Below are 71,177 nucleotides of genomic sequence, written 5' to 3'. Positions count from 1 at the left end.
TTTAATTAAACCTCTAAAATTGTTCTTTGTTCTTTTTTTTTTAAACTCTAGATAAACCAACTCCTGATTGCTTTTTAAAGGAACAATACAATTCTTGTGATTCCTCTCTCACAAACAGTCCTTTTGTTCAGTTCCTGCAATGTATTCCATCTCTTTTTGTGACAAAAAACTCATTCTTTCAGGTTGCTGAAGAAGTCTCTTAAAAACTCCTCAAGCTACCATCATTCGAACAGAGAGCCAACCTGCATTAACTAGAGCACCCCAAACCTGTTTAATAAGGTTTTAAAGAGTGCCTTAAGAGACCTTAATGATTCACTGTAATAGCAATACAGAGGAAAAAAAGTACCTGTCTCTTTTTTTTTCCTCATCTTGCTATTTCTTCAAGTGCTCTTTTGGCCAAGTGCAGCTCATCACTGCTTCCAACATATGCTGTCTTCATCTTTTTCTATTTCATAGCCTGTGGAGCCTTGATCTGTTTTCAAACTGACCACCTTTCCAGGTACTTCTTTTTCTCTAGCCCTCTAAAATCCTTCCACAACACTTAGGACTCTCCGTGATTCTTTTTCTGCAAAATACATTTACTAAATAAAGGAAATAAATCAGAAATTGCATTCAAACATTCAAATAGTGAAGAAGGAGCTAAGTTCCCCAAGCTAGTGGTTTTGTCAGACAGATCGGTGGTGTAATTAATTCAATAAACTGTATATTGTAGAAAGAACAGGATGGGGCAAATCTGCAAATGATTATCTAAATCTGAGGAAATATGTAGGTGCTGGAAGAAATAGCTGTACCTAGTGATTTGCTTGAAGCACCTGTGGTCAAATGGAAACATCTTGTTCCAGCTAATACAGATTTGGGTTTAAATGTTAAAACTGCATCAGCTGGTAACTTCTGTGCACTGCTTTAACTTGGGTAATATTGTGCTCAGTCATCTGACTTGAAAAGAACTGTAAAAAATTGCCTTGACGCCACTCTGCTAGCAATCTCCAGCAATATCCTCTAGCTGGACAGTAAAATAGGATTGCTGTACTTAATGTTCAGATTGTAAATTGAGGCTGTAGCTGTGGATTTGACACCAACCTTTCACTGAGCTGTTTCTGAAGTTTCTCAGCACCATGGAGAGTTTTGAAGTTCTGAGAAACTTTCAGCATTGAAACAAACTTGTTTCCCTTTGCCTCACTCAGGCTGATTAAAATTCCTCTGGTATTTGTTTATATGCTATTCCGCACACTTATTTCCTTTTCCCCAAAGGAAACCTTACCCATATTACAAGAATTAATTTTACAGAGCATGTCCCCTGAAGCTTGAATTCCTCCTGTTTACATTCCCTAAAACAAAGACTGATGAACAGATTTGAATGCAAGGGAAGGATGGCACAGTTACTTCTCAACACACCTACATTATTATTCCAAAGTGCTTTCCTGAATGTATGAATTGACTGTTTCAGTAACAGTTAATGACTTATGTGATGTTTGGGAAGTAAACATCAGTAGAATTGTTTCTGAGTACTGAAAATGTCCTAGTGCTCCATCAGTCTCTGGGTGAGAAAAGCAGTCTGTTGTTCTTTAAAAGAGTAGGAAGTCCCAAGTCCCCCATGATGAGGCTCACCAGGAAAGTAAGATTCATGTGTGCTGTGCTCCCTCCCTACTCTCAGATGAGACTATCAAAGATGGGTGTTTTTTCCAACTCTACTCACCAGATTTTTCATCTGAAGTTTGCTTCAAGAAAACTTGCATTAATATACGGAACATATTGTTGCCTTTATTAGTACTTTGTGGTCCAATATTGTATCTGAAGTACTTGCAGATTAAACTTACAGATTTCTGTACGCTGTAGGAAGAGTTTGTAGTAGAAAGGGGAATATATATTTGTATTTTTAATGTTAGCTAAAGAGTATTCATCTCAATGGATTATGTTTCTGCTCATTCAGTTATTGTACAGCATCCCATGTACAGCAACTGAGATAAGACTGCAACCTCCTGATAACAGTAATTCATCAGCCCAAGACAGGAGGACTCAATCACACTGAACTTTGCATGTGAAGCTGAAAATTTACACTGACTTTCCCTGTAGGTTAGATGTGCAATTAGTAGTGGCAGGCACAGTCTGGTCTTGTTGATTAAGATGTTCCACTTTTTCCAAGAACACCAGAAGAACCCAAAGCACTGATAAACTCAACTTCCTTATCTTCAGCATCCACTACCTTTCTTCTACTTTGTGTTTTGCAGAAACCATAACAGTAAACAGCATAATTTTTTCATTAGTGTAGCCAAGGCTCCTAAGAAATCAGCTGTCTTTTGAAATCTGTCTAGAATCTACCTTTTTTTTTTAGAATCTATCTTTTAGAAATCTGTTTAGAATCCCCTTGCCTTTAAGGCACATTATCTCAGATTCCATGTACGAAGACACAGATGGTGTGTTCTGTATCTATAAGAAACGTCATCAGAGCTCTAATCCCAAAGGATCACACAAGAAATAGAAATACCCCAATTTTGATTATTCAGTTAAACTGAGTTGAGAGCTGTACCTAGGCATAAAGATTATAATCAGATGTTTCTTGATACTCTGTACAGCAGCAAAGCAAATTGAGATGGATACTGCCAGAAGAATCCTGAAATCAACTTAACTACCACGTGCATTTATTTGTCTTCTCACAGACCATGTATAACATCCTAGAAGAAATGGATGTATGTGATTGGAGGAAGCATTGGAAAAAATAATAGGCAAGAGAAATTAAAAGAGTCATGAATAATAAGTAAAAGAAGTGCTACGGAAAAGAACATAATGAAAGGAAAGAGTAACTTCCCAAGTTATTTGCTCACTGGGCTCTTCTTCTGCCTTGTTAAAATCTGCCACTTCTCCCTGGAACTGTTGAGTGTTTTTAAATCCCTAGGAAATCTGAGAGCTGTCAGAGCCTTAAGGGCTGGTCCCTTCCTGCTTTATTCCCAGTGTGACTGCCTCATCAAGGCTAAATAAAGTTTAAATTAGTCAGCAGGTGTCAGGGCTGCTATTGCCAGAATTAGATAGTGCCTTTAACATGGCCCACTATTCTTTCTTTTCAATCTTGTCCTCTCATTTTAGTCTTGTTCTTGTATGCAAATCTTCTTCTTCAAGCTTCCGTTTCCCAGCATTTCAAATTTTTGAAGTACATCTGTGGCTTTACAAGTTGTTCTCAGAGCCTTGTGGTAGGCATGTAACTGCTATCATAGCTGTCAGGTTAGTGATGCATTTTGTTTTAGAAAAGTTGAATAAGGTAGGTCATTTGGTCCAGCTCCACTGCTTAAAGCAGTTACATTAGATTACTCAGTCAAATTCTGAGTATCCCCAAAGAAGTTCCAGAACCCCTCTGGGATACTTGTAACAGTGCTGGTTGGGTCTCATGATGAATTTTTCTCTTTATATCTGATTGGAGTTTGTCTTGCTGCAATTTTTTCTGTTGCTTCTTATCCTTTCCATGTTCACATGAATGGAGACTCTGGCTGTGTTTTCTAGTGGGTGTACTTATATGCATTTGAATTGAAAAGATCATTCCTTTCTCCAGGCTGAATAAATTCCTGCCCAGCTGGCTTTTCCACATGCACCAAGACCAGGCTGGATGGGGCTCTGAGCAGCCTGGTCTAGTGGAAAGTGTTCCTGCCCATCATTGGAATTAGATGATCTTTAGGGGTCCTTTCCAACCCCACTCATTCAAGGATTCTGTGGTCATTTTCTCCATCCTTTTAATCGTCTTGGTGACCATTTGCTGGGCTCAGTGTAGGGTGACTACAGGGCTGCAGAAATTCTTCAGTTCTCTCTGGTACTGGACACTGGTTCCTTCATGTGTTCCCTCTTTCAGGCTGTTCACCTCTAAGAGCATTTACGGACTATGTTCCTTATAAACAAATCCATGCAGGAAATGCTATCATGGAAGCTTTTTGCCACCACTGATAATATTTCCACAGGGTAGTGCAGAGGATGGTCTGCAGAAGGGTCAGTCCATGTGTGCCTGCATCCAGCTTTCGCTCACAAAACTGGGCAGCTCAGTGACTGAGGGATACCCTCGCCGGCTAACTAATAATTCCTCACCTGAGACTATATTTCAGGAGGCACTCTGGTAGCTATTTACTTCCTGATGCTCATTAGCAGCAAAGTGAGAATGCAGCCCTGCAAAAACACTGGATAAAAGAGCTGTGCTTTGCTTTTATTAATCTGCATTTACAAGGCGGGCTAGAGAATATCCAAAGTACTACTTTATCGCTCCACAAGTCAAGGAGTTCGGGAGTAGGGGACTGCTGTAGCAAGGAAAATCAATTACCCATTACTTCATTTGTTCTGCATCAAAACAGTCATCACTTTATAAAATTGTTTGCCTTCACTATATATCCAAAATAGCTTTAGTAAGTGCAAATTCTAGGGTTTTGCAACTGTGACAAACTGGTACTTCACACAGCCCTCACCACTAAGAAGCTCCAACCTCTCTGATGCCATGGCCAGTTGGTTTCCAGTAGCTCTGTATGAACCTGTCATGTGCAGTACAGACAAACCCTGAGGAAAATAAAACCATTCACAATGTTTCAGCCTGTCTGTCCAATATTTAACACTATAGGCAGTATCTTCCTGGTTACCAGCAACTTATGCTGTGCATTCTGAAGATAATTATTTTTAATTAAGCGATAGCAGATATTATGTTAATTTGTGTGGGAGTGCATTTTATTCACAAATTTCACAGAAAAGTGGCCGAGTTGTTTTTAATATGAAACATTTGAGAACAAGAGCAAATGCAATAGATTAAATGGCAAAAATATTTTAAATGTTTTATCTCTTGCATGGTTTCATCAAAATTATATTACACAATTACTCATCTGTTTGTTTTATGATACAGTGTGGAAAAGGAGACAAAGGACTCCAAAAATCATTGAGAAAAATGTTATTTAAGTACTTTCAGGAAAAATATAATTAATTAAGGGATCTTTCCACACCCTTATAGAACTAAAATAAAATCAGTGACATTTCACCAACTGTGAACATTATTATTCTAGACTCATGAATTTTTTTTTAAAGAGACATTCTTAATTTAAGGCAAAGTGATTCCATTACGTGCTTCTGTCTATCCCTTCCCTAATGTAAGGAATGTAATTTGAGAGCAAATATTATCTGAACTGATCTAATGATTGTATTCTATACAATGTTTTTAATCCAATAACTACAATGAAAGGGAACAAAGAATTTTTTTGAGGACACTATAGGAAAGCAACAGAATGAGGTAGAAACTGATGGAAAGAGAAAGAAAGGAAATTTCCTGACTTCTAGGAAAAAACAAGAACACTGAATGGTTTTCTATGAAAGGAACTAATTTCTTGTAATATTTTTATCAAGGGCTTTCAGGAAAAATTAATCCATCATACCTTTTCTTCTTAATCTGAAATTTCACTATAGATGAATTTAACCCGTTGTTACTCAGGGTCATTCCAAAAACTAGCAAGGCAGACATTTGGAGACTAAAAATTTTTCAACAGAATCATGTATCTTGCAGGATATCTTGCTTTCAGATTTATCAGAAAGGCTGAAGAGCAGCATGGATGTCTGCCACATCTGTGTAAAGCCATTACGTTCAATCTGAATTTTGTATATGCAGAAAAAGCAAATACCAGAGGTGCTGCAGCAGGTATAAAGGAAGCCTGAAAAGCAAGAAAGCTTCACTGAAGTAAACGAGTCATATTCTACTCAAATCCTGCTTTTAGTTTTTCTCAAAAGCACAGGGCTATGAAACAGATTAAATCTGCCCACTGCTCATATGTGAATCCTTTAAACAGCTGGAAGTTTGTTCTTCCAAAGTTCAGGGTCCTGACTCTGTTCCTCACCAGGCCCATTCTCATCAGGATCACAAGCACCCTCAGGGCACAGTCACTACAGCCCAGGTGGCTCCATTCCTAACTTCTGATGAGCTTATTTGTGTATGAGCACCAGGCCCAGTCACACTTCTTCTCTGGCAGTACCTGGACCAACAAGTTCTCCTTGACACTCTCTAGAAGTCTTCTGGATTGCTCGGAGCCAGCTGTGCCGCCCTCCCAGCAGACAAGCCGGAGGATTGAAACCCCCACCAGGATGAGAGCTTGGGATCGAGATGCTAGTGCAGCTGAAACACGAGAACCAACAGGGCCAGCAGGTCAGACTCCTGGAGCAGACCCTGAGCATAAGGTGCCCTCTGTTTTTCTGGTCTTTGATTTGTGTCCAAAAGCTCTCAGCCAGTTCCTGGCTGTTCCTCAGACACAGCTCTTCACAATCCATTCCTTAACACACAGCACAACACACACACCCCTACTGCCCAGCCTAGCTCTGTAAATACACCTATTTACGGGTATTTCCCTGTTGCTTCCTAAAATGTTGGTGTTTCCTGGCTCCTCTCTGACTCTTGGGAGTACACCCCCTTTCCCTACCGAATCTATTTTAAAGGTCTGCTTGTAAGTCTAGCCAGAAGGTTGTAGCCAGGTGGGGGTTGGTCTCTTCTCCTAGCTAACAAGTGATAGGACAAGGAAACAGCCTCAAGTTGTACCAGGAGAGGTTTAAGCTGGATACAAGGAAAAATTTCTTCCCCAAAAGGGTTATCAAGCACTGAAGAACAGGCTGTCCAGGGAAGTGATGGAGTCACCATCCCAAGAGAAATTTAAAAGACATGTGCCACTTGGGCACATGGCATAGTGGTGGTTCTTTTACACTTGGACCAGGGAGACAACTGGCATTTTGTTTCATTTACAGCTTTAAGGGATCAGCCCACTTTGTGCAGAGAGCCCCTGGGACCTCATTCCTCTCAGGAGGGTTTGCACTTGGTGTGATGATGGCCTGGACCTGCTGCACTGGGCGGGACAAAGGCTGGGGCTTCCAGCTGAGTGATGTCACTCTGATGGGTATGTCATCAATGGGAGCTGTGTCCAGGGCCATCATCATCTTATCAGTCAGGAAATGAGGCTTTTGTGGTTGTGACATCATTCAGGACAGAGCACAATGGGACCTGTCTCCAGGGGTATCCACAGGCAGCCTCAGCCCCACTGCAGCTGGACTTGGGCAACTGGCAAGTTGTCATGAAGGGGAAAGGATGGGCTGGATAGGGGACCAGAGTGATGCCCAGGGGTGCTTCTAACCCAGAGGGAGAGCTAAGTGCCCAGAGAGACTTTGAGGATGTGCTGGGTGCCCTCAGCTCCCTACTCCCTCCCACCCTGATGAGTCCCCTTTCCTCTCACCTCCTTCAGGCCATGTCCTTTGCAACGACGCTGTTTCTGCTTCTGCTGGCTGTACAGGCTGTCTTGAAGGAGGACAACCCAAAAGACATGGCCAATAGCCAGAAAGATGCTGGAGCGGGAGGTGTATCTGTGTGAGGAGATGATTCGTCTGCTCCAGGAGATTGAGGAGAGCTCAGAGGAAGACACGCTCCTTTCCACACTGCACTGGCAGTGTCTGTTTTGGATGGTTCTAGCAGCCCTGGTCCTGGTCACTGTGGTCCTCTGGCCAGCCAGGCCAGGGATGCTTTATGAGCCTCCTCAATTATTCACAGCCCGCTGTTCTGATCTCCCACGAGATGTCTCCGAGTTTGAAATCAAACTGATATTTGGTGAGCAAAATGCTTCCAGGAGCTGGAAGCAAGAAAGTGTCGTCGAAAGCCTCTAGTCTATGATTCTTTGAATCATTTGTGCAACTTCACAAGGTTAAATAGATCTGTGAAGAGCCAGAAGGCACAAGTTTCTATGTGGTAGCAGTGGTAATCTGCCAATGAACTCTTCTCATTGGAATAATACAACCCTATGGATTCTTCTCTTTTTACAAGTGTCATCACAATGTCATCTCTTTCCAACCAGTCTAGTCTCTCCATCTCTGCTGTCATAGATGCATGTGTGAATCTGAAGATTTGCACTTTTCCAGGGATATCATTATATGAGAAACAACACTTGTGGTGAAACCCAGGGGTGGGCACACAGAAGTATCAGCACTGCAGACTATGAGCAATGCAGATGTGGGACTCCAGTGTAGCCTTTTAGCTGACTTTCGGAACACATTGCTCTGCAGGCACAGAATTGCCACTTCCAGCAAATCCAGAATGATTTCACAGGGGTCAATGTGGAGACCTGTGGAGCTGCAGCTCCTGGTTACAGCGATGCTTTTGGGCAGCAGGAGAAGAACTGCAGGAGGTGGTAACAAGGACGGAGCCACGCTGCACATCAGGCCATTCGCATGCTGGCTCAGGTCAGGATGTGCCCAGTGAGGTTTCCCCTCATCATCTCAGGATGGTGCCTCGAGGGAACTGCCCCCAGCTCCTCTTGCAGCCATAAGAAGATGCTGTCAGAATCAAGAGTTTGGGGGTTTACTCGTCTCTTACCTCTTCTTTTTCCTCAGGCCCTCAGGAGAAGCAGGATGACGCTTCAAGACAATGAAAGGGAAGGGTTTGGACTGCTTTGTAAATAAAGAGCAACCTACTGACAACATGAAGTAAGGGTTTTCATTAAGAAATCTTCATGAAGAAATCTTCATTAAGAAATTTTCACTAAGGGAGAGTGCTGCTGTAATGAGACGGCATCTTAAGGACAACTCGACTAGTGAAGGGTATAACAAACGTCTGCAATAGCAAAAATAAAAAATCCTAGGCTGTGTTACTCCATCCCTTTAACACCTTTAACCTTGCTGCTGGAAAAGGATCAGATTCCTTCCCCCCCCCAGAATGCACATCTAAATTGAGATTTTTTTGGTTTTGACACAGAAGGTGCACTGTAGGTACAGGGCTGTTTGTGACAGCAGCAAACTCAAATGTTGATAATGGCCTTTCCAAAGACAACAGACCCATTCCTCTGCTCAGATTTAATGTGGAGTCTTGTCCAGTGTCTCCAGCTCCATAGCCCTGGTGCAGATGTGGGAGCAACCCATGAAGGGATGCTGTAACCCAGGAGAGGATACTGCAGCCCATGAAGGAATGCTGTGGACCACAGAGGGATGCTGCGACTCATGAAGGGATGCTGCCTGTTCCTGGTAGCAAGTTGCCATGGCTACAAGGTGAGATGCTTTTGGGGGAAAAAGAAAAAAGATGAACTCTGGCAGGCCTGCCAGTTTACAGCCTGCCCTGGGAGCCACGGTGATGCCTTGTGTGGAGAGAACAAAGATAGGAGAAGCTCTAATCCCTCCAAAAGCCACTGCCTGTGCCAGGGCTTCCACTTTTGCTGTCAGATGCAAATTTAGAAGAGGAAAAAAATATTAATTCAAACCTGATTAGTTCATGTTCTCATTCCTCACATACACTCCTTAGCCTTTCAAGCTTAATTAAAAAGCAGCAGAAAGATTGTGCTGGTAAGGGGAGGCCACAGCATTCTACTCACAGCAAACACCAGATTTCGTGCTACAAACAGGGGAAAACAGCCTGTGTGTCATGAGACAGCAAAGTGTCTGCTCCTTTCTTATGCTGGGTGTCCAAACCTTGTGCTGCTGATATTCAGCGACACATATTCAAGACTTCCATGCTTTGTTGAGATGTTTGTTTGTTTTTGTGGGGTTTTGGTGGTTTTGCTTTGTTGGTGTTATTTTAAATATTGCATTTTAGAGTATTTTGAGTGCTGTGAAAACAGCTCCAGGGGAGTGGAATACTACAAAAAATTTCTTCACTTGAAAGAGTGGTTAAGCACTGAAACAATCTCTCCAGGGAAATGGCTGAGTCACTATCCTTGGAAGTATTCAAAGAATGAGTAGACATGGCACTTCATAAAATGTTTAATGGGCACAATGGTATTTGGCTTAAGGCTGGCCTTGATGATCTTGGAGGTCTTTTCCAACCTTAAGGATTCTATGATTTTGTGACTGGCTTGAGCTTACATTAGTTGACAGCTCAGCTGGCCATGTCCTGGCTTGTTTGCTTCTGAAAATCCTTTGGCCATGCCTTCACTGCAGGACTAGCTACTCCTGCTCCTCAGAAGTCCACCTTGGGGGCAGGCTCTGGGAATTGCCAGCTTTCCCCAAAACTATGATAAAGAATGATGAAGAAAATCTGATTTTTTAGAAAAAGGTATACAGTTCTGTATGCTCTATTTTTCAAATTCATGTAACTGCAGCACTTCAAATCCTATTGGAAATAATTTATACTGTAAAATTTCAGAAAAGTTATGTACCCAAAGTCCACATGGAAAATTAAAAGTCTGTTTGAGGACTTACTATGAATCCCAAGGGAAATGGCAATTTAAATTGGACAGATTTGTTGCTCACGAATGTCGCCAGCCAAGATCAGAGTTTTAACTTAGGGGTTTTTTTTCCTTTTTATGTGGAATTTTGTGGAATTAGACCTTGGGAAATATTTTACCTATCTCTGTAATAATATTACTGTTCCATTCAGTATTTTGCACCAGCACGAACTACCAGCTTCACTCAGAAAAACAGCATTTTCCCTGCCTATTAAATACTACACGTTACTTGTCTTTTCTGAAAGAAAGACTGTGACTTTGTGCATTTTTGCTGAATCTTTTTATGACTCCTAAATACACCAGTATTCCTGCAATGCAATTTTCATAAAGGTACTCTGTTTTCTTGCAGGTTGTACATCTGCAAAGAGGATAAAAACCCTTTCATATTTCACAATATTTTGGTTGGGTTTTTTGTTTGTTTGTTTGTTTCATTTTGTTTTGTTTGTTTTATTTGAGAAAACCAGAATAGTTTGCTCGTGTGTGGCAAGGCTGGTACCTGTTCTTTCTGCTCCTTACTGAAGGATTGGTTTCAGGGCCTGCATCATCCAGTACCCCCATAACTTCTTAACCAGGAAGTATTTGGGCACTAAAACCCAACAACAGTGGAATTTGACCTACTTTTAAACTTGAGAAGAGCAAGTACTTTGCCTTTGATAAGTGCTTCCTTGAACATCAACTGGTAGGAGTCCAAGATATTATAAATAAATGCTATTTTTCTCACAAGGAAAAAAGGGAATCATGCTTTCCTTTTATTGCTAAATAACATATTCCTTCACAATGAGGTAGCCAACTGATAGCAATCAGGAGAGATAAATAAGAAGAATTTGCTACCTTTTCATTGTATCACTTGTTCAATGAAGCCAGCCACTGCTGCTTGTTCACTTTACTCTGTTTCTCAAGATAAAGTCACTTTAGCTTCTCTACTAACTTTAAATTTAATTTCCTGAATAGTCAATGCCTTTTAAAGAGTGTAGTGCTGGTCTTCCTCAGCCAATGTTCTGTCAAGGTATTGTGAATCACAGAGCTAGAAAAGGCAGATGTGCAGAGAAAGTGACACATTTTGCTGTCCTACTTATGGCTCAAGTCAGGGAATAAAAGTAACGAACAGAATATAATGCAATATGGGAACACCATTGTCACTTAACAGCAAACTCCTTTCATTATTTACAAAAAGCTTTAATGTACTTGTGGATATAAAAAGTGAGTGGCAAGCCAACAAAGGAGTTATTTTGTACCTGTGAGATGCCATTGATTACTCTGACCTGGAGCAGCTGGTGAGAATGTATTTTCTAGGAACATTTCCCCAGCTGGAAATTACTGTACAGGAACATGTTAGCTGTAGTGAGGAATCCATGCACATAATGCTTCAAAAGGCATTCCTAGAACCTTTTATTTCAGCACAAAAAAATGTGTACCATTGATGCCCTACCAGCATTGTCATTTTTTCAGCTAGAGTTCACCTCAGGCAGGAAGTGAGACATACTGTTTCAAATTTAGAGAGGAGATAGTACTAGTTTCTTGGACGAGCCGTTGACTCTCACCACACCTATTGAGGTCTTGGTCCCAGACACAACATGACTGTGGATGCACTGCATGTACAGGAAGATTTGGAATGGTAACCCACGGCTAAATCCACTTGTGCACCCTTAGGAAGCACTGGTCTCAGGTGGGAGCTGGCACTAATTGCTGAGAGATGATGAGGGGCATGTTTTCATATTTCCATTCAGCTTTTACTGCCTACAGGTGTGTTTACTGAGCATCACGACAAAGCTGGAGCATGAGGCTTTAAATTCACCTGTGATTTTCCCCAAATATCACTCACACTTGGATACCACAACTCACCTCCTCAATAGCCAAGCCTCCAGACTTCAAAACTCCACAGCAGGGAGCATGTGCTCAGTCCTTGTCACCCTGAAGGAACAATATTTCAGCTGAAAGTCAATTGCATCCAGTGACAGAAAAAAGTTCCACACCTGCTGGAATTTCTGAGCTGGGCACAAAAGTTCCCTCCTTATCTATTAAATGAGTGGTGGATCTGAACAGAGACAACAACAAAAGCATGTCCCCTCTGGACAGAGTTGTTTAATGGACAAAAGTTTGTTTCCTTTGGCAGTGTGGAGGAGCACAGCCGTGAAAACTACCACAGCAAGTCACTACAATGCTTCCCCTCGTAATCTCTGCAAATAAAGAGGGACTTGAATACCCTCACCTTTATTAGCAGAAATCCCAGCAGATCCTCTTGTCATTAACGTCATATAAGAGGATAACCTGCCTCTGGCTTCTCAGATTCTTCTTAGGCTGTTGCTGCTCTTCTTTTCCTCCCTCTCGAGTGATATCAAGAATAAAATAGGAACAAGCACTCTTCAGAACAAAATTGGCTGAAAATGGTATCTAGGGATAATCAAATACGAGGAAAGAAAAAAGTTGCACATCTCTTGGATATTTATTGGCTTCTCAGGGTTAAGAAGGCTGATTTAAGCTGGGAAAACTTTTCAAGGAATAATTACTTTTGTTTATAATGAGCTGCAGCATAGCCTGTGTGTGAGGGGTGGAATATCTTTGCAGCCTAGATCTTCCCAAAGATAATGAATACTCTTATATATCGGACATAAGACTATACATGACAGCCCATAGTAGTTATTTTTAAATTAAAGTATTTGAAAATGCATGTTAAGATACTGCTTTGGTTAGTGTTGGGAGTTTAAATTTCATCTCCTTAGAGGAAACAGTAAATTAAACTATTTACATACTGTTTTCACAGTCCCTTCTATTAGTCAGAGGCAATCCCTTGATATTTTGGTAGCATAACAGATCTTAAATGCACATCATACCACTCAATATCAAATTATCCATGCTCTGAATATATTTAAAAGAGTATTCTTGTACACCTCCTGTGCTGCTTTCCATGGTGTAGGCTAGATCTAACCAGTACCATCCTGTCATATTGTCTCTTCATATGTCCTGCTCTTAGAGGCTGCCAGCATTACTAGTGTGAGTGTTCCACTCCAGGGGTAGGGAAGGGGGCAAGAGAGGCTGTGATCAGGTAAACAATCAAGAAGACAGGCAGGGTTCCAGTGCCCCCAGTCCAACCTCAGGGTGCAGCTTCCAATGTATCATGAAGTCCCCAGGAAAGGTCCCAGACTTCTACTGAAACAGAGTTTCTAACCCATCATCATCTGCACTGAAATCTGCCTAGTAGCACTGTGACACTGTCTGAAAGAATAAAAATGTCACTGATTATTATTATTATTACTCATGGCATTTATGACACTAATCACAGGAAAAGCTTGGATGATCCACATCTTGTCACTCCACGGGTAACCATACTCCAGATCCCATCATTGTGCACATCCCTCAGCCACTCCCTGCAGCCCCATAACATCTGCACTGGGGCTGAATGAGGCCTGAGCTCTGTCCTATCTCCTGGTAGAGACACATCATGGGTAGGCTGGATCCAGATGGGTTCTTATTGCTCCACTTCATCTGGAGTACCACGTGTCACCACTTGGTGCAACCAAATTGTTAATAATTGTAATAGCAATAAAAATGATCATTAAAAGGTCAGGAATATTTTGTTACTGCAAGGAATTGCATCGATTACAAGTTGTCAAATCTCTCCCTGCAAAAGCAGCATACACGTGAGTAATTTGCAACCTCAAGGCTTTGTTCCTTTTTTTCTTGAGGGTTTTTCCCTTTGGGAAAAAAAAAAAAAAAAGCTGCAAACTAACTCAATCCTGTTAAATGTGGCATGCAGCAACTTATTGAAGAATGAGCTTAGGAAAAAAGATTGCACAATTAAGTACCGTAACCAGGTATAGGAAAAAAGGGGTTTATACCTTCACACAAAAACTAAACTTAGATTACTGATTGCCAGAAGTAGTCATAGCAAGGAAGAATCACTCCATACAGGAACCCTTCCTCACACATTTTCTTGGACATCAATTATTGGTCAACATTAAAACCAAGGTATTTTTCTAAGTAGAACTTAATTCTAAATTTGGATTAAGTCATAGGTGTTGTGACTCATAAATTATGTTTTTTAATACACTTTCTGGATGAAGAAATGGTCTATATTTCTTAGGAGAGAGAGAGAATTTGTGGAAGAAGCAGGAAGCTGTCATGCTGAGACTGTCATGCAGGCTGTTCAGATCTGATACTCTGCAAACATTCAGAAACTTTGCACAAATGGCCCACAGCTCCATTTTACATGGAAGACATCTGAACTACAACTTCCACAGAAGTAGAACATGCTATTATGCTGGTGGTGGTCCTTTCCAGATTTTACAGTATTGCCCAACTAAGTAGGATTCATGCCTAAGTTTTCCATTGCAAAACACTTCTGGTCCAAGAAAATATTTAGGCAAATCACATAAAAAAATAAGACTGTTCATTGTAACAAACTCTAAGTAAATATATGATTCAGCAACACACAAAAAGATGTTTTGCCAGCACATATTGAAATTAGATGTAATGCAATACCATTAAGGAAAGGATGAGATAAAAGGCAAATAAGTGTCTATCAGGCAGCATTAGAGGCATAGAACAATACAATGATGCTGTTACATTAAGTGTTTCTTTTCCAAGCCTCATGTTATTAGCTGCTTGAGAGGTGCAATTTTTCCAGGCAAAATGTACTTCTCACTGATGATTTTAGCTTTAAATTGAAAATTACCTTTAATTTTTTCTTAAAGGATAACAATAATATTAGCTGTAGGGAGTTCCTGTAAGTGTGTTAAGGGATTTTAACACACCATGAAACCTTCCTCTTCTCCTGACAACACTCTGCTGAATGGTCCTAAAGCCTGTATATGGTATCTCCAGTTTCCTGTACCAGTGCAACCAACAAGAACTCCAAGGATGCCATTTCTAGCTGCTGCTCCCGTTGTCATGGAAACAGGTGTCAGAAGTAGGTACTTTTAAACTAATCACAGTTTCATATGAAAAAAAAGAGAAACTGTGATTGTGTATGCGTGTCCCCTCCCTTCTGTTTTTGTGTTTTGTTTTGGTTTTGTTTTTGTTTTGTTGGGTTTTTTAAATACAATCTCTGATAGATATTTCCCTCCACTGATTATTTGCTATACTTTTGGTGCAATCATTGGAGTGAGAGCTAATGAGTGCATGGATGAGGTGCTTGGTACAGTCTCCAGGTAACAAATTACCAGCCCTTATCATATCTTTGTATAATTGATGTAGTATGAATCTGCTAGAGCCATTGCAATTGTTTCGAAATTATAATCTATTTTAGCCCATTACTGAACCCAAAACCCAGTCAGTCACTCCTAGTTATTCCCTGGCTGCTTTTTTGATTAAGTATGACCATAATGGTCCTACCATAATAGACTGGCTTTCTTCACTTGCTGAGTATCCAAAAGTCACTTCTATTTGGATCAGGTCTGGCTGGGTCCCACCAGCCTTGGCCAATCTGGTAATATCCACTGGCCAATGGAAAGAAGAGCAGCTGCAGATGATCCATGATTGTTTTGGTCAAAAACACAATACTGGTCCCAGTTTCAAAAACAAATGTGCTTCTCTGTGGGATCTTTTTCAATAAGCTGACCTAGCAGAGGAGACAACCAGCTAGCCAGAAAGAAAAACAGTGAAATTCTGATTTCTGTGATGATACACAAGTTTAATCTGGGAGATTGTGGGTGTGAAATTGTCCATCTGATTTTAATATAGCTACATACCTGTGAAGAGCATGATTAGCTTGCAGAAAATGCAAAATCATAAGGTGAAATGAAGCATCTGAATTGCTAAGCGGGCAGGTGCAATCCATATAACAGGAGCACATAATCATGGCTTAGTATCAGAAATAAGAGGTGTATCAGTGGAAATACAGGATTTCTAAAACAGGGAGGATGCAAGCAACCTAATTAATAGGTAAAATTCTTGTTTGCCAGAAGAACTAACCAGGTTTTCATGCAGACACCATTATCTCCCTACCTACTACCTGCCCAATGACACACTTCCACCTGACAAAATGTGAGGACTGTGAGACCCACAGGAAAATGTCAGAGACCTCCTAGATGTGATGAAGACCCATTTCGTACTAGCTAAACAAGAAACCATCACCTCTTGTTGATTACAGGCGCTAGAAATGTCTTCCACAGATAAAAACTTCTGGTGAGACCCTTACACTGAGCAGTATCTTCCTTAAACCACCTGGACAGTCAGAGGAGACAAATGCTAGTGGGCTGAGGTACAATAATATGAAAGAAAACAGGAACTGTCTAAGTTCACAACAAATGATCTGCCTAACCAAGAGGCAAACTGGTTAATATCCTGCTCAAACTTCTCCAGATGCTGCAGGAAGTGTGCAGTTACAATAAACTGCTTTCTGTAAAAGAACCAAGTCCTACTCCTTCAAAAAGCATAGAGTTTGTTCTTCATTAATTGTGCTTTTTGGGTGAAAAGCAAAAGAGAAATATTAAGCAAGTTATCATTTGGGTGTAAATGAGGAAACAATTTGTGGCATTCAGGCTGCTGCTAGGGAAAGCCTGCAATGCAGATTGCAGTGCTTTAGAAGCCCAATGACAAAACCCCAGAAGAGCCATGATTAATAATAACTTTTCACTATCATGACTAAAACTAATCTTACAGAAGGTCAAATGGTTATTTTTTTCCCACCACTTCACCAAGTCTCTGAAGAATCTGTAATCCACAATGCAGCATATCAATATTTATTCTATAGATCTCTGAAGGCAGTGTGCTTTCAGCTTCCAGACAGGCTATTCACTACAGGCTGTGCTGGTGGCTGGCCCACAGGGAATGCAGGGCCCCCCATGGCAGCTCTGAGGGAAGGGGAGGCTGCTGGCCCTGCACCACACCTGAACAGTCCTGACCAGCCTGGAATCACCCTCTGCTCCTGGCTCACCTTTCCTTATGGAGCAGCCAGCCCTTGCTGCTCCCTGACAATTATTTTGCAGTGCCAAAAAAATGATGCAGTTTTTACTTTCCTTCTGCATTTATTCTGCTTATAGGAAAACAGAAAATAATTAATTCAATAATACTATTTTGTTTCCCTTGTAAAGAACAACGGGGCAATACATATGAGATCATTTTATAACAGGACCTTGATACACTATGTACACTGTTTTTCAGACTTAGCTCAAACCAAGGGGTCACAGGGAACTAATTTGTAGTCGGTAGAACTGGGGCTGAAACCTAAAAGATGAGAAAGACAAAAATAAATCTTTTGTCTTCAGCCAGACAGGACACACAGGCGTAGCACACAGACACAGGCGATTATCCCACCAGCTGTAGAGGCTTTAGCTGCCTGCACAAAAAGAGCTCTTTATTAGCAAATGAGATAAATACACTTAGGTTTTGCAAATAAAGCCGTAGGACCAGACTAATGCTGGGAGCAGCCTTACACCATCCTTCCCCGTCCTGTGTCTGCAGAGGATGCAGGGCAACTTTCTCTTCTCTGTGACTAGAGCTCCCCTTTGTGTCGAACATCTGAATAACAGCCTTAGCTGCACAATTTACTGAGCATCTGTCTCGGGTCCAGTCTCTCAGGCTCTGACATGCAAGAGCCATGTGGTCACTAAACTCAGTGTACAGTGGAGGATATTTATTACTTGTTGGAGTGCAAACGCAGTACTGAAATACTCTGATAGAAAAGGGTGTAACCTATTTTATTCTTACAGCTATAGGAGGGGTTCTGAGGAGAAAACCAAAGGCGGGTCACCTGGCAAGAAAAAACACTCTATGTCGATTCTCAGTCTAAAGATCTCACACCAGGCATTGGGAAACTGCTTTGCCTTTTAACATTTTTGATTTTACCAGATTAATTCCACAAATGGTTTTGGTACTAGGGCAAATGGCAGAATAAACAGTTAGAGCCACAAAGTTCTTGTTCAAGTTAATGGAAACTATAAATATTTATAATGCAGGCTTGAGTGGCAGGTTGGGCTTAATTCACAGGCTGTTTAATTCAGTCTAACATGTTTGCTTTTTTTTTTTTTTTTTTTTTTTTTTTTTTTTTTTTTTGAATGGTGTAGAGGACTCTTCAAATAAGCCATATCTGGACACTTCCAAGAGAGACTCCCGACAATATTGCCACTTGCAGGACATGCCACTGCCAAAGTATTTCATGAAGAGCAATGGTTTGCAAGGAAGAGACCGATACAGGAGAACTCACATAGTTTTCTATAAATAACTGGCTCCCTCCAAGTAGAATTGGGAGCATGGAAAGGCCTTGGGCAAAATGCTGTCTTCAGTTCTGCTCCTGAAGCTCAGGGGAGCATGTGCTTTGCTGGGAATACTGCCACTGTCTGAATGTGCTCAGCATGTGCTGTCACTGCCACTTGTCTTGAGAGGGTGCGGAAAGGTTCAGTTCATATCCATGGCTCCCTCAGAACTGGAAGTGACAGCACTGCCTTTTACCAAGAGTCCTTCAGGATTGTTTAAACACAGCTGCTGGTGTTTTGGGTAAAAGCACAGAGAGAGTGAGCTTGTGACATTTGTTATACAGCTTAAAATGTTCTTTCTGCTCTGTGCAGATTTTCAGCTTGTGCTGACCTCCACCATTACCAAAGGCAGTATCTGCCATACCTGTGCAGTCAGGGACATATTCAGAAAGTCTAAAACCACATTTGAAGTGATTGCTTTCAGCTGGCCTCTCCACTTTCAGGGGGCTCAGCCCACAGGGAATAGCGTATGGACATAGCTGACAGGTAATCCCACCTAGACCTCACAGAGTAAAATTAAAGTTCTTTGTGAAATTCATATTTCTCCAGGAAAGAAGCACAGATTCCTGCTCTTGCTGTGTGAGGAGCATTTACTTTGAACTTGTGGTATAACCAAAATATTTCTCACTATTTAGGAAAAGATGACTAATTCGTCTTCAGAGCTATTTAACAAAAATAGAAATTCTGTGTGCATGCAGAACACTTTGTAAAAGTTAAAAAAAAAAAAATCCTCAGCAACTTACCTTCCTCTAAGTTTTATTTGCCTTGGCTGGAAGCTACTGTTACTTTTGTTTGCTCTTTTTCCCCACTGGGTCAAGCACCTACATTGTGACGTTTGTATCATTGTACCACCGATGTTGCATCACCTGTGATAACAGAAATCACTGACAGTCGCAGGACAACTGGCAAGATTCCCACCCACTTCAGTGGGCTGGGATGTCACAACAGGAACAGCACTATCCTAGGATCCTGCCACAGCAGTGTGACATCCAAAACCAAGCAAGACTTTTTAGGACTTTTTAGCCAGTTATCTTGGTCAAAGCTTGAATGGTTGGCCCAAGGGTGGGGTTTGGTGTGGGTCACCAAACTCTTCCCATCACTCAATTCTTTATTTGTTCATTTCTTAACCTGCCACGAGGAAGTATTTGAGATCTGCTCAATTCTGGGGCATGGGACATAATTTTTTGACTTCAGCACTGTCATGAGTAGTGTTTGCTGCCTGTATCTTCAGGAAAATCCCTCTTCCCCTCATCAGAAACATTAGCTCTCACTGGGCACTTAACATGGGTGTACAAACTCTTCAATAAACTCTAGATTAAAAAGTAATCAGGCTGACTTGAATTTTAGCCTCTTTCCTTCATGGTAGCAACCTTGCTGTAACAAATCCCACAAAAGAAAACAAAATAACATTCTGCACTTCTTAAAATACTGTGTTGAAAAAGTATGAACTTTTACAAGGAGCAACTGATAGGAGATTATGTTGTCTTTTTCATGTACTTTTTAACTTCTCATTCTGCTCTGTAAAGCTGACTCGGAAAGGCTTTATTGATAGGCAGTGCTCTGGGTTTCTAAAATAAATCCTGTTTCCTGACCAGTCAAAGCATACATTCAAGTTGTACCAAGGGGAAAAGCTTCCTAGGAATACTGTCCTGTGGTGGGATTAACCCCCTGGTCTGGTTTGGCTCAGAGTTTCTGAGCATGAGGTGGGCCTGAGGAGGGAGATGTGCAAGTGTTAGAGATGGCTAGAGGAGAGAGCACAGTCCAGCATAAGTGGTTCAAGGAGGCAATAGCTGAGACAAAAGTGGAAAAGCAACAACAATAAAGGAGATGTGAGGGTGGCTGGACACTGGAATAGGTTGCCCACAGAAGTTATGGGCTCTACACCCTTGGCCATCTTCGAAGTTCTGGACAGATTGACCTTACTGACCCTGCTTGAGTACAGCAAGTTTGACCAGCAGTTCTCAAGAGGTCCCTTCCATCCTCAGCTGGCACAACAGCAGAGAGATCAGCTGCATCCAGAGGTCAGGACTGAAAAGAAGAAAGATATTGCCAAAGCTTGCTAAAACAAGGCCAGGAACCATTTTTACAAAGATATTATGACATGAATGTCTCATATGATCCTAAATGGTGAATAGATAATTTCTGAAGGGACTGCTCATACAATCAAATTCTTAATGTGTAGCAATCAACTCCATATAAGAAGTGCTAAAAGCTCCAGAATTCACCCTGTCTTCCTTAGAAAGTAACAGGGAGGCATGGGCACTTGAACTACACCCACATTTTCTAATTTCTTCACACATGAGGACACTCCCCATCAGACTTTTCCAACTGTATAGCTACAGGGAGCACTGTAGAAACAGGACACTGGGTCATGTTCATATATTTGCCCTTCCAGCCCAGAGTTTTCTGACTGATTAAGAACATGCAGTAGGCACCTGAGAGAACTGTTCCCACAAAAACCTGGGAAGTACTCCTACTAACAAGGCTTCAAACACTTTAAATTTTAGATTTAACAAAGCACAATTCCAAAGCTGGCAGTTGTTAGAGCAAATTGTCCTCACACCCAGAGGAGTGCAGTGATCAGCAAAAGAGATCACGAGCTGGGAAGTTTGGTATGGATCTGCTGTATTAGGTTTGAATGGCCTGGGTTTGGTAGCAGGGGTGCTACAGGGGTGGCTGTCCAGAAATCTCTGGCAGCTCCAAGCTGGACGTGCTGCTGGCTAAGTCTGGGCCAATTAGAAATTGTGATAACATCTCTGTGATAACCTATTTAGAAGAAGAAATAAGTTACTGCGCAGATGAAACCGCAGCCAGAGAAGAGCAGGATGAGAATATGTGATGGGAACAGCCCTGCAGACACCAAGGTCAGTGAAGAAGGAGGGGCAGGAGCTGCCCCAGGCACCAGAGCTGAGATTCCCCTGCAGCCCCTGGTGCAGACCATGGTGAGGCAGCTGTGCTCCTGCAGCCCAGGGAAGAGCACAGGGACGCAGAGATCCACCTGCAGCCCCAGGAGAAGACCCAAACCAAAGCAAGGGGATGTCTGAGAGGAGGCTGTGACCCCATGGGAAGCCTGTGCTGGAGCAGGGTCCTGGCAGGAACCTGCAGACTGTGGAGAGAGGAGCCCAAGTGGAGCGGGTGTCCTGGTAGGAATTGTGACTCTGTGGGGGGCCCATGCTGAAGCAGCCCATCCTTGAAGGACTGACCACATGGAAGAGTGACCCACTCTGGAGCAGTCTGGAGGGAAGTGTTGCCACGGGATGATCTCACATCGGAGAAGTTCATGGAGAACTGTCTCCTGTGAGAGGGACCCCATGCTGGAGCAGGGGAAGGACTCCCCTCCCTGAGCAGCGGCAGAATCATGTGATGAACTGATCAAAAACCCCCATTCCCATCTGTCTGCACTGCTGGTGGGGAGGAGTTAGAGCTGGGAAGGAAAAAAAGGTGGGGCGAAGGTGTCTTTAAGGTCTCATACTACATCTCATTATCCTACTCAGATTTTGTCAGTAATAAATTAAATTGATACCTCTATTTGGAGTCCAGTTTGCCTGTGACATTATTCGGTGAGTGATCTCCCTCTGTCTTTATCTCAACTCATGAACCTTCATTATTACATTTTCTCTCCCCTGTCCAGGTGCAGCGGGGAGTGAGAGAGGATTTGCTGGGTGTCTGGCACCCAGACAGGGCCACCCACCACACCTGTGCAATGCTGTTCACCCACTCTAAGCCAGTATGTCCAGTTTTAGTCCAAATTCATCTTGCAGTGAAGCTGCCTGGTTTCCAGTTCGAGCTCAGAAACACATGTCTGTGTCATGGTGATCTTTGGGACAGTTAAAATGAAAGCCTGAGCTCAGCCAGATGCTCAGCACAGGCTCTACCACAGGTATCCTGCAGTGGCAGGACACCAGCAGCCCACCAGACTCCTCCATTCCCTACCTCCCAGGGCTTTCAAGAGATGTCACTTGGCCAATGGCAAGCAGACAAATTGGCCAGTTCTCCTTCACAGAAGCCCTTTGTTACAACACAATATAAATCTTCCAAGTCTAAGCCTGCATCATCTGTAAGAAGGTACTGGTGGGAAACAGCCAGGATAAAAGCCAAGCACCATATCCCAACTGTTTTTCCAGCTCATTGAGTAGCACTGGGGCAAGTGAAAATGGTAAACCACAGAGCCAAAAGGGAAGGGTGAGCTGGTGTTTGTAAGCAATTTCAGCTCTAACGTGGATGTTCTTCCTCTCGTAATAATCACACTTAAATAAGAGATAATAAACCTCACACTGAGAGCTACCGGCATCAGTTCTTACATTTAAAAGGTAATTGTGGAATGCTTCACACTGGGTGCACTGAGGTGGGGAAGTACCTGCCGAGACACAAGCTGAGGGCAGTGAAGATGCACACACAGCTCCTCATGCCCAGACTCTTGCCTGCAATCACACAAACCCCTGACCTCTCAGGATACACACCCCTACTTCACCCTAAAGCTTCCCCATACGCAGCAAGAGAAAGTACCCCAAATGAATCCTTTCCTGTGTGATAAGCACTTTAGGTTATGGACAGACTGGTCAATTCAATTCCAGCATAGAGTCACTTTTAGCTTGAATTTATGGTTCTTCAGCTGCAGCTGTGAGAAATGGCAATGCCACAGGAGCAGAAAGTAGCATGGCTGAATATGCCGAGTTAAAAGGGCTTAATTCTGTTAGTGGTGCAAATAAAGAGTTATCTATATAAAATCAATTGAAATATTTATCTTAATAATGCCACTGACAGACTCCTTTTCAACAAAATCTAAGGCCTTGGCCAGGATGAGGATAGTTGTTTCTCTTTATAGGATAATCAATTATTATTTTTTGTACTTTTCACTCTTAAAATGCCGTTGATGTTGCTAACATCAATGATGATGAACGATAACATCACACCTCAAGAGAAATGCAATGATAAGGGGGTGGGGACATGATGACACACAAATTTCCTGAACCAACAGAGAATTGCCTTCACTGATTTCAATAGCACTTGAATCCAGCTAAGCCAGAACTGTTTGAGAGGGCTTTTGGACAAAAACACATTACAAAGTGCTTTCCCAAACCAGAAAAGTACTCCTGCACAAAAAACAAAACCAGAACAAACCATGTTGCATCCAAAAAATTCTGGGATGCTTCCCTTTATCTCACAGAGCTGTGGATCTCCATGGAAAGCAGGAGATGGAGCAGTATTGCAGCCAGACCTTGGAAGGTGACATGGGGACACAAACCACCCCACGGAGGGCCATGGGTTAGCTGTAGAAGTAAAGGCATCTTTCTTCCAGTCCATCCTCAAGGCCTGATGCTTTGGACTCAAAGCCATTTTTGGGCACTCACCATCACTGTGGATACAGGCTGTGGGCAGCTCTCTGCTTATTTTTTTTTTTTTTCCAAGGCTCAGGAAAAGAAATAAGACATTTTCTCCACAGTCCTAAGTCTCAGCATGCTTTGCCCCCTGCCATCCAGAAACACCACCTGGTAAGCACATTTTAAATTAAACTGCTCTAAACTGTGGCAGCAACTCAGACCATACTGCTTGTCTATTCCTATTCTGACACCCCACCAAGAATGTCCACAGGGTCAATGTCTGCACCAGCGTCGATGTTAAACTGCAGGAGAGGTCTCAGGGCACAATCTGTTTGTGCTGTTGACACATTGCTACAATACTGTCTTTGCTGATCTTGTATGATTCGTATGGGGACTCCTCCAGAATCTGCCTGCCAGTCCTACACTGCTCTGGCAGGGACACCAAGCAACATCCCAGCTTGGCACAGCTCCTCTTGGAGGGAATGTTCATTTTCTTCTCCTGGCTTTTAGGCCATAAAGAGGAATCACAGGCCAAGCAGACTCCTCCCTGCTGAGCTCACCATATTTCTGTTCCACTGCAAGTCTACAGGCTCTGAATCTTCCTGTGGCCCAGGCAGCACCAGCCACTGTCTCTGTCTCAGGAACAGCTTGGAGCACAGGCTCATCACGTTTTTATCTGCAAAACACCGGGGCTTCAGAGCAGAATTACTACATATACAAGTATCTGCACCAGCTCAGGCTACAGATGTCAAAATCCAAAGCTTCAAAACAACAGAGAGGACCAGAAAGGTCCTTATTGTGCTTCTTGTCAGCTATGGCGGACACAGGACAAAACATTACCACTGCCTTGCTGGATTATTTAAAGGGCTTGGAGGCAGGAGCAAAGGATGGACCATTTCATGGCACAGACTTTCTAATGAGATCTCCAGCTGGTTTATGAATCAGGAAGCTCAGAGAGAGCTCAATGAGCAAGTCTTGCTGTTCTTTTGAGAAATCTTTTTCCCAAAGACGTGCAGGATAGGCACTAGAGCTCTGCAGACTTGTGAGATTAAATCACTGGAATCACTGCTTTTCTTCCCTGATGCAGCTGAGGGAAGGGACACACTCCACAGCTTCAGGGCAAACATCAGCAATGTCTCTCTGAACAACGTGCCTCACCAGGTCCTGCCTCATTTATTCATGGAGCAGCTCTTGGTGTAACTACCAGACAAATCACTCAGCTCTTAGGCAAAAGAAGGGAGGTACATAGCAGTGTCTGTAGCCATACACTGTTAACTAAAAATTTTTAGCCCAAGAGAATTAGGAGGAGGTGAAAATGTCAAGGCAGTTAATCACAGCTCCATTGCTTCCATTTGTATTCTGCTTTAGGCAATCAATATTCCCTTCTTTCTCAGCTACCTTATCTGAGAAATGTGGTAATAGACAACTCACAGGCAGGTTGGGACAGTGAATTAGGCTTTTGTTTACTGCATGGAGTGCCCCAACATGCTGTAGAAGTATTAGGAATGGTTACTATGTTAGAGAGGGAACTACTTAGCAAATGGTCTCTTTGATCTGAATTCTCTCTTAACATCAAAGAGTTGGGACAACCTAGGGCCCACATTTATCAAGCACTCTGGCACTCTTCTGAGTGGAATCAAGTGTGACATAAAATTCTTCAAGCTGTTACCAAGACCTTACACAGGATCCCCACGAGGTCAACGGGAACTGTTGGATTTCTGTGTGAAGGTAAGATGAAGTAGCTAAAGGAAGCTAGCTGGAAGAACAAGAAAAACAGCCAATGGAAAAATTCACTTAACTACATACAAATTTGTGTCATTGGCATAGTAACACAAGTGGAAATTCAGAGATAATCTGAACTGTTATTGCTGTCTTTAGAGTGACAGATAAACAATGGTCAATACAAAATCCCTGCATGGTAGGCAAGTTATCAGCAAGCTGGAGACAGGGGTCAGGAAAGCATTTGAGAGGTCTGTTTGTTACTGCAACTTTGGGGGGTACAACCAGCTTTACCCCCCGCCAGAAATACCTACAATGAAAGTAACCTTCACAGGTTTTAGAAAAAAAACCCAGTTTGTTGGAGTAAAATCTGTGCTTGGAAGTGTTTTGGTTAATTTGCCTGCCTTTGCACTGAAATGGACAAAGAGCACTCCAAGTATTTGTTCGGCTGGTTCAGCCATCAGACCAGGAACCATGAGGAAGCCAGAGAGGAAACACCATCCTAACCCAGAAGAGCAACTTCTGTAGTGACTGTCCAACAGCTGGATGTGTCACCACCTTCTTATTTCAGTGATGGAACACGTGATATGGCTAAACAGATTAGGAGACAAACACACTTGGGAAACACTTTATGATGGAAAAAAATCATAGCTCAAGCCATCTACTATTTCATTAACACAGCTTAGCTAGAAGGGCTGTTGCAAAGAGCGAACACTGAGATCAATCTCAAGCCTTACGTCAAAGTTCAGTCATCCTTTGATCAAAGGGAGAGTGGACCAATAACGTGTTTAAATGTGTCACTGTTACCCCGTGACAAAGCTGTGTCCCTCATCATGGTAGATAAAGGTATATTCTTGGGTAATGTCATTCATTGCTCAGTGGGGCATCTTTAAGCACAAAAAGTTCCCCATAAACATTTGAAGTATCAAAGTCTACTACTGGCTTTTTGGTGTGCTCCTGAAAACAGGTTTTCTCAAAATCCCTTTTCTGACAAAGGTTTATAAACCTAATCTAACTTGTCTGTTCCTCCTCTTTACTAGAGACAATGCCCTATCCTAGCCATCCCACGTAATGGGTAAGGCAAAGCTTAAAGTTCTTCCTCACTTTGATGATTTGGGATCAGTTTCCTATGACAAATCACAGGCTCTGGGGCCCTGTGTCATCAGAGGCACAGCTGTTAGCTCACCAGTAACATGGAAAGGCTTTCTGGCATGTATTTTGCAGCCTTCAGGGTTTTTTTAAAGAGCAAGCTTCATAACTTTTGACATGTTGGGTAAGAGGGGGTGGATGCAAAGGTAAACAGTCACACTGTGGGAGTTGCCAAATCAAACCCAGGGATTCTGGCAGGGAGGTGAGGGAGGAGAACAACGATGCTGGAGCAACACTCAGAGCAGAGAACTCTCTCACACTGAGGCTTCAGGCTATCTCAGAGTAACTGTTTTTATCTCTCTTTATCCTAACAACCATTAAGAAGTAAGCCTGCTTTGATACTGAATGCATAAAACATTGATTTTTGCTATCAACTTTGAAAACATTTTCACAATGTTTGTCTCCTTTGCACTGTGTTTCTCCGAGAGTTCCTATATGTGAATAGGAACTTTAATAGGAACTTTTTTACTGCATTTCAGGGCTGGATATGACTCTGAGCTGGGCAGAAAGATCTGTTCAGCCATTTCTCATCACATAATCCCTTTTCTGTTCCTTTCCCTCTCCATTTCCAGCATTTTGATCTCAGGATGAAAATGAAGAATAAATGTTAAAGAACATGTTCTTACTTAGAGACATGATGTGCACAACTTCTGAGGAAAAATCCCAGCTTGACTGTCACATCAGACAAGTTAGAAATACAAAAGGACTTCCTGCTCTGACAAAAGAAGGTTAGTCTGATTATCTGGCATAAGTGTATTTAAAATTCATGAGTCTGTGCCTTCCCGAAAATTAGAATTTGGATCAAAACTAAAGAAGTAATAGAAAAAGTTGTTTGGAAGTATTCTTAGTTCCTTTCCAGCAATAAATCTGGATAACATTCAAAGTTTTATCTGTCATCATGACATATGTATTATTCAAAAGCTGAGGCAATAAGAAAAGCAAGAAAGGAGGTTTATTGCTCACACACACAAGTAAATCATGCAAGTTAGCAGCTCCAGGTAGGAATCTCCAGCTCCTGATGGCAACAGTCTTCTGCTCACTCTACAAGTAAGGTCACCTGAATATTTTAAACAAAAGGGCTTTTTTTTTTTTTTCCCTCTCCCTGCCTGATACTTTTACATTGCAATCCTGAGTCTTAGGTCTATTTTTGGCAAAAGTTGTTTTCGTGATCTTATCCAGTCCTTAGCTGAAGGAGTTCATCTCGTGTGGGTTCTTTTCTTAACACTGGGTCATTTCCCTGTCCAAGAGTTCATTCATGCTTCAGAGAAAGGCAACAGAAGAAACAACCAAGGCACAGAATTTTAAGCAGCCTAGAAAAATCCCTCCTCTTGACCAATTGCACAACCTTAGTTTTGACTGTATAATACTGCAAGTGCCTGTAGCTGCATTCCAGGAAATACAGGGAATACATAATGAAGGGGGGAAAAAAGTTTCTTCTAGCTTTTTGTATTTATTCTTATTTAACCTATAAAAACCTTAAACTACAATGTTTCCTCTCTTTTCCAAGCCACTCCTAAAGAGAAATTTCTGACCTTTTATCCTACAATTACAACATGTTGTTAAGGTATTTTAACTTAAGGTACTTCCATCGCTCAAGGTGATTAAAGGTGATCTCTACCCTCAACAGAAAAAAAAAAAAAAAAGGCAGCAAAAAGCAGAAAATATGTCACTTTTTAGTGTATGAAAGGAAACACAAAGGCAACTTATCCACAGATGAGTTTTGAACTATGCATGGTTTATATTCCCCTCCTAGAATGCCAAAGAAGCAACCTTAAAGCCTCTGACCTGAAACAGAAGGGCCTATATATTTCCATCCTTGCAGTTCTGTGCCCTAGGTGGAGGGTGCAAGACCTGCATTTCCCTCTTCTCAAAATCTGAGAGCTCCTCAAATCCCTTTGTGAGCTGATTACATCATGGAATAGCAGGATTGAAAGCTTTCTCAGAAAACTCTTTGGAACAGATACTTTATTTTCTCAAACCTATGCATTCTGTGTAAAGCAAAAATCAATGTGCCAGCAACTTCACACAAACCTTTTAAGCCTCAAATTCTCAGCAGGAACACTGCTGTTCTAGCAGTCTTTCCTGATTCTCCACAGCTTGATGATTTGCAGTGAGATTAACCCACTTCTTTGCTGTACTGCGAACATGTGGCAGATGTTGCTAAGTCCCAAAACCGTAAGAGCACTGATTTATTGGGGTTACAGGGACGTGCTACTATTCCCCAGCAGCAATCTAACACTGTGGGGTCAGCCCAGCATCAACCCCCATCTGCCAGTTCTCTGCCCCCAGAACTCTTTATCACCAGTTTCTTGGACCTGTTCTCTAACTGTGTGCTAGACATTAGCAGGGAACACTGATGAGTTCCTTAACAGTTCTCTGGGTCACAGCATTATCTTGCCTGGGCAAGTCTGTCTCAGTGATATTTAACTGCTTTTTCCATCCCCAGCTCTGGCTGGATGCTAATCACCCATTTGCCATGTGTGTGAGAAAACCACTGACAACCAACAGCCTAAGAAAGGTCCTAAAACGTGTGCACTGGTCTGCAGAGTAAGGAAAAGCATTGGTTATGCAAATAACAGTACATGTGGACATCTGCATGGATCTGATGGGAAACTACTACCTTCACCAGTTCTAATGGGATTACTTAGTGCAAATACATCCCTTGGAGGCCACTGCTGGGAACCTGTTTCTCACTCTTGAGAACCCCGATGAATTTAGGCCACAGTCCCACTCTCCTTTTCATTGCCCTCTTTCTGGTCAGCCACTGGTTTGGCGACTTTATGTTGAACAAATGTGTTGAAATCCTGAAAAATAAAATTACTTATTTTTATGCAAATAAGAATGATGGATGCTTTACAAGGGCATGTGGCAACAGGACACGGGGGAATGGCTTCAAACCGAAAAGTGGGTAGATGTAGATATTGGAAAGAAATTGTTAACTGTGAGGGTGGTGAGGCCACGGCAAGGGTTGCCCAGAGCAGCTGCCCCATCCCTGGGAGGGTTCAAAACCACGGGTGGACACGGACCTGGTCTGGTGGAAGGTGCCCCTGCCCATGGCTGAGGGGTGAAACTAGAACACCTTTTAAGCCCCTTCCAACCCCAAACCATTCTGTGAACCTGTAATTATACTCTTAACTTCTACTCTTGGCATAACTTGCTACGAGCACCACAGGACAAGAAACACAGATTATTCTCACACCGCTGTGGGATCTTCCTATGCATCCGCTGCGCACAGCCCAGCATCAGCACCCCTTATCCTCAGCTCCCTCCGGGGCTGCCCTCTCTCCCCCGCCGGCCCCGCTCTCCGGGGAGCACAGGCCGGGCACGCCCGGGGGCGCAGCCTCGGAGGCGATCCGGAGGCTTTTCCGAGGCAGCCCGGGCGGCCATCTCGCCTCAGCCCCGCTCCCCCGCGCCGCGGGCGGGACCCGGAGGGAGCCGCGGGAGGGGCGGGGCGGGGGCAGCGCTTGCGCGGCGGGGCCGCCGAAAGTTCAGGGCCACGTGGGGCGGGAGTGGAGCGGCTCCGGGGCAGAGCGTCCCGCAGACGGCCCGGGAGCCCCGCCGCGCTCACCTCTGCAGGCCCGCTGCTCGCCCGCCCGCCCTCCGGCCCTCGCCATGGCCCCCGCCGAGATCCTCAGCGGCAAGATTGTCTCCGGGTACGTAGCGGGGCCCGCGGCGCTCGGCCGGGTTCCCTCGGGCCGGAAAGTCCGGGGGCCGCGGGGCTTTTGCCCTCGGGGGAGGAAGCGGTGTGGCCGGGGAGCTGAGCGCTGCCCCGGCGGCCCCCGGGTGTGCCGGCAGCGGGATGGGGCTGTGGGGGGCTTTTACTCTGGCTCTGCGGACGAAGCAGGTTTGGAGACACCCTGAAGCTTTTTCCGTACGTTGCCGCCAAAGCTCGCTTCTTCCTGGCTGTAAACTGGGAGGTATTAGACGGAGGATACTATTAAAGGTCTTGAGGAGAATGCGAAGTGCTGTCAGTGCTCCCCAGAAACCAGCGGTGCCTTAGAAAGCGGCTGGTGACCGCTCAGCATCCGTGAGATGAGAGCCCAGGCAGGTGTGAAGCCACCGGCTGACCTACAGCTTCTGTATTTGTTTTCTGGGCTGTTGGGACGCTTTATGAGCAGGTGTTGGGAACATGTGCTTTGGGTATGGGCTCTCTTTTCATACTCCACAAGCATTGACTGTTCCTCTTTAAAGCAAAATAAGTTAATCCACGTGTTGGATAACACATAGCTGGGTGTTCGCAGGTGTCCTGCCGAAGCTGTTTAAAAAGATTTGGGAGACCTTGGAAGAAAAAGTGTTCTTGTACTTTTCAGCATTGACTTAGCTGGCAAGCCCTGGTATGGGTGAGGCTGCGTTGTGTCTTTTAATTTGCTTGTTTTGTCTGCTGCCACTCAACATACACATTTGGTAAGAAAGCCAAATAAATTTCCCTAATCCTGAGGAAAATGCAGTGTAATGGCTCTTTTATATTCTGTTGAAACAGGGTTTGGTTAGGTAGGTTCATTGGGTATCTCCTGTCAGTATAATCAGGGAATTCAGACAGAAAGGTTATATTTGAAAAGGTATAAACTCAGCAAAGCAGTTAGTCCTCCTCTTAGGTATTGCTGTGTATGGCACAGCTACATCTAACCAACAGTGGAGCAGTGCTGAAAAGTAGGCCTAATGTGCTTTGAATCTGAATAACCATGAGGAAAGGCCGCTTGCATTTTTTTTTTTTTTTTCTACCTGGTAATTTTGGAGCCAGTACCACCTGTGTATTGCAGTCTCAGTTTTACGTGTTTCATTCCACCTGATCCTTTTGGCAGTGTTGTGGCCAGCACACTCTGCAGTGCCTGTGCTTGCTGCTATTGGGACTTCATGATTTGCCTGTCGTAGGTTTCTTTCCTGTCATGGAAGGTCACCCTGAAGTGCAATAGGTCCTGGAAAGATGCTCGTTTGGGTACAGTGATAATTCACATTAAAACTTCCAGCTTCTTTGGCATGGCATGTTGCATTACTTACTTAATTTTAAAGATGTAGGGATGAATTTTTTTTTTAATTTCTGCTTGTTTTCTGTGCTATAGTAGCAGCTATAAATTAGCAGTTCTCAGAGGACGTTCATGATGTGCAGATACCTAGGCAGAGACATGAGCTTTTAATAGGCACCTACAGGAGAAAGGTTTGATTAACTTCTGGCACGTCTCTTAAGGTGTTTGGCTGAAGCTTATCTTCCAGAGTCATCAAATCTTGACCTGAAGACACCATAAAATGGAAAAATAATTTTAGTTGTTCAGCTGTCCTTCAGTTCCTTTATTTGTGCTGTATTTATGTTCAATATAGCAAACGCATCACCTGTTCCCCATGGGCCTTGGGCAGTTCTGCCTTTTTCTACTGGAGTTCTTGAAGGAGCCATGAGGAATTGGGCTGTTCACCCTGGAGACAGCTGTCCCTTTCTTCCAGACCCCTGGAGAAGTGCTGCTCCAAAGGATTCTCACTGTCTAGGGTTCACCTCCAGGCCAAGAGTCTGGCAGCAGCAGAAGGGTTAGGCATGTGGTTTTTCTAGGAATTTTCAACTGAACTGCCTGTTGTAGAAAGAGAAAGTCCCTGACTTTATGTCAACTGCAAAACCTTTTCAGTTACTGTCTTGTAGGGGGTGGATTCTGTTACTTTACCCTTTAATCAAGAAAAATGTTTATTTGTAAGTCAGTCAAATATTGACAAATGAGTTGAATCAAGCAAGTAGTGTTCCAGCTATGTAATACTGGGTTTCTGTGTGTGTTTTAAATCAAAGATCATAAGTATTGTGAACTTTCTCCTCCAGCCACCAAGCACCCCTTCCTCAAAATAAATGAAAAAAATACCTAATTCACAATCACACCAGGTATTTAAACAAAAATCAGGTAGATACTGGCAGTCTTATTCTTGTGAAACATGGAAAGAGAATAAATACTTGGAGAGAGTTTCCTTGCCTCTATAAGTAAGGAAAACACTATGAGGTGTTAAAGCTAGTTCACACCTTTGGAAGGCTCAAAAGAGATTCAAAGGAAAATTGCCTTTTTCAGTGGCTTTGAGTATTACCTTTGAGGATGGAAAATGTGATTGGGCTGGGCATAGGAAGGAGAACATAGCAGACATTGTTTTCCCTGTAGGATTTTGGTGTTGATGTTAATGCATCACCATCAGAATGCATGCAAGTCTGCTTCTGTCAGTACAAAACAAGAAGCCCGCACAGTCTGTGAAATATATTAAATGTTGCGTGGGTTCTGCATCAATCTGAGTTGGCTGGTTACCTCGGGGTGGTTGTCCTCTGCTTCTCTGAGAGGCTGTTTAGTAATTCTGCCTTAGATTTTGCTACAAGTTAAATTTGCCTCATTGGCAAATGAGTTACAAAAGATGAGTTATTGTGTAACAGTACAGCAAACAAATGACTAATGGGAGGAAGAGAAGCAGTGCTTTAAGTATGCAGGATATGGTGGCTTGAAGGTAATAAAATACAGTATTCTCCACCTTTTATTGCTGGTATTCCCTGAAGGAAAAACAATCTCTGCTTCTGTGTCTAAAGAGATAATCAGAGCATATCATGGCAGTGGCTCTTCTTTACACTTCATGACCACTGCAGTGTGCTTTGTGTGCAGGCTTTACCTTCTGCAAGAGCCCAGGTTTGGAAACCTCTGGTTTGGCCTGAATTGGTTGGTAGGGCCAAGAGTGGACCAATCATTTCTGCTCTGGAAGAGTGGCTGATGAGTTGTGGTGGCAGGGAAGATTTAGCACCCCTGACAGTCCCTAGGGATGGGCCAGGGCCAGGTAGTGCCTTGGGTTTAGAGTGCTCAATAAAGTGGTGATCAGGCTGAACTTGTAACTGGAAGTAACAGTGCAGTAAGCAACTCCTCAGCGTTTTCACTCTGGGCCTTAAATGGTTTGGTTTTGGAGTTCCTGTTGTAACTCCAGGTAAATCTAGTCTGAATTGGAAAAAAGTTCCTGATCTCTGAGCTCTCTTTTACCAGATCCTTCCTACAGTGTTTCAGGCTCGCACTGAAGGGTCCCACATTGTGGATGGGCTGAATTAAGGTGAACTGCCAGTGCTATTGGGTGGACCCAAATATGAGCAAGAACCCCTTGTGCTTACTGCTGTGCAGACACTGTTTAAAAAAATGGGACCTTGCTCTAAAGAGTTGATAAGAGGGGAGAAAACATTGTCTGGTGGATAGCAGGGCCACAGATCTGTGCTCTGTGTACATCAGCACCAGCTTACAGGGAAGGCAAAGAACCTGTGAGTATGTGTCCCCTTTGTGGAATGGGTAAAATCTCAATATCATTCCTTCAGAAGTCAAACCTTTGTAGATAGGGCCTAGAATATTGTCTGGAATGCTTGCAGCCACACAAAGGTGGATTGAGTCCTTACCTGTTGTTCTTGTGTTTTCCTCTGATTAAATCAGCTGATAGTAGGGTATTATGTACAGCATCCATTTTGGGAAGCAGACCTGATTAATGTCATTGATATTGCAGCATGAGAATGTGGTATCATGACTCATGTTTTGAGCATACTCTTCTAAGTTTTAAAAAACCTCAGATTTATGTTAAACTTTGTTGTTCTGTTGTCAGTCATCCACAATTGCAAAGTGCCTCAATTGCTGCCTGTCCCTCAGACCCACCTTAGTCTGAAATTCTGGACATGATGGAAAAGCATCTAAAAAAGCAGGAACGTCCTCGTGTATTTATCTGGTCTGAAGAAGCTCATGCATGTATCTGTGCTGACATAACCAAAAAAGTGGTTAAAAAACATTGTGAGTGTGGAAGTGATAGAAAGTAGCAGGCATTTTTCCTAGGAGGTAGTGACAGTGTGCCAGGAGCATGAGACAAGAGGGTGGGACACATGTGAACTCATTCCAGCTCTTGAGTGGTGTCTTCCTGCAACTGGAGCCATCTGTTAGATTGTCAGCAGTGTTCTGATGGTCTTTCCCAAGGTATTTCCTATCCCAGTGCCACTCTTTGAGCCAACCTGTGACTTCCCTCAGGAGAGACTCCTCTGTGCCTCCTTTGGGTGCAAGTGGGATGTCCTATGACGTTCTTCTTTGCAGCCCCCCTCACAGCATTTTAAGATAATGCAGTTGGCCTGAGCTGGGACGTGGTGCCATGGTGGTTTGGAGATGGGAAATCTTGTTTTTCCACATTGTGGTGTTGGTCATGGGAGCAAGGGGAGGTAAGCAGTGGCAGTGCTGCAGGCTGTAAGGAGGAATGGCTGCAGGGACAGCAGCTCTGACCAGGATGGTGCAGGACCTGGGGAGGAACATCAGCCTCATGCAGCTGTTTCTGCAGGGCTGCAGCAGGAGCCTTTCTGCTGAATGCTTATAAAACCCTTGGGGAATCTGTGATCCAGGCAGTAAAGCCAAAGCCTCCCGTCTGGGGACAGGCATCTTCTGGAGCATCACTGTCTCTGAGGAGGTGTTTGCCAGGTCCTATGTTTGGCACTATTTGCATAGACCCTGTTACTCAGAGAAGGGGCAGAAATACAGCCTGGTGTCATCTTCAGGATGGCGCTGTGTGTCCTCACCAGCTGAGCACTGTGTCCACAATCCCACAGGAGGGTGTGGGGTTCTGCTGACATGGGAGCCGTGTTCTCTCCATTTCCAGCAGCGCTAAAGGAGTGTGGTTTGTCCTTTGTTTGAATTTCTGGGAAATTCACTTAATAAATTTAAATTCAGCTCACTGTTGCAGTCTACTAAAAGAAATGCTAACAAGTTCTTTAATCTTTGGAGCTGGCTGTTGCATTGTATGCTTAGAACCATGTGCTGTCCTTAACCTATTTGGACCCTGGACTTTTGTTTGCTGCATGAGTTTGCTCTTGGGAAGGGCACATGGGCACAGGAGGAGGTTTAGAGTCACAGAGAAGGCTTTTGGGGAAGCAGCTACATAGAATTACAAATTTTTTGTTTGAAGACTTAAAAGAATTTTCATACAGCTAGTAAAAAGGGGTGTTGATTTATCAATATGAACTTTTATCTTTGGGAAGGCCTGAGGTCCACAATAGAATTTTGCAGACTGTATAAATAAATAGCTGCTGGTTTGCAGAGATTATTCTTATGGCTTTTGCGAGTCTGTGGAATTAAAAAAAGGATTTCTTTTTTTTTTTTTTTTTTTCTTGAATTTTCCCTCTAATCTTTGCCCCTGTGGTTTTTGTGACCACTGGAGAGCTTTGGTACCCAACGCTAGGTGGCAGTCTAACAAGTGATTTCTTGATTCAAGGCTCCTAAAGAAAATCACACTGACGGCACCACGTTTGTATGTTTGTGTGTGTTACCTTCCTTCTGGAGCTGAAGGGGAAGTGACCTAGTGCCTGACTGCAGAAAATGGCAGCAGTGTAATGTGGGAATAGTTGTGGCTGCTGGGGGTAAAAGCACACCACAGCCCTGCTGGACAGAGGACAGAGGAAGTTGGGTGGGCTCGTTTCTCTTCAGCTGAGAAGACTGGAATAAAAGTAATATCTAAACCTGGGACCCTTTCTAATATTTCAGGTTTGTTTGCATTTCTTTTTGTTTGCTGGCCACAAACCAGTGCTGCCCTTTCCTTACTGGAACACCAGAGACCTCAGAAATAGTTCCCCTGGAGAGTTGCCTGCACTCACAGGCCACATGCAGGGGGCCTGATGCTCCTTGAGATTGTTGTGCAGTTGTTAGAGGCTGCTCATGAGCCAGCTCAGGTGCCTCCCTAGGGGCTTACAGCTGGAGTGTGAGGAGAGGTAGTTGGGGATTTTGCTGCCCAACAGATGAATTTTTGTCCCTTAAGCACAAAGAATTGCTGGGATAAGGTTTGCTGTGAGACTGTTTCTTGATGTCAAGTCTTCTACAGAGGTGACAGCCGAAGGAAGGCTCAGAACTACTGTTTCTTGAGTAAGGCTGAAAACAGTTTTTTCCACTGAAGCTTGTTAAGAGACTTTGAACCACTTGGCCAGATGCAAACACGTATAAATACTCTGAATACACCACTCCTCAGGTGCAGCAGAGCTCTGACCATGTGATTCAGGATGCAGCAGGAGAGATGTATGATTTGGGATGTACCTGGAAGCTGTGACTCCCTCTGAGATGAGACTTAAAACAGCCTTAGGGCTGCTTCTAGCTGGGCCAGCTGTAGCTGTCCTCTGGGATCAGTGCTGCCGGGTGGAGAGAGCTGTGTGCTGCTCCCATTTCCCTCTCTTCCTGCCTCTGGTGGTTCTAATTGGGAGTTCTTAGTTGCAGGGTAGAGTTGCCTCACTGGCTGTTTTCCTGCAGTTTTCCTCTATGCAGGGATCACAGCCTCCCAGCTGGCATCAGCTATGTCCCCTGTCCCTGTGCCCTTGCTGTTCACATTTTTAATGAACTGGCACCAACAGCACCTGCTCCAGTCTGGGAAGTCTGGTCCCGCTTGGGAAGTAGCAGACCTGGTGATACTGATCTGAGGGTAGATGAGCACAAGGAGACCTGTGTGTTAAACAAAAGGGTGATTGGTGCAGGGTAGATTTGCTGAGTGTGGTGGTACCTTCTCATCTCTGAGAATGGGGATGGGACACAGGATGGAGATCACATGGAGGACAGACCTGTGAAGCCTCTCATGTCCTCTGAGGTTTTACTTACCTGGCTTTTTCTTCTGAGTGTCTCTTACATTTGCAGTGCAGTGCCACAGCCTCCTTCCAGTGCCATGAGCTGGTGAGATGGACAGAACTGGTCAGTTCTGTCAGAATCCTGACTGCCTCTGGTGAGGAGATGGAGCAGTTGGGCCTGGCACCTTCCTTCTGGTGAAGGATTATGTGTGTAGGGCCAGAGAGTGGTTGAGAAATTGAGAGAAGAGCAAGGCTGGGGATAGGTGGTAACAGCGGCCTTTGAGCTGCCTGTGGCTGATTTAAGTGCTGGATACTCATTATTTAAACATTCCATGGTAAACTGGGTGTGAGCTTGCATCTGAACTAGAACAACTGATCAGTGCTCTGTTTCAAAGTTTTGTCTTTTACAATTGTATCCTTAAACTTGCCTTTGCTGAAGAGTTGAACTGAGCTGTGTACCAGGTTTTGGCGTCTTTCCTCACCTCTGTCCACCTCCATTCTTCTGCCTGCTTTATCTGTGGGTACCTCCTGCTTGTTTCATTATTTCCCAGAGTTTTACCATTGTAGATTCATAATCCTTTACCAGGACAGCTTGTGTGACAGTGACGACTGGTGCTTGTGGGACTCAGGTAATTTTAGTACAGCATAGGTGGAAAGGGGATTTCCTTTTGAGAAAGGAGTTTGAAATCCCAGGAGTTTCCATGCCAAATTTGGAACCTTTTTTTTTTTTTTTTTGACCCTTGTATCCTGTGAGAGTGTGAAGAAGCCCAATGTGGACTTCGAAAACAATTATTTTAATAAATTTGAATGGACCTGGTTCCAGAGTGTCTTAGTGATTTATGGACATCAGTCTAATTTGGAGGTTGCTGGGAGCTGTGTACTCGAGGCATAAGTACATGTTTGCCAGTCTGCCCATCTGTCACCTTTACAACTCCTGACTGTATCAGAACAACTCCATCTCTCTATCAGAATTCAGCCCTGTGATTAACTTCTACCTTGTATTTGTTTTCATTTTTTTCTCCTCTTCAGACAAGTGAGAGACAGACTAAAGCAGCAAGTTATTGAGATGACTGAGAAGTTCCCAGGCTTCAGACCAGGACTTGCCATTTTGCAGGTATTGTTTTCTTTAATGACACTACAGAAAATACAAGTTGCTTTGCAGTGGTAAGGGCACAGCTGATGAGCTTCATCAAAGCTGCCTTGTAGTTGGTAGCATTTTATTAGGAACAGTGTTCTCTGTGGGATGGTGACACAGTCCTGTTATGTCTTTTTGCCAAGTGTCAGGGCCCAAAATTCTTTGGAAGTTTTTCAGTTATTTTATTTCTTTCTTCAGACCCTGTTGTCTGTTGGAGTGTTGTGTTTGTGAAATGGTGAAATCAAGCTGTTTTCCTATTAAGAGCAGGCAGTGCTTGTAGACTCCGTTCCAAATCTCTGCACTTGAGTGAGCCCTGAAGTTTGGCAGCTTTCAGAGATGTTTTGTACCAGAAGTCCTCCAAATGGGATGTTTATTAAGTAATTTGGTTTACTAATTTGACATAACATGGAGAGGAAAGAGGGGCAGAGGAGGGGAGGGAACCCAAACAGAACTAAAACTACCTTTGGCCAAGATGACTTTGCGTGCAAGGGATGGAACAACATTCTGTGGCTGAACTGGATATCTCTCAGAAGTGAGCAGGTGTTAGAGTCTACACAGAAAGGCTTGCAGAGGTAGAAGGCACATGTCAAGTCCAGGGGTTTGACCTGTGTGGCAGGATTTGGCAGAAGTTTTTCCTTTGCAGCTGTAAAAAATGGAAACTCTTTGTGCTTAGGTCAGAGGGTGACTAGCAGTAGCAAGTGTCATGCTACAGGAGGGAACTGTGTGTCCACAAAGGATTGAGGGAATGTAAGTGGCTGCTTAGAGAAGTGACTTTTGTTCTTATTCAGTATTTTAGGCTCTTGCAGAGCCTTTGGTGCCTGTGGATTCCAGTGCTAATACCACCGTAGCATACAAAGGGCATGCTCCTCTTCGATGCCAGGAACAAATTTGTGCTTGTCTTTTGTTGTCTTTTTTTTTTTTTTTCTTTCTGGTTTTCCTTTCCATTAGCTTTAAGTAGATTGTCTCTACAGAAAATTTGTCTGCAGATGGAAGGAAGGAAGGAAGGAAGGTCTAAAAATTTAGTAGTGCTTTGATGAAAGCTGCTGAACTGTTAACCTCATAAACTGTCTTCAAAAATTGCTGTCTCTTGGCATTATTGGATTGTGTTCATGGTGGGCCTATATTCAGTCCAGGATTGTCTCAGTGTCCTTTACAACCTGTTTGCTCTTTGGCTATCTGACACTTCTGTAAGCTGCCAAACAGTCTGAGCTTGGAGTTCATCTCTTAATACTGATCTTTGCAGCTGTCTGTTTTTCAGCGAAGTTAGGACAATGAGTAGTTTTTTATTTGTAGCACACCATACATTATGTGCTCTGTTCTTGGGAGGCATCTGGTGTCCTCTGAGCTGAAAGAATAGGTCAGTTAATCTTTATTTTTTTTTGTCCTGTAGTCAGTAATTCCTTATTCACAAAACATGTTTGCTGATGTCTCGTGGTTCTCTGCCCTGTTTGAAGCAAATCTTTTCCTAAACCCAGCAGACTTTACCGGAGAGACTGCCCCTTTATCTGTACCTAGGGAGGAGAACCAACATGTTCTGGGTGATCAGGTCAGTCACCCCTGCAGCTTGTGAGAACCAGGGATGGCTTCCAAATACCAGGGAACAGGATTTCAAGAGCTTGCTTATCAGCTTTTCCTTATTTCACCCCTATTTTCTTAAGGTTAGGAGGAGTATTACCTTTAACAAAACATACTGGGTGATGCAAGTGGTCTCCTGAAATGCAGTTGTACTGTAAGCACCCAGTACTGCTAAAAACTGCAGGCATTTGTTCCACTTGCTGCTTTCTTTTTGTTCATCACTTTGTCCTTGCTTTGTTTTTTGTTTGGCAGGAAGATTCTCAAGGTTCAAAACAGCAGTGGAAGAAATGTCTCCATCAAAGCACACACATACATAAGATTAAGATTCCTGGTTATCAAAGAGGCCCGATGTGTCTGAAAGCCTTAATCAGATAATTGAATGTTATCAGCACCTGCTGGTCTTGTTAATTAGCTAAGGATTTAACTTTCTCAGATCAGATGACAGGCAATATTTTCTGCTTCGGAGAGCACTGTGTTTTTAAGGTTTTTCAACAGGTGCAAATGGTGTTTGTGCAGGAGATCACACAACTTGTCTTTAGCTGCCTTGTACTTGAAAGAACTTCCCTCTTAGCTCCAGCTGCTTATATCCTCTTTCAGTGTGTTTTACAGTAATTCAGGAATACCTCTGTCTCGCTGATGTAGATCCAAGGAAGCTGAGGGTTAAGCCCATCTCGGCCTGTGTCTGGGTCTCTATTCTGTGCTGTAATTCAACTGTCTTTTAATCCTTAGGTTGGAAATCGGGATGATTCAAACCTCTACATTAACATGAAGCTGAAGGCTGCTGCTGAGGTAATGCCTGGACTTTTAGGACTACTTTTTACCCTCCTACGGTTGGTCAGATCTGAATATGAAAAACCATATGCAAGTCAATAGTTTTGTCTAAGCTTTGCCAGTATTGGAGAAAGTGGTGTTGCCCTGAGTTGTCAGTACAAGAATGTAGTGTAACCTGAGAGCCAAGTGGGGTGCTCTGGTCACAGCAGTGTGGGTTGGTGCCACTTCCTGTGTGATCATCACAGGTGACATTTTTCTGAAGTGCTGTATCTTTCGTGACCTGTGGCCTTGTCCCTGTCTTCCCTGAATGTCTTGTACCTGCAGTTGCCTTGTGCTTGTCACAGGTAGAACATTACATGCTACAACAGGGCAGGAACACAGATGAGTGCATTTTTCCCTAGGTGACACCTGGCATTCCTGCTGGCATTTTAAGGCAGTGTGCTGTCAAGCAAAGCTGATGTTGTTCATGTCAAAAGGTGAATAGGACAGTTAAAGGACAGACTCGGTAGGCAAAGCATTAATTTTTCCTTGATGGTATTTCTGAATTGTAGGACTTGGAGCCTCAGGAGCAGGAGATAGACTTGGGAAATGTGACAGAATGTAGCTGGGATTTAGCTGGATAGGGAGATCAATTAACCATATCAATTGGATGTCAATTTAGCAATCAGATAATTTGTTGTTATTCTCATTTGCAGATTGGGATCAGTGCCAATCACATTAAATTGCCAAATACAGCAACAGAAGCTGATGTAAGTAATATAGCCAGTGATGAAAAGATACATAACTTTGATGTTGAGCTCAAGATATCTTTGCCCTGTCATTGTATAAAAAAGGATTACTTGCCTATTGATACTAACTCATGAAAAAAGAATTGGAACCTGCTGAGATGTTTTTGTGGGTTTTTTTAGAAGAAAATTAAAACACTACAATGTAAAATTTAAAGACTTTAGAAGCTATTTTTTTAACATTAAAAAATATAAGTGGTTTATACTTTTGGGTGTTTGTATCTTTTAATCTAGATACGATTATGATTTTTTTCTTTGCATCAGTTGTATTTCAGTTCATCAGCCATTAGTTTTTTTGGTGTTTGCTGTTGTAGGTGCTCAAGTGCATTGCGTCTTTGAATTCAGACCCAGCTGTTCATGGCTTTATAGTGCAGCTGCCTCTTGACTCCAATAAACCCATCAACACAGAAAAAATAACCAATGCTGTTTCACCTGAGAAGGACGTGGATGGGTAAACTGACCTGACTCCTGGAGAGCATGACAGCTACTCCAGAAAGAAACCTTTTTTCCTTATTTTCTCTTGAACAGTGAGGCTGGGTATCTTACTTGGCCTTTATTCTTTCAAAATGCAGATTAAGTAGCATCAATGCTGGGAAACTCTCTAGAGGGGACCTTGGAGACTGCTTTATTCCGTGTACGCCAAAGGGATGCATGGAACTGATCAGACAGACAGGTAAGGAGGTTTCCATACATTATTCATGAGTGCAGTAGTCTTCAATAAGTGTAGAAATTACACACATTGCAAGGCTCTGCTTCACAACTTCTCCTGAGATACCACATTTCATCTCTGCTGCCTTAGATAGTAAAAGAACTAGGTCAGAATGGTCGTTTCTTCCTCCCTGCCAACTGCAGTTCCCTACCACACACAACAAAGACAAATGGTATTCTGAAGCACCAGGGCCAGACTTAAACTGACCAAGACTCCAGAGCAGTTTGAGTTAGTGTGTACCAGGCTGCACAGTGACCTCTTTTTTGCTCTCTCCTGACTCTCTGTGGGGCAGGTGTCCAGGTGGCAGGGAAAAGAGCCGTGGTGATCGGTCGCAGTAAGATTGTGGGCGCTCCCATGCACGACCTGCTGCTCTGGAATAACGCAACAGTCACCACGTGCCATTCCAAGACCTCCACCCTGGCTGAGGAGGTAAGGGCAGGCTGTGGTTATTTGTTCCAGGCCACTGCTGCTCCATGCACATTGCTGCTCAGTGTGTTGCTGCTGTGAGTCATTAGGTCTAGGGTGTCTTTCATCTCAATTGGTTTCCCAGTCCTTCTTGTTGTGTGGTTGTGTAAATACTTCTGCTGGAATAGGATCTTGATTATTTTTGGCACTTAATTAGAGGGGGTTAATTATAACAATAAAATTATTATTTTTGTTATCTTCGAGCAAGTGCCGAGAATTTAATCCTCCTTCCTAATGTCCATGTAGGGGTTGGCAAAACAGCATATGTTTTTGTTGTTCTGATTTTTTTTTTTTTTAACCAAAAAGACCAAAAGGTCTTCTGCTCTAATGGCTGAGAAATGTTAGGCCAAATGATTTTTCAGTTGGTTTATTTTTTTCAGTCGATTTTCTGTGACAGGGAGTTGGTACCATTTTCCTCTTCAGCAGTGAGAGTGACAGAAATAGTGTTTTGCTGTGCTGCCACCTACTTGGATTTCGTAGAGCCATCAGCACTGCCAGGCTCTGTAGGCAAGTATTAAAGCTGAAAAGGGAGTAGGAGTGTTTGAATATAACTCGCAAAGTAGATCAGAAACACTGCAATGCTTCATGCCATTAAGTTGCTGTTCAGTAAGACCATCAATAGGCTGATTAAAAATTGAAGTGCTAATGCTTAATGAAATCTTAAAAATAGTTTATCTCCCTTGAAGATTAAAGGAAAAAAAATTCCAAGGGATAGCAGCTTCCTAAGCAAATGTGAATGAAGCAGTGCAGGAACTGACAACGAGCTTTAGACAGAGTCTTTAACACCAGCTTCATGACTGGATCTGTCAAATTTACTGACTAGTCCCTGAATGAATATTAGTGCTGAAATACAGTCAGCTTTCCCTGGAGTTGTGTGTTATGCAGTCCTGGACATGAAAAGCATAAGACAGTGCTATCACAAGTGAAGTGCCGCTTATTTCTGTGCAGGGGTTGTTCTTGGCTGAACAAGATGAGTTCTTGCTGTCTGGTGAGTGCTGGGTATATTTCTAGCACTGAATGTGCAGGGATATTTGAAGGGAGGAAGAGAAGAATATTCAGAAGGCTTTAATTTTATCTAAATGTAGCCTGTATGATCCACTTGGGAATCATGGAGGAGTTTAGAGGAGGTTGTGAAGTGTTGACTAGCGATAGTTTGGGGTAGGAGTGTGAAAATCGGCCATTATTTCTAGCTGCAGGAATTTATCCTTGCCAAGGAACTGGCAGCTACCTTTAATTGCTGACAGTGCCCTTCCATGCCTCCGGTGGCAGTGGGTGAGCACAGTTTCACTGCAGCTGAAGCTAATCTAACTTGCTGCAGAAGCAGCTCTGCATTTTCCCACTGCCAGTGTGATACACAGCTGTTTGTTATTTTTTAATTTTTTTGTAGGTTGGCAAAGCTGATATCCTGGTGGTTGCAGCTGGTAGAGCTGAAATGGTAAAAGGTGAATGGATCAAGCCTGGTGCAATCGTAATAGACTGTGGAATTAACCATGTGCCAGGTGCGTGGGCAATGTTTAACAAGGGGGGATGTGTTTGTATATAAATGCAGCTGCTAAGTTCATGAATGCTGTTTCCTTGGTGTCTCTGGTCCACATGGACTTCTTTCTCCTGTAAGTCTGTCTGAAGTAATGATGGCAACCTCTGACAAAGCCAAAGTAAGGAAAACACTGGTCTGAAGTACTCTCCTGAAGCAGATCAGTGGCAGTTTTGATTCTGCCTTCAAGGAGGCTGATGATTAAGAGAGGAAGGAGGAGGCCTACGAAATATTGCAACAGAATATCCATTTAATTTGCCCCAGCTGTGTAGTGAAGTCTTGTCACTGTTGTCACTTTGGAGCACAGGGCTTTGCTGTCATTACTTCGTGGTTGGATCTGATGAAGCTGTTCCCTTTGAAGTACAGAAAAGACAAGCAGCCTCTTGAAGTAGCTGTGGATTTGTTGAATCACAGCATTAACTTCTTAGGCTTGAATGGCTGTTGTCTTGAAACAAAGCAGATTGTGCAAGAGTATTGGTGACATGGGCTCAGGCATAGAATAAAGTGCTTTAACATAATGGATTTTAGGGTAGGGTTTCACTTAGCTGCTCCTTCCTTATAAAGATGGTACAGACAGTCTGGCAATTTCTGTTTTCATCTCATTTTAAATCCAAATTACAGATATTGAATGATATGGAAAATTAGTCATTCTTTCTCTGCTACACCCACAAGGCTTTTAAAAGGTAGTTTTCATAATTAATCAGTCATTTTGTTGCCATTATTTAACAGAATGTAAAGAAATTTCTGTTCAGTGGTCTTGTTACTCAAAGTTGACATTAGGCTGCTTTTAAAAACATTAGTTCTCTATCTAATTAAAATTAAAGAGTCATCTGCTGTTGCTGTTTGTTGCTTGATGTTTTTGTTCCAAGCTACCCAAACTTAGGCTGTTTGCCAAAACCCACAGGGTCACTGCTGATGTGCATGAAGCAGAATGGGTTGGAGTCTCCCCAGCTGACATGTTGCAAATTAAACCCCCATTGTGTTTCTGATATATGATGGTATGACCTTTTTGTCAGGCTTTATGTGAACTGCATCTCTGAGGACGCATCCCTGTTCCTTTGCAATTAGCCCTGAGCAGTGCACTGACATCTGAGCTTCTTGTGCACCCAGCCCAGTCAGTGTCACATGGAACGCACTTAATGGCATTGAGATTTGATAATTGAGGCTTGAGAGAGTATCATGGAAACTGTCACGTTTTGAAAGGATACTACAGGCTCCTTTTTTTTTCTTTCCAGCGGTTTTCTAAAGCTGCTGAATTTTCCGGACTTTTTTCCCCCTCTGATGTGTTGTGAAAAAGTTTTCAGATGAATCTTTTGGGAAATGAGTACCAAAATGGTGGGAATTGGAGCGCTACACAAAGAACAGCAGCCAGCTTGCTGGCTTCTCCAGCTAAGTCACTGTACAGATAGAATATTGCTGCTAGCTGTGATGGTGTTTTGAATGTGATGGGGTGAGGCACATACATCTTACCACAGGTGTAAGTGTACCCAGGTAGGTGCCTCCCAGGTGCAGCTGTGAGTTGCAGCTGGAGGACAATGGCAATCTCTGGATATGCCTTTGGGTTGCCAGTTAGGATATCCTGTCCAGGCAGATCCCAAACTGATTTGATGTATCAGGACATTACCTCAGGCAGTCTTGCCAAGCTGGAGTAAGGACCAGTTATAGCCACGTAGCACCATACACATGCAGCTGTTGTGCTTTTGAATGGAGGGTGGCCTGAATGCTCCAAGGGTGCTGGAAGAGGAGGCTGGAAGAGACACTTCAGCCACACCTGGCTTTGTGTGCTGCAATGAACAGGATTTCCTCCAGGTAGAGAGGAAAAAACAATCTCCTGAAACCTATACTAGAGCAGACAAGTGCCTCTTACTTTCCAAACTGGGTTGTATTTTTCTCTCCCCTCTGCTGCAGTTGGAGAGCTGGTCCAGCAAATACTCTGGATGCCTTATTCCAGTCAAAAGAATGTTGCTTTGCTACAGAAAAGGAAAGCAGTGCAGGTAGAGAATATTCCTAGAGTTGACAGTCCCTGGAATGTCCCTCTCTTGAGTCCTGATGGAGAAAGCAACTCTGCTCAAAGTTCTCTGCTATGGGATTTTGCAGCCCTTGCTAACAAGGAGCCCTGAGAGTGGAATGAGAGAAGCTTCCTTGCGACATGGTTATAGTGTCACTGAAACTCCCTGTAACTAGTTTGTATTTTTTAAGAGTGGGATGATGAATATTGAGAAGGTGAAATTAAGGGGAGAGATGGCAAGTATTGTGTGTGAGCTTTCTTTCAAAAGAATGTTTTGCAGGTGATTGAATAGCTTCTAGGCTGTGCTCAGCAGTGCTTGGCATGAGGTGCAGATGCAGAAGCAGGGACTGGGGGATTGTTTGGCACGTGCTCATCTCTCTGTCTGTGGAACAGATGAGGCAGTTTGGAGTGCCAGCTTGTTTTCTTCTCTCTTGGGCCCGGAGCCTTCCTGGCCAGGATGGTTGATGAGCCTGCTTGGCATCCTTGGAAGAAAATAAAATTACATTATTTACCGTTTGCAGCCTTAATTAAATTGGTCTCTAGGGGGGAAGGCCAGACTGGTCTGCAGTTCAGGCAGCAAACTGACAGCAACTGCAGAAACACTGGGTACCAGCTGTGATGTTGTTCAGGCTTTGTTCTTTAGGGAGAAGTGGTGTTGCTTAAAACACACAGCAAAGCATCCAAGCTGCTAATTGTCAGTAACAATGCAGCTAAAAAATAATGTTGGCAGGAGCTGCTTTTTTTCTCTCTTTGGTTTTAATATAATCAGCTGTTGAGGAGTTTGGTTTCTCTTCCACTCCTCCCCCTCACCAGATGTATATGAAAGTTATTGATTGTGTTCTGTTCAAACATATACTTATTGTATGCAAGATAATATTTCAATGTAACAACATTAAAATCAAGTTTTAGGTTTTCATGCTGGTTAGAAACTCCCTAGAGTCCTTCTGAACTGCAGTGAAAATCTGCCATTGCAGGAGCTACTTAAATTTTCTGGTTTTATGTGCTGTAATCAGTGACTTCCTTAGATGACTGTTCTAGTCTGTTAATTCATTTTGTCTCTTCCTCTCTTTATGGGTGAGTTTAAAGGTCACCACTGGAAAAAAGGACTATGTCTGCTTCTGAATTGTCAGGTCATGTAGTGTAGCAGCATATAGCAAAATACGTTGCCCGAGAGAAAGATTATTCTACTGTAGGTTTCTTATGCCACCTGTGAAGTTTGTTTTGACAAGACTGATCTCTGTGAACTGCAGTATTTACTGGTCCATCATTAAACTAGCAGTGATAATTGAAAAGCTCAGCACTTTCTGCCTTCAGTTTCTGTAAAAGCAGGTGGTTTTATTCAGTAGTAAGGCCCAGATGCACTCCAAAATGGAACAGAGCAAATGTAAACCTGGGGGTTTGGAGCAAGTCACCCACATTTCATCTCTCACCTTTTCCTGACTGTCGGTTTATATCTCATTCAAACTACCCTGTGGGCCACGAGCCACTGGGAAAAGACTTGCATCCTCCAGGAAAGGGAGATCTGTCTGGCTGAGGATAAATGGTGCTTAATGGGAGGATGTGTTGCATGAGCTGTTGACACTCTGCAAGTGAAGTATGATGATAACAGCTTCATCTAGTGATGTTGTCTTAGCTTTTTTATCTTTCTTTGCAGCTTCCTGGGTACTCAGCTTCTATTTTGTTTGCTCCAGCAGAATTAAAGACTTCATCTTCAGTCAGTGCTGTCTCCTCTGCTGCTGTAGTGAAATGTGATGTGTAACTTTTCTCCTTTAAATCCCCAGACAGCACAAAGGCCAGTGGAAAAAGAGTTGTGGGAGATGTGGCATACAGTTCAGCAAAGGAAAAAGCTTCCTTCATCACCCCAGTTCCTGGTGGTGTTGGGCCTATGACTGTGGCCATGTTAATGCAGGTACTGAGCAGGCTGTGGTCGTATCCTCTGTGTTTGATTTGGGGGGTATTGCTGCTGACCATGCACCAACCAAAGAAGCTGGTGCTCCCTTCTTGCTCTTGCAAAATCTAGTTACAATTTCCAACTTCTAGTCCAGACTATTTGGATTCAGTTAACTGAGGAAGATGATGGACTTTGAGGAGATGTTAGAACAGAGGTTTCTGGTTGGTCAGTTTTGGAGCTTTTTTAGGGTTTTTGAGTGCAGTCACTCAAAACCATAAGAAATGGGCCTGTCTTACAATGCTCAGCCTGCAATTTTGAAACTATCCTTAGGGTGATTGGATAAAAAGGAGAGTAACAGTATAAACTAGCTCCCTCTGTTTCCGTGCTTTGCTTAAGAAACCCTGGTGGCACAGAACATCCAAAAAAAAAAATCCAGCACACTGGAAGATTGGTAGAGAGACAGATATGTGGGACTTCTTTATTTTTGAGAAAGCAGCAAGCAGACTCTCATATTGGGTTATTAGCAAATGCTTTAATAAAAGCACTTTGGTTTAATCCCAAACTGGGACAGATAGGAGGGGCAAACCTTTCTGGTCTCTTTGTTAACCAGTGCAGTTCATGCAGTGATGGTTGCTTTAATGCATTCTCTTGCTCATTTTAGAGCACTGTGGAGAGTGCACAGCGTTTTCTGGAGAAGTTCCAACCTGGAAAATGGACCATCCAATACAACCAGCTTACCCTAAAGATGCCTGTTCCAAGGTAATGCTTTCAAATGAAGGCACTCCAAGGTCTTCCTGAGGAAGTAGAGCTTCTTCACAGCTTGTGATATCTCTTGAAGTGTAGTCGTCTTGGACTTCCACAGACTTCAGGCCAGCTAGATGGTTGCTGATTGAGGAAATAGTGAAAAATTGTATTTTGAAAGATTTTCAGTCTGGCATGCCAAAACCGTAGCATCTTCAAATAGGACTTGCTGGTGTCTAGTCCCCAAGGAGCAGCTGAAAATATACAAAATACCATATGGGATCATAACACATTGCCTACAAAGGCACTTGGGAAAAGGGAGAGGTTGAGGAGAGGGGTTGTTTGTTTTGGGTTTGGCCCCTTTTTATTTTTAAGAAGGCAACTCTGAGGATGTGTCTGTTCTAATGTACCTGATATTGATGGGATTGATTCATTTAACTAGGGGGGGTTTAAGATTGACTTCTAAAATATAGATTAGGTGTTTGTAGTTTATTCCATCCAGAAGCAGGGAATTTGTGGGAAGTCTTTGACTTATAAACTCATCTTGCTCTTTTTCTTTAAGTGATATTGAAATCTCGCAGTCTTGCATGCCCAAGCCCATTGATCAAGTTGCAAAAGAAGTTGGCCTTTTCCCTGATGAGGTGGAGCTCTACGGCCAAACTAAAGCCAAGGTTCAGCTCTCGGTTCTGAAACGTCTGCAGAACCAGCCAGATGGCAAATACGTCGTTGTTACTGGGTAAGTGCTTCCTGAACTGAGCTATCACTTACAAGATGAAAAGAAATTTCATTAGCATAGCTTGTTGTTGAATTGTCTTTTGGTGGGGTGACTGTATGGGGTGCTCTGGATTTTAGCAAATCACACTGTGAAAATGTAGTCGTTTGGGAAGTAGGTTGATCACTTGTGGCAAACAGTGGGAACGTAGCTTAACACTTCTCTCCAGCAGATGAATTGTTTTGGTCTACAGGTCAGGGTTATGAAGGGTAGGCTGGTTCCTAGCCAAACTTCTGGTCTAGTAGCCTGCCTTCAGTAGGAACTAGCAAATTGTTTCAGAGGAAAGTCGTCAGCAGTTATGCGATATTTTGCCAATCTCTTTCCAGTTTTGAATTGACAAAGATTAGCTGAAGCGTGAGCCAGTTCAGAATTTGAATTCTCATTAACTGCAATCACTGGGTGACTGTTTTATCCCTGGGATTTGATTCTCACCCACTACAAGGGTGTAATTGTGTCTCTTCTGCTTTGTTGCTGCAGAATAACTCCCACTCCCCTGGGAGAGGGGAAGAGCACCACCACTGTTGGCCTTGTCCAAGCCTTAGGAGCACACCTTCACCAGAATGTCTTTGCCTGTGTTCGGCAGCCTTCTCAGGGGCCAACTTTTGGCATAAAAGGTATGATTGTCCTGTTGCTTGCACTTGGCCTAAATGGACAAAGATGGCATTCAGAAATACTATTCTGCTGCACTGTAGTTCTACATTATTTCTAGTTACAAGTGCATTTATTTTAAGAAAAAAGACCTTTGGGTAAGTTCTTCAGTTTTGTCTTCAAGGTTCTGTGTTGGGACTTAAACTCAGCTGGCCAGTGGTAGCTACCCTTGTGGGGCCATTAAGCAAACAGATGTAATAGCACTCTGGGCTGGAGACACCTGGATTGGTGTGGTCTGACTGTTGTCTCTCTGCAGGTGGAGCTGCAGGTGGTGGCTATTGCCAGGTTGTCCCCATGGAAGAGGTAATTCTTTATACAAAGCCTCATTGCACTCACAGCTCACAGACCTTGAAGAGATACTGCAGTCAGATAACATAGAAAATGTATGAGTTTATGACCTAGTATAGCACTTGAAAGAACTGGGTGCTTGATTTCACAAAGCTTTTTTTTCAGCAAACAACCATCCTTGTGTTGTTTCAGAAGTGTGCCTTCATGGTCAGGGAACTTCATAGAGCTAGGAATTCCCAGTTCCTCTCTTCCCTCCCCTTCTCTGCCTTCAATTGCTGTGTACCCTGGAGCAAAGTACATCCTGTGCCTCATTTTCCCAACACTGAAATGAAGATGATAATGGCTTAATGCATTTTGGAAGAATATTGCATAGTTCTGTCAACTGTGGTGGCCACCAGCTCTTTCCATGAGCTATTTTGGTGTATTTGTGTTTTAGATTACTAACATGAACTGGGAAAAGGGAATTTGGGAATCAGCAGTGCCAAGACCTCAGCCCGTGGGGAGCTGGCACTGGAGGATACTTCTGGTGTGACTTGGCAACAAGGAAAATTCTGTGCCTGGAGGCAGGGAATTAAAAGGCACGTGTAGCATGTGCTCTCATTCCTCACTCAGCCCTCAAAGTAATTGCCTGTAGAATTCTACCTTTGTCTCACGCATTGTAGATTGACACAGGACAATTTCAGGAAGAAAAGCAGAAATGATGAAAAGGGCTGTATGTTCTAACTGATGCAGCAAGTCCATAAAAGATAAAGATATTCAGGAGGCAGAATATTGATTTAGTCATGTGCCAAGAACGTGTGTGAAGGATAGATGTGATAGGGAAAATAACCTCCTCCTCTTTGGGAGTGTTAATAAGACAAGCCAAAATATCTGACTGTGTGCTGCAGTGGGAAACAGCCACGCTCTAGGAACATAACTGGTTGGAATGACTTTTTTCGAGTATGACCCACATAGTTTTGTGGGGGTGCTCTAGTCAATGCAGGTCTGGTAAAATTAAAGTATCTGGAGTCACTAGTTACAATAATGACCTTGATACATCATTTAATAATTCTGCATGCAGCTTTCATCCTATGAAAAAAAGTAGCAAGTGAAAAACTTTTTGAGTTCATACTGCAGAACAAAGGTAATAATAATTGCTTCTTGTTGCATGTATGCCGAATGAGACAACAATTAGCATTTACTAATTACGGCTTATAATCAGTGTGTGACTAGCTGCATTCTGTTTTAGCTTTGTGGGTTTTTGAAACCACAGTAACAAGGCTTCAGTAAAATGGTGTTGTAAGGTATTCTGTCATACCACCTTTTCTGATATCCCCTTTTTATCTTCTTTCTTTGCTGCTTTGCTAGAGATGGAGAGAATTGTTTTAACCACACCTTTTACTCACCTGCCATAATCATAGGATCATTTAGGTTGGAAAAGACCTTTAAGATCACCAAGTCCAACCATTTCTCTGGCACTGCTAAGCCCACCACTAAACCATGTCCCCAGGTGCCACTGCATGGTTCTGAAATACCTCCAGGGATGGTGACCCCACCACTTCCCTGGGCAGCCTGTTCCTGTGCTAGACAACCCTTTCCATGAAGCAATTTCCCCTCATACCCAATCTAGATCCTTCACCAGCTTCACAGCTACAGTGCAGCCAGAGAACTCATGTAGGCAAACCCACTCAAACTATGTTTTAATGAGATAGAACTAAGAAAGCTACTAGCAGTGTCACTGTGTAGTACGTGGTCTACAAGTTCTGCCTGTGATTCTGTGTTTGGGTGGTTACCTTAAGCAGAGCTCTGTGCAGCCACAGCTCCACTGCTAGTGCTGCACAAGGTTGCTAGTTCCAGTTTAGCTCAGATTCCCTTGTGGGAGCAGCAGCCACTTCAGCTAACGTATGTGTGAAACCTGCTGTGCAAATGAGGGGGTCAGTAGGAAGGTAAAGGGAGAGCAATGCAGAACACAGAGTGTGCTGTGTTGGGCCTTTTAAGGGCCAAAGGGCCTGTGAGAACTGTTCTGGTGGAGGGGAAAAGAAAAAACAAACAACTTTTTATTTGGGAGCTTTGTTTTAGAAGTTTGTAAAATGACACGAATGTGGGGGAGGCATTTTTATGTTTTAGAGAAATTCTTTCCTCTCTTCCACATACTGCACTGAGCAATCTCTCCCCCTCCACCCTCACCCACTTTAACATTACTATTAATACTCCTCTTTCCATCTGTCTACGGTGAGTTGGAATAAATGAAAATTGCAGCAGGATGAGGTAACTGATATGTTTTATGTCCTCTAGTTTAACCTTCACCTCACTGGTGACATCCATGCCATCACTGCAGCCAACAACCTGGTCGCCGCTGCCATTGATGCGCGAATGTTCCACGAGCTGACACAGTCTGACCAGGTACAATCCTTTCTTACCGTGTTATTTGATCCCAGCCCACTTTGGCCAAGCTGTTTTGGATGTGCCAGCAATGCTGATTAACTGCTTGTTTTGTTTTGCAAGGCTCTCTACAACCGTTTGGTGCCATCTGTCAATGGTGTCAGGAAGTTCTCAGACATTCAGATCCGAAGACTACAGGTGAGCTCACTGCTTTCTCTTTGGTTTCTGGTTCTGTTCCATTTACTTGTCCTTTAGGTAGGCGGAGGTACATTACAGAAACCACTGTGTTGTCCCTTAGGTCGTTCTGCTGGCATTTATTTTTTACATAAAGTGTGCAGAAGTGTGGTAACCCTTCATACAGCACAGAAAACAGATGCAGCCCCAAGGGGAGGAATCACTGATATAACTCTGTCAAATACTCTATGATTAACACAGTGGGAAGAGACAGAGATTAGTGTCCTTTATTAGTGGTGTCAGTTCAGTGTCCTTAATGCAGTTTAAGAAGAGACTAGAATCAGTCTCTGTACCTAACACACAGTTACAGCTAGAGATTAGTGGTTCACATGTGACAGCTGTGTAGATAATGCAGCACAAATAAAAAAAAAAAAAAAAAACAAAAACGTAAAATTCAGCAAAAAGAGAACATACAGAATTGTCTTTGTTTTACCCAGACTGAGAAAACAAAGAAAAATAAAAAAAACCACCTGTTCCCCACGTGGCAAATTTGTCCTCTAAAAAAAAAATCCTGCTTAGATAAATAGCCCTGCCAGTGAATGGCAGTCCCTGAACAGCCCACAGCTCCCCTGCTCCTCAAAACTTAAGGGCATGTGCAAGTTCACATTGGCTTCTGCAAAAATCAGGATTTGCAGATGAATGGTTTTGCACTGGGCTTGAACCTTGCAGATAAGAGGACAGACTGAGCCCTGCTGAGCTCCTTCAAGGTACAAGCCTGTTTTGTAGAGTATTCAGGCTTGATCAGTTGCCCATTTGGAAGTCAGGAGCAATAGTCAGACCACTTAGGAAGGTAAAATTGATATATTAATTTGCTATAATGTCTTAACCATTAGAGAATGTGTGGTTTGCTTCCATGGCTGAGCAAGAAATGATGTCATACTGCTTGGTGTTCCTGATGGACTGCTGAGAGAACTCTACCCTAACCACTCTTCTGGTTATTAAATGTCAAGATGTGAACAGGATGCTAATACTCCAGAAAGATGATCTCTCTGTCGTTGTTGTTTATTTCCTTTTCTAAATGATATGCTTGAAGAGGAAAAGAACAGACTTTCTTCTTCCCTGCTGTTCTTCAGGAGAAAAATAGGACTTAACTGTCTAGTTAATTAAAAAAACCTTGCTCGTTCATAAATCAACTGAATCGTTTCCCTCGTGCCTGAGCTTGCACTTGTATCAGGCTTCTTGAGATAATTCTTCTCTCAATTAAGCAACTTGGCAAACTGCCCATCCTCTCAGTGTGTTCAAGATCAGCTTTCTGGGATGCTGACAGCCTTGTGACTGAATTGTTTAATTCCTCCTTTGTGCAGCTTTAACCAGCATGCTGAAAGCAGTGGCTTTAAATACGTGTGGCTGTGTGCAGTGACCCCAGGCAAACTAATGAGAAATGGATGTAAGCATGTGAGACTAATGACAAGAACAAGGCGTGGAAGGAACTGCAGAGCTGTCTCTTACTCCTTCTGTAGGTGCCTTGCACAAAGCTTGGTGACAACCTGCCCTAATGAGCTCCATTGTCTGCCTTGCCCTTTCCAAGCTGGACAGCAGCAAGCTCTGTCCAGTATGTGCTGATATGGATCATCTTGTTGTTGTGGGGTCTGGAAGAAAGGGTCCCGAAAAAGGCAGCCCCTCCTTATTTCTGAATATGCAGATGCTACTGGCAAAGCCTCAGTGCTTCAGTAAAAGGCTCACTTCTGTGAATGTTTTCACTATACCTCTTATTTGTCTTTTCTTCCCGTAGAAACTGGGCATTAACAAAACGGATCCTATGGCTTTGACAAAGGAAGAAGTAAATGCATTTGTGAGACTGGACATTGACCCAACCACCATAACATGGCAAAGAGGTACTAGGCACATTAAATGAAAGAAAATGTGTCAAAAGAGACATTTGCAGCTGGAGCAGAAACTCTGTTTCCTGGGAAAATGGGAAAGAGGGCAGAGCTGGTTCCTCCTTCCTTAAGTTAGGTGGGATAGTTGCCTGGAATCCCATTTCGAAAGGGTCTAACACAGGGTCTTGAATCTGATCTGAATTCACAAACATTTAGAGTTTGCTAATGGGTGCAAGTTCGTGTTTCTGGATTTGTCAGTCACCGAGAGAGTGAATTTGGCAACTGCAGCCAACAGCCTTTTTTACCTTAGTGCTCTGTGAGTGAGGGGAGGGTTCTGCTCTGGGATTAAACTCAGTTTTAATCTGCCCAGTTGGTCTGTCAGGGACTGACAGCAAATTAAGACCAGATTTTTTTTAAAAGGTTTTTAAGGATAGTTGAAGGTAAAATCATTCTCTGGTCTGGCAGATTTAGTATTTCACTATCAAAAGAATTTAAAAGTGTTTTTGTTTTTTGTTTTTTTGTTTTTTTTTCCTGAGTTAGGCTTCCAAGAGTGTTGCTTTTTCTTCTTACTTTTAAAATACAGTATGAAATGTATTCTCCAGAATTTGCTTCATAACCTGTAATGAGGAGTCTGCCTCATGGGAAATACTTCATAAAACACTTGGAATATTTCAAGCATATAGAAAGAAACAGCAAGTTTAAGCCAGTGTTTCATAGTTTGTGTTTCCAAGGTAATTTGACTTAATGGAGCTATGAGAAACATTTCTCACTAAATGATAGTATCTGACCATTTTATCACTTAACTTACAAAGTGTTAATTGTATTTCTCTTGGCTGCAATAATTTCCTGGATTCATATTGGTTAATGATGGTGAAAAATCAATTGGAATTATATTATCAGTTCTGCTTTTCAGAGAAGCTTTGGTCTGGTGGTTAATACACACAAAGGGATGCAGACTCCCTCTGGATGCAGTGCAGGCTCTGGTGTATCTGTGGGTATCTTAATTTCATTCCCATTTTTGTGTAAGAATCACGTTGAGAAGCACCTGCCATTCTTTAGGAGAGGATGGTTTCTCAAACTGCCACCTTCTCTTCATTGGTGACCTGGCTGGGTATTAGTCACAGGGCAAAGATGTGAATTTATGACTTGGCAAAGTGACATCTTACCTCTCCGTTCCTTGCAGTACTGGATACAAATGACAGATTCCTTAGGAAAATCACTATTGGACAGTCTGTAACAGAGAAAGGCTTCTCACGGACGGTAATGGTTCCCTTTTCTCACATGTTTTAAAAATCACTTGGAAAAAGGTGTTCCTAAAGGAAGTTTCTGTAACTCCAGCTATTTTTACCTTTTGCCATTATCTTGTTAAAGAGAAAGCAGAAAGTCTTCTCAACCAAACAGTTACATTTGCTACCAGTGCTGTGTTTAGTTTTATTGTTTCTTCCCTCTTTCCTTGTTGTCTCCTGAATGTTGGCTTCCCAAACTGGGAGAATGTGGCATAACAGTGGTACACATGTGCCCTTTCTAAAGGTGGTCATGGCAGTGGTTCATCTTCACTAGTGCAGGTGTTTTGGGTGGGGTTTATCTGGCCAAAACTAGACACAGAATCTGAGCTTATCTAGATTCATTGTGGAATCAATAGAGTAAAAGAGGCAATTGGGCTGTGACTCCCCTTATCCCTTAAGTAACTGTCAAATTTATAGTTCAAATTAATTGTGCTGCTCAGAAAAACCTCTTTCTTTTGACTTGAAACATCCTTAGGGTGCTTTGGTTCCCTAAGGTGGAAGTGTCTGCATTATGTCAGATGAATTCTACCCTTCATTTCCTATGGAATCTGTTTTTTCTGTTGGTGGGCTTTTTGTCTTTTACTGTATTGTTTAGCAATGATCAGATGAGTTAGAAAGCTCAGTCTTCAAAAATATAATTTGTTAGTGTTACGTGTTCTTTCATGAATCACTAATGTACGTGCCAGGAGAGACACGTAATCGCAACAGAATGAGTAGGTTTTATTTAATTTTGCAGAAAAAAATATTCCAGTTTAAAATGGCCAAATTAAATGAAGTGTTCTGAGAGCAGTGCTTTGGATTTCTTGTATTTTATATGTCTGTATTTTTTTCTTTCCTTTTTTTTTATTACAATGGTGATGATTTGCCTTGTTTCAAGAATCGAACAGAGGTAAGAATTGCTGGGAGGGAATCTTAATGAGTTCACGTCCTTCATTCATCTCTTGCAGGCTCAGTTTGACATCACGGTGAGCAGTGAAATCATGGCAGTGCTAGCCCTGGCTGATGGCTTGGAGGATATGAAAAAGCGGTTTGGCAGAATGGTGGTCGCTTGCAGCAAAAAAGGACAACCAGTCACAGCAGATGACCTTGTAAGAGTCATTGCCATTAAATGCTTTTTCCTCTTTATTTCTGAAAGTCCTTGGATTAAAAAGCAGAGAGACAGTTCTGTGGAGGAAAAAAAATTAACATATAGAAGATTAAAGATAAAATCCTAGCCTCTGCAGTTAATGAAGAGTTTTTTCCTTCAGTGTGGCTGTCACCTTATCCAGAGAGGGGGTGTGTGGGACCTGAGCAGGTACAAGGGTCCTGTGTGATGTGCTCTGTGTCAAGTTGAAACTGGCAGCAGAGGAGTTATGGGGGAAATACGTGGTGGCTCCTACGGAAAAAGCGTGTTTATGAAGCAGAAGAACTCAAAATGCATCCTGCTGGCCATCCTGTTTCTTAGGCTCCCTGGAGTGAGAAAAACATTGAGCAGGAACAAAGCATTTTGCGAATTCAATTACAGACAATGAAATGTCTTCTTCTGGGAGTCTATGAACGCTATAAAAGCCAAAGCATTTGCAAAAAGTGTGTGTTCTCTGTAAGGCAGCATTTGATGAGGGACACAAATATTTAATTTCCCTTCACGAAATGCTGGATGTCATAACACTGGTGATGCCTATTACCAGTGTGTAAAGCAGCCCTAAGCAGCAGTTGCAAGCTGCAGCACAGTTTTGCAGCTGTCCCTTCAATAATTGTTAGTATTTGGCAGGTCTGTGGAGTGTGTCAAATTCCATTTTCCCAAATGCTGCTTCAGCGTGGTTTCAGGGCAATGCCCTGTGTCCCAGGCATTTCTTCCTCACCTCTTTCCATCTAGGGGGGACAGGGTATTAAGGCTTACCCAGCTCTTGCTATCTTGGTGCAGGTTTTTTATTTCCTTATGTTTTGGGGGGATGTGGGAGTGTTGTTTATTCGTTTTGCTTCCTCCCAGGATAAGGCTAAGAAACCGGTAGATTGATGACCTGACTCTGGCCTTGCGGGAAAAGTGCCAGGCTGGAACAATTTATCTGTAAATCCCTATGTGAGACATTTGTTGGGAATGAGAAAGAGTATGTGCCAAAGTTTTGTAGGCAGCTTTGAGATTTTAATTCCTACACCTAGCATGCTGCCAGTTTAACTTGAGTAACTGAGTTAAACCCTTTTTCTGGAAAACGGGAGTGTTTCTTACTGCCCATCAGCCATGTAGGCAGATTTTTCTTGGCTTGGGAGTTACTTCAACGTTTCTGTAGAGTCCAGGTGATAGAAGTCTTTCATGCCAATTTTTTTAAAGTTTTTTAAAAATCTGTTTATATTTAATTCTGTCCGTTCCAACTGCAGAATGGAGGATGGTATCAGACATCCAAAACGTTCTCTTGGTTGTTATATGTTTGCACTTGATGGCAGCCAGTGGCTTATGTTGTTAGGACCATGTTACTCTCTCCTTATGCAGGCAGAAATGTGATTGCAGAGACCAGGCTGGATCCTGCTGCTGTGATGCAACTAATATCATGTGTCCTACCAGGAAATGCAAAAAAAAAAAAAAAAAAAAAAAAAAAAAAAAAAAAATCTGGGAAGAAACGTGGAATCAAAAACTGACTACAGGTTTTTAGAGATGGGATGTATCGAAGTGCCACTGAGCGACACGGGTCTGAAATGTCGCCATGGAAATCTTGCTCTGCGGTTTTCATTACTGTGGAGATGACTGAAGTTTAAAGCTTATCCATTAAATGTTAAATAAGCTTTCATGTGGCAAGATTGAAACTAATGAAACAAAGCAGTGAATGTCTTATAAAGAAATAGTCTTTCATATCTCTGAGTGCTGTAATTCAGTTGAAGTTGAAAGGGAAGAAAAAGAGATTATGGGTCAAGGTTTTCATAACTGCTGTGAACATTCGGCTCGGGACTTGTGACAGCAATTTTAGTTACTTTTTCAAGTGCTGGATAACAGCTGGTTTGGTTTCCACTGGATTGTCAGTCACAAAAATGACCAAACCCACATCTTTTCTTCCCAAAGCACATGGGGTTAAAATCAGAAGCTTTCGTTGCACAGGAAGCAGAATTCTGCAGGGTACATGGCTGCACCTGGGAGGAAACATGGGCTCCAGTGTTTGCCTTTCATGTCAGTTTGGTTGTTCTTTCTGCACAGGAGATTTGAGCAGGATGTAGCAGGTTGTTATGACATTTTAAGGCCAGTATGTAGACCAAGTTGCTGAAAAGAAGGAAGAAAATCCAAGACAAATGCACCTACAAAATCTAAGAACACTGCTTTGTGCTGCTGAATGAGCTGCCGTAAACCATACTGAGAGGTTACTCCCTTGCTGCTCTTATCTGCTAACCTTGCCATAGCATTGAAACATTAATTAATTGTGCTTTATGCCTTTGCTACAAAGTGGTGGCCCAGCAAGGTCACAACCAAGAGGCTGCTCCCACCAGAAATCACAGATCCTCTTACAGGACTGTAAAGGTCATTTGTCTGCTTTGCCCTGACTAGAGTTAGTTCTGTACTGAGCAACTTCTGGTTCTGGTACCAAGTGCCCACCAGGACAAAATCAGAGCCTTTACACTGCATAGGAGCCATCTCAAGGTCTTGGTACATCTGGAAACTGATTGTCCTTTTTTCTTTTAGGGAGTAACTGGAGCTCTGGCTGTCTTGATGAAAGATGCTATTAAACCAAACCTCATGCAGACACTAGAGGTGAGCACAGATGATTTGCTTCTTGGCTCTGAGAAGGCACTTAGAGCAACTGGCTTAGTTCAGTCATCGCTGTCAGTGTGGGTCTGCTCAGCTCAGAGTTGGGGTTTACTGTTGTTTCATGCTCAGGGCCAGGGGAGAGGGCTGGGTTCCTTCTAGGTCTGCCACTGGCATGTGGGAGTACCCTGAGGAAAAGCACTCAACTTGGCTGTGTCTTTGGTCTGTTGTCTTTAATGTCAGGAAGTGTTTTGGGAATTTAAATGGTGTGGATGAAGGAGAATGACAAAGAGTTGCTGGGATTTAGCCATCCTTTTCCTAAGCGGATTAATACCTCCACTTGTGGAGATTATAATAATCCTGTTTGCCCTGTAGTCCGTATTTCTGATAACAAATGTCTGATCAGAAGGCTTTAAGATCTGTCTTCTAAAAATGTTTTTTCTTTACTTTCAGATACTACAGTACTTAGCTCTTGACATGATGCATATTTGCAAAATTACACTTTCTGATTTTCTCTTTCTCTCTCTCCTGCATCCCCCTTGTTCTAGGGAACACCAGTGTTTGTTCATGCTGGACCTTTTGCCAATATTGCACATGGGAATTCCTCTGTGTTGGCAGACAAAATAGCATTGAAGCTTGTGGGCAAAGACGGTTTTGTTGGTAAGTGTGTGGAGTGTGGGGTATTTTTGTTTACTTTTTGTTTTGGAGGGATCTGCCTCTTTTTATCATGACTGTCTTTGGGCTTTTTTTAATTTTTTTTTTTTCCTTGGAAGAAGTTTCTGGTTTATATGATCAGAGTATGATTTCTCCACCCAGAAATCTTTCACAAACTTTTTTTTTTTTTTTCCTACTCTAGTTACAGAAGCAGGATTTGGTGCAGACATAGGCATGGAGAAATTCTTTAACATTAAGTGCCGCTATTCTGGTCTCCGGCCTCATGTGGTGGTGTTGGTTGCTACTGTCCGAGCTCTGAAAATGCACGGGGGAGGACCTGCAGTAAGTACTGGGGAAGGTTTTCAGTAGGCCTGAGGGGCTGTTCCTGTTGTTCTATTCCAGACACTTAAAACCCTGTAGCATTTGATCGGTTTGAAATTGTCTTGAAATTCAGAGTTGTAAAGGAATTGTCATTTCCCTGTTTGTCAACAGCTTCATTGTAGTATGTTACAGGTTCATACCTGCTTGTTTTATTGCTCTAGTGAAGTGCCTGCATGCTGGGCCACTTGTAACAGTCCCAGAGTGAGTCATGTATTTTATCATGCAGTCTTTTGTTCCTTCTTTTATTTTTTTCTTAGAAATAATAAGGATCAGCATGGAGTAGAATGTTGTATCTTGATACTGTTTTAATAAGAATCAAGCGGGGATTGCTGTCATGGATAAAAGTCTTATGAGGCTCCATTTCTTTCCCTTTTTCCACAGGTCACTGCTGGGGTACCTTTGCCAAAGGAATACACAGAAGAGGTAATCTTTAAGCTGTTGTGACAGTGGACCAGCTAACTGTGGTCATGACATGATGGTGTCATGCAGTGCATGCCTGGATTACTAGTGTGTCACTTACTTAGCTGCCACAGAAAGGCTTCTTCATACAAGCTGTAATGTTCTTTTTTTTTAATGATGTTACTTTGGCTCTGCTCTTTCAAACATGTATTGTCCTTGACCTAGCCAGTGTTCAGAGCCTTTTTATTCTCTTTAATTCACACAGTTGTCTGTGTGCTCAATTTTTCACAGTAATATCTACTGTTTCCCCAACCTTCTCAATGTGGAGTAATTGCTTAGCTGAAGTTTTGTCTCTGAAAACATCCAGAGTGCCTCTCTAATTACTCTCTTCTTAGCAGCAGTTCTTGTTTTTATCCCCCCCTCATTTGCAAGTGAGGAAAGTGAACTAAAGTTTCACCTTCCAGCCTTGAGTAGTTGTGTACCCTTGGATAATTGATCAGGCTCTTTACACTGCTGCAGATCTTTCACTCGTGGAGCTACTGTATATATTATCCCTTATATAGGAAGGGATGAAATGTCTCAATTTCCAGGAATAGTCTCTGATGCTGCAAAATGTAAATATATGTAAACTGAAAGCTGTTGCCACAGACTTCAAATAGATGTCATGAAATTCACTGCTGGTGATATTTAATATATAAGGAGAAATGTGTCAGAGAGGAAACTGAGGCTTTACTGTGGGGAGTTAATGAGAACAAGTATTAACATTTTAAGCATAAAAAAAGTTATAAAGAATGGTTTCTCTTACCTTGACTTGGGAGCTGAAACCAGTTATCATTAGAAGTAGTCACTCTTTTTCCTATCTCCTGTTCAAGAGCTTGCAGTGATCTGGACTATTCCAAAAGCAGCACTGGGGATTTGCCTTTCAAAATGGGTTTCATTCCCATTTTGACATTTCTACTGTTAGCTTCTGGGTTTAGTGGGTTTGGAGCAAAAGTTTCCCTGCCTCTGATAAAATATGTTTCCTGCTTGCTGCCTTCTCTCCAGAATCTTCAGCTGGTGGCAAAAGGCTGCAGCAACCTGAACAAGCAAATCCAGAACGCGCGGATGTTTGGTGTCCCGGTGGTCGTGGCTGTCAATGCTTTCAAGTGAGTGAGCTGGGACAGGGAGGTGATGCAGGGGTGTAACACTGTGGCACTTCATCCACTGTGTTTAACACCAACTCTTGTTTTCAGTACTGTTGATGTGTTGTTGGCAGCATTTCCATAGAGTCCTAAAACCATAGAATGGCCTGGGTTGGAAAGAACCTTAAAGATCATCCTGTTCCACTCTCCTTCTGTGAGTAGGGATACATTTCACTACACCAGGTTGCTCAGAACCCCATCCATCCTGACCTTGAACACTCTCAGGAACACTTTGAACACCTGGGCAACCTGTTCCAGTACTTCAGCACCCTCACAGTAAAGACTTTTTTCCTAGTATCCAGGCTAAATGTACTCTGAGAGTTTGAAACCATTCCCCCTTGTCCTGTCACTACGTGCTCTTGTAAGAAGTTTCTCTCTAGCTCTCTTGTAGGCTCCCTTCAGATACTGGAAGGCCACAGTTTTGCATGGTTGGAAAATGCATGAATTGGGCTCTGCATGTTGTACTGCACAGCAGACAACCACTGTGTGGTCTTTTTGTGCAGCAGAAGTACTTTGAGCTGTGATGTTAAAGCTGATGCAAACCAAGGAGGAGGCTGTGGTGGATAACCCCTGAGCAGCTTTCTGGCAGCTGTGATTTCTTTGGACACATTTTGGATCTTGTCAAGAACAATCATTTACTGTGTGTGCATTCTGGTACAAACATGCAAACTTTCTCCTTGCAGGACAGATACAAAGGCTGAACTGGCTCTTGTAGTACAGCATGCAAAGGAGGCAGGAGCATTTGATGCTGTGGAGTGCACTCACTGGGCAGAGGGAGGGAAAGGAGCCCTGGCCCTGGCCCAAGCTGTTCAGAGAGCATCCCAGGCACCTAGCAACTTCAGGTTCCTCTATAATGTGGAGGTAGGAACTTGCATTATTACAGAGATGCTTTGTTTATATCAGTTGGTTTCACTAGCTTAAGTTGCTTAGGGCTAAAGTCTAAAAGGCTGCCTGAGAAGTTGAGAAGAAATGTGGTGTTACAATTGAAACATTGATTCCATGCATCTCAAAGACCTAGTTAGGTCAGTTCTTACTGTTTTGGCTACCCACTGAAATACTGAAACATGTTTTGAAAACCCTCAAATTTCTCTATATTTTGTACTACAGCAAATGGAATTTAGCCTTATGTCTGTAGATGTGCACTCGATACCACGTGGAGGAACTGAAACTGCTGTGATGCTGCAGGTCTTTATGCTTTTGGCCCTGCTGACTTCCCTGTCTTTTTTGTTTTTCTAGCTGCCTGTTGTAGATAAGATCAGGCTGATTGCCCAGCAGGTCTACGGGGCAAAAGACATTGAGCTCCTTCCAGAAGCACAGGAGAAAGTTGCCGTGTACACCAAGCAGGTGAGTCTTCCATGTCACCTGGAAACAGTGGTGCTTTTCATTCAGAATTATCATACTGAACAGTGGTGTTCAAGCTGTGTTTGAAGGAAATCCCCGCTCAAATTGTGTCCTTATCCAGGACTCATTAAATGCTGCTATGGCAGAGGAAGAAAAGGATGTGGGAAAGGAGAAACTGACTTTATCTTCTAGTGAAGAAAACAGAACTCACTCATGTGGTCCAGTACCACCCAGTATCCATCTGTGATAGTTTTGGGGAGAAAGGGTAGGAGGATTTAATGATCTTTCCCTACTATACTCTCCAGTCTTTCAGCATTTAGAGAATTTGGGAATTACAAGTCATTACGCTGGTTTTAAATAGTCTCTGATTATATTTTCATCTTGTTCCATTGAGATCAAGTTCCACTAATCAGTTTTTGAGTCCATGTGGATTTTTGTCAGTCACAATTATGTTGGGGAAAGAGTTCTGTGGGTTATACAAGACTTGATGTGGAAAGTTTTTAAAGTTTTGAACCTGCCATCTGGTTGTTGAATTCAATGTTTTCTGGTTGCTGTGTTGCTTTTGCTCTTCTCAAGCATGACATTGTTGTGAATTCACCTGCTTCAACACTACTGAAGGTCTTTGAAGAGAAAAGCAATGTGAGGACTGGCAATTCATTGGTTGCAGGGTACTGTAACCAATTTTCCTTTAGCAGTCCATTTACTTCTGGCATATATAGCTTCTCACTTTTGTGCTTCTTATATATTCTGAGTCCATCAAAATCCCAAAGGCATGCAATTGCCACTTCCTCATGACCTGCAATTGTATTGATCAAACATTTCTAATTAACTGACTTGATCTGAACAAAACTTCACCTCTGAGCTGTTGAACATTTTGGGAGGAGAGTAGGAAGTAAGTTGGCTGTCAAGGTTGTAAATCCAGCACTTCCATACCATTAATTTTTTCCTCAGCTGGATGTGCCAAGGGACATGGTGGTTCTTCCTTTAGTACTTATTGGGGGGTGGGGAGAATATTTGAGAGAGAAGGAATGGGAATGTAGAATGATCAGTGGATCTGACAGGCTGTGGATGAAGCACTTGCTGGGGAATAAAATGCCTGATGTCTGCAGAGAATGGCACAATAGAGCAATTACATTTTTGTACTGGAAAAATTGCTGTTTTTTCCACTTATGTCATTCCTTTTCTTTCTCTTTTCCCAGGGATTTGGAAACCTGCCAATCTGCATGGCTAAAACTCACTTGTCTTTGTCTCATGACCCTGAACAAAAAGGAGCACCTACAGGTTTTGTTCTGCCAATCCGAGACATCCGGGCCAGCGTTGGGGCTGGATTCCTGTATCCACTGGTGGGAACGGTATGTGAGAGCTGTGGGGTGAGGAGAAAAACTTCGTGTGTATTCCAGGAATCACTTTCTGCCAAGTATCTTAAATTACGAGAGTCCTTGTCATTTGCAGTTGGTGTTTTAACAGTCCAGTGTATCAGATGCCTTAATAGGGGTTTTTCTCAGGGGGAAGAGGAAGGCTGAAATAATAGACCACCTGACATTTGAATAATTAGCAAGCCTCTGCTGTATCCCTCAGGTCCCAAATCTCTCTTTTCCTTGATTTTGAAAAAAGGGTGAGCTCTGTAGTTAGTGAATTCTAGGAACAGCAGTCTGGTAGAGGGAGAAATCCTTGGCCCACCGGGTTGCTGTTGTGACTTTGCATTCCTGGTGAAAGCATTTATCAGATGACCTCTGTGTACACCTGTGGATCAGGGCTCAACAAGGCAGCCCCTCCTAAGCTTACAGAGCAGATGCCTCTGGATGAGACACCTCCAAAGCAAAGCTGAGCTGTGCTATCAATCATTTATCAGGCCCCCCTCCTCTTTGGTTCTCATGGTTTTGCTGGCCATCTGTTTACTGTTCAGCCTGCAACAATTCCAGCAACTCATTTCACTGTGCCCTTGAGTTTTTAGTTCCTTTTCTTTGATATGATAGGCATAATGTCATCTGAGAGGGGAGAGAGTAGCAACAATGCAAACAGGATCCTGGAGCAGCTTTGATATGAATTGCCTGGCAGAAAGAAGAGCTCTCTGCAAAATGAACCCACGTTCAGGTTTGCATCCGTAGAAACAACACTAGAATGAAAGGATTCACTGGAAGTCTTACCTGGGGAATATCTTCTGGGCAAATGTTGAGTAACTAGTTAGATTACCTTAGGGCATGAGGCAGGTGGAGCAAGCAGCTCTTGCTTACTAAGCCTGAACCTTTTCCTGAGGTCTTCATGGCAACATGTTTGTTATAATAAAGTTTCAAAAGCATTAGGGGTGCATGACTCAGTTGATGAAATTGGCTGATTTAAGAGTTGGATCCTCTCTTCCTTCAAATGGTAGCTAGACCCAAATATTGGCTGCCTTTTTGTTTTAATTCCTAAAAAAAAAAAAAAAAAAAAAAATGGTAGTTAAGGTTTCCAGATTATCCAGCATAAATAAGGTAACCACATCCTGATTAAAGTCTGGCTTATCCATGTTCTAAAGACTAATGTGTGTTTTGGGATAGAATGAAAGATAGCATGTCTGTTCCTGTTATAAATGGCATTTTTTGCAAGCCAAGATTTAGTCCAAACAATGATTTATTTTATTATTTATTTCATAAGCGTTGGAGAAGGAAAGGGTACACTGCATTAATGAGTAAACAAGAGAGGGATGTTTTCAGGCATTAAAACTAACATTTTGGCTCTTTTTTTTCTGATGTCTTTAGTTTCTATGGAGTTGGACTTTTTCCTTTCTGCTCCAGTACCCATTTCCTAATGTTTTCTTGGCCATGTAGCAAATCATGGTGTTAATTCTGCCAGAGTTAACAATAAGTCTTCTGGCTGGGATGTGATCACTCTTCTCTGGTGTCTAAAACCCAGGGAATGGATGTCCTTTCGAGAAGCAATCTGGGGCATTTTGAATCAGATCACTATTTTAAACCCATTCAGCAGGGGATGTGTTAGCCTCAGAATAAATTTTTGGCAGCAGCCATTGAACTGTGAGCTGAAAATGCAACAAATATGTAACTCTGTGCAGAAGCTTTTAGGATAAACGGGAGGTGAAATTAATCACCGGTGTGTGCCTACTCTTGTTATCTGAAGTTAATCACAATGGTACGTCACACTTTATTTTTTTCTCAGCTTCTGAGTTTTGGAATTTTCCTTTCTCACTCAAAGTTGAAACTGTTGTACATCCATGAAATACTGTGAGATTTTAAAGGAAATATAATTTCAAAGGTTATCTAGATTTAAAGTGAACTAAATCATTGGACTCAGATTGATTTGATTTCTTTTCTGGTGCTGCTGCTGAATTGAAAACAATTCTGTTATTCAACTCCGTTTTTTTAGATCTTAAATGGCATTTATTTTGAAAGATCCACAAGAGCAACAAATAATATATGTTTGGTTGGTATTAGTTGTATTTGAAATCTTGCAAGTGGTTTAATTATACCCATGTGGTCTAAGTTTTTCTTGTCAGTAAATAGTGTGAATTGCCCTATGTTCTTTCTGAGCACACGTGGTATTAAAGGGGAGGAGGATAAATGAGAAAAAGTTCATTCTTTCAGCTCTGAAAATAACTGAGTGCATGAAGCATTGTAGACACTTGTACAGAAAATTAGTAGCCTGGATGGAAATTATTCTGCACTGCATGGAAATTTGGGGTTTAAGCAGACTGCCTTGAAGTAATAGATAGCAGAGTAGCCACTGTGGGCTGCCCTCTGGATATGAAAGGAGGAAAAATTGACTGTTCATTTCAAAATAGAAAGTGCAAGAAATGGCAAAGTCAGGCACATTTTCAGCACCTCCTACTCTATTGAATGTCACTCTCTCAGCTCCTGCTGTGGCCTTCTGAATCTGGAGGTGGAGATCTGCAAAGCTCCATGATTCTCCAGTGGTACATAAATAAATAGGAAGTTTCTTGCTCTTTGTGGCCGGAGTCTGGGAGCTGAGAACAGGAAAACCCCTCTGGGCACTTTAAACCTCTTAATGCTTCCTTGAGATGTTCTTGAGGGCAAAATATTTATACAGCTGAGCTCAAAGACAAGGAATGGGGGTCCTCGCTGTGACCCCCCTCTTCTCTGTCTGGGAAGGCAGTGACTCTCATAAAAAGGTAACGCAGCCCTAGAATTCATTACAAAGAGGGGACTTTATGTGATTTTTAACTCTGCATAACCCATGAAAGACTTGCAGTGGTACAGTACATTTGGGACTGTGTTAGCACTTGTAAATGGCTAAGGAAAATGGGCTGGGACTCCAGAAGCTCCCTGAGCCGTTCTGAGAACTGCAGAAAAGACCTCACCAACAGAGCTTTGCCTTCTTGCTGCTTAGCTTATTATCAAAAGGAAGATGGGGAGGTAATTTGATTAGCGTGCAAAATACTTGCTCAGGGAGAAAATACCAGGTTGCCAAAGAGATCTTTAATCTAATGGAGACAGGCATAACAATACTGACTGTGAAAGCTGAGGCAGGGTGATGCAGATAGAAAATGAGACCTTTCAAGTTCTCCATCTTTGTAGAAGCACTTAATGACCACTGACACAAGCTACCAAACATGGTCACAAGTTGTCCACCTTTGTAGAGTCCGTGTTCAGCCTGCTGGGCTAAATGCTGAGTTAGGGGAGGGGAAATGCTGTCGGCTGCAAGAATAAATCAGGCCAAGTGTAGTTTCTGCCAGCCTTGTGTTCTGCATCCCTGGAACTGGGTACTCGGCAGTGGGACAAGTGCAGAGGACTGGCCTGAGGCAGTAGTGCTGCAGCTGCTCTGTGAGCTTCAGATCTGCCCCTGCACAGCCCTTCTGAGCATGTTCCAGTCGGAACTGACTCTTCTTCTCTGTTTAAGCTTTATCCCAGTTTAGAAAAGACAAAACAAACCCCAAACTATTTAAAATGTCTTCTCAATGGTAATTATTCCTAATTATTTAACATGTCTAGTTCTAGATTCTCAGAGAATTGTAATCAACTGAGACTTTACCGCTGGCAAAGTTGTATTAAAATTTGGATCTTCACTTTAGAACCCAGAAAACTGCCAGAAGTAACTGTCTCATCACAGCAAAGTCCATGAACACTCTCCAACAGTGAACTGGTCAGCTGCATGGCCAAGTACTTTGCCAAATTTTGGGCTCTGTTACTTGCAGCTGCAGAAACCAAACTTAATCCTCATCATAAAAAGCAAAAGCTTCATCTCTGTCTACTGAGCCAGGAGTTCCTGGTTCTCCTGGGGGCTTCATAATGGTCCATGACCATCGTTCTCTGTTCTGTTGGTGTTCAGGGAGCTGTTGCCATCCAAGTCTTCAGTACTGGATCTTGTGCACAAAACACTGCTGCTGCCATTTTAACATTCTATCTCTTGTTGTCCAGATGAGCACTATGCCAGGACTTCCTACAAGACCTTGCTTCTATGATATAGACCTGGACCCAGTGTCAGGAGAAGTAAATGGGCTCTTCTGAAAGGAATGATTAACCAAAGGTTGGTGTCTTCTTGAAGGCCTTCAGTATTTGGGCTTCATTTTTCCAAAGATCTTGAGATAACGGAGTTAAGCCAATCCCATATTATGCCATATGTTTCCAAATGACATTTGATTGTAATTCAGCCTGAAAGTTGCCTACAGTACTATATAATAGTAATTAAATTTTATTTTTTTGTTTTTAGCTCCCAGAAGAACACCTGATGAGTCATGTAAATGGAACTGTGCTCTGATCTTTTTTTTTTTTTAAGTCAAAACAAGATACCAGTGAGAATATAGTGCAAGAAGTGACTGGAATGAGGAGTGCTGAAGAATCAACCACTAACTTTTAATCTGGAATCATTTTTAAACGGCTGTGTTCCAAGCTTGACACTGAGCATATAAAACATATTTTCTCTACAGACCTCCTGCTTCATAATTGGAGCTGAAGCAGAATACAGAAGCTTGGGTTTAATGACCTCTTTTGATTCAGTGACATGATTTTAATAATTAAAAATCCTAAAGCTGGAGCTGTTTGAAACAGTCTTGGGACTTAATTGTCCTAACCATTGGGGTTTTGCAGCATATTATCTTTAAAAGTCTTACTGGCTGCAGGTTCCCATTTGCCACGTGGAATTCTCTGTTGCACTTCTCACACCACGGGAGAACCTGCTGTGCCCTGGCACTGCACTAGTGTCATTTCAAAGGAGCCAGGTGCTCTCCAGAAGTGCTCACCCTGCGTTCTGCTGTGAGTTCTCCCTGCAGGCACCTGAGCCACATCAGATACCCCAAGCCCAGCTGCGACTGCTGTATTCTTCTGTCAATGGAATGAAACCTCTGGATATCAGATCTGGAGGGACTGGGTCTCTGGCCCATATCTGTGGCTACTACCAGATGTGTCCTTTAAACCATTTTCTGCTCAACCATAAGTGCAGTTACACCATTGACAAGCCTTGTTTCTGAAGGTACCTTTTTGTTCAATAGAGACATCATGAATAGTGATCGAGTGACTTGTAGCAGGTTTTGTCAGCAGGCCAAAAATCATTTTGTAACATGAAGATAGCGTTGCTGCCAATTTTTTAACTAATACAAATAAACTGGCAAATACTTCAAGTGCTTTTTGGGTTTTAATGTATGCACTGAGATTACTGAATTAGAATTTTTTTCTGTGATTAACTACACACAACACCAATCCTTGTATTGACAAGTAGGAGTGATTATTGCAGTAATAAGTAGCCTGCAATGCACCAGAGTTTGTGTGGTTTAATCTGGTTTCCTTCCCTAGATGATGTATGTTGTCTGTAGGAAATAAACTACCTGAATTATTCTGTGAATGTGAGATACTTGCATCTGACTGCAGAAAATCTGAATTAACAGTCATGAGGCCCATCTGCTTGTATCAGAACTGAATTTAAAAACATTCCAAATTTGGTGAGAACTGGGAGGATCAGGATGTAGGTGTGCACCAACGTAGAGGAGCATCTCTAGTACACAGATACTGTGTGTGAATATATATATATATATGTATATGCATAGGGAGAGAAAGAGATCTCTATCTCTTCAGTTATTCAGGAAGGGAGAATAATTATATAGAAGTTACCTGGTTGTGACACAAGCAGACAGAACACTTTAAACAGTCATAAGAGCATTTGAGATGCATTCACAGACTCCTAAAATGTTCCTTTTGATGTTACCCACCCAAAGGATTTCCTGGCAGCCAGGAGAGCAGGCTCAGTCCCCTTGCAGGGGCTCAGGAGGGGTTCCCCCATTGCTGCCCAGCCCCCCAGGCAGGCTGAGGGTGCCTCTTCACCTGCAGCTCCTGGGCCCAGCCTTCCCTGGAAGCAGGGTGCCAGAGCGGATGCTGCCAAGTCTGCTGTCAGTTCCTACATTTAATCTTCCCTGCTACATTGCTTTCCCGCG

At 42.7% G+C, this 71,177-nt stretch overlaps 1 protein-coding gene across 2 annotated transcripts; it reads left to right on the top strand.

The window, feature by feature from the left end:
• The first annotated feature begins 30,071 nt into the window (after positions 1-30,071).
• On the top strand, positions 30,072-70,596 carry MTHFD1 (methylenetetrahydrofolate dehydrogenase, cyclohydrolase and formyltetrahydrofolate synthetase 1). 2 transcript variants are annotated; one of them, XM_066188985.1, is made up of 28 exons: positions 30,072-30,221; positions 38,147-38,231; positions 40,557-40,616; positions 41,294-41,347; positions 41,698-41,834; positions 41,956-42,056; positions 42,385-42,521; positions 43,945-44,056; positions 47,881-48,008; positions 48,652-48,749; positions 49,294-49,467; positions 49,981-50,117; positions 50,408-50,454; positions 52,714-52,821; positions 52,924-52,998; positions 54,767-54,869; positions 56,038-56,114; positions 57,088-57,228; positions 59,784-59,852; positions 60,395-60,506; positions 60,703-60,842; positions 61,263-61,304; positions 62,325-62,425; positions 63,145-63,322; positions 63,698-63,805; positions 65,002-65,154; positions 69,172-69,280; positions 69,464-70,596. In XM_066188985.1, exons 1-27 carry the CDS (start codon positions 30,181-30,183, stop codon positions 69,259-69,261), a joined length of 2,808 nt encoding a protein of 935 aa, XP_066045082.1. In that variant the 5' UTR covers positions 30,072-30,180; the 3' UTR covers positions 69,262-69,280; positions 69,464-70,596. The 2 variants fall into 2 exon arrangements, with proteins under 2 accessions (XP_066045082.1, XP_066045083.1); XM_066188986.1 differs by lacking the exons at positions 30,072-30,221; positions 38,147-38,231; positions 40,557-40,616; ... (8 more) ...; positions 49,981-50,117; positions 50,408-50,454 and adding an exon at positions 51,078-51,562 and having other exon boundaries at positions 69,464-70,370.
• The last annotated feature ends 581 nt before the right edge of the window (positions 70,597-71,177 follow it).

The sequence above is a fragment of the Chamaea fasciata genome, unplaced genomic scaffold (genome assembly GCF_029207755.1).
Source record: "Chamaea fasciata isolate MVZ Bird 193981 ecotype frontalis unplaced genomic scaffold, bChaFas1.0.hap1 SCAF_7, whole genome shotgun sequence".
NCBI lineage: Eukaryota > Metazoa > Chordata > Aves > Passeriformes > Sylviidae > Chamaea > Chamaea fasciata.
Note: the sequence above shows the minus strand (reverse complement) of the source record. Positions and strands in the feature narration are given on the sequence as shown.

Excerpts from the sequence above, each read along its gene's own strand:
- MTHFD1 (XM_066188985.1), top strand. The coding sequence starts at position 30,181 with ATGGCCCCCGCCGAGATCCTCAGCGGCAAGATTGTCTCCGG. Across the intron at positions 30,222-38,146 it reads AGCGGCAAGATTGTCTCCGG|ACAAGTGAGAGACAGACTAA; the intron begins GTACGTAGCGGG and ends TCTCCTCTTCAG. Across the intron at positions 44,057-47,880 it reads TGGAATTAACCATGTGCCAG|ACAGCACAAAGGCCAGTGGA; the intron begins GTGCGTGGGCAA and ends TTAAATCCCCAG.